Consider the following 70,500-nt stretch of genomic DNA (forward strand, 5'->3'; position numbering starts at 1 on the left):
TAATTATTTCAAAAAATAATAAAATTTTTAACAAAAAAAATATTCTATTTAATTCTTAAATTTTATTTTTATAAAATTAATTAGTTTTTGTATTAATATTTTTTAATTTATTTTTACACAAAAATTAATTAATTTCATAAAAATAAAATTTAAAAATTAAATTAAATATTTTTTTATTAAAAATCTCATAATCTTTTTAAAATAATTATTAAGACCAAATTGAATATTCACTCTAAAATTTATCATGTCCTTAACTCTAAGGACTACTAGCATTTATTATATGCTGCTGCCTTCTTTCTTCTTCCCTTGGTCAGCAGTTACCACTGCACCTCTGCTATAATAATAAATTAATAACCTCTTTTATTTAATACTATTGCTTGTAAACATAAGTTTCCACACTTCCTACAACCTTTTTTTTATTTGGTTAATTGATTTCACTAATCAATCAATTATTGGTATATTAGAGAATAATTTACAACAATCCTTTATCCAACCTATTTAGCACTCTCTCTATTTTATATTAAATATTTTTTTTTATTTTATACATGTATTAAAAGAATTTTATTACAAATATAAACAGTAAAAAAAGAAAAATAAAATATCTCTAATATTATTTTTTATTAATTCTTTAGTCTTTTAAATTTCTGTTTATAACAGAAGAAAGGACATTACAGAACAAAGGACATAATAGATAAAAATTAATTAATCACTTGAAATTAAAAAATGATACTTAATTTACAATAAAAATAAAAATAAAAACACACTTAATATAAAATAGAAAAAAGTATTTATTGACTCGTTGTCCATAGATTAGTACTAAAATGATCAAGTAATAGATAAATTTGTCTTTTCTTCAATAATTTAATGAAAACTTGATACTAAAAGAAATAGTCTCTTTCTCTTTGTTACGGATCCGGCCCACCATCCCGGATCCAAGACCGAACCCAACACCGGTTCCCCGGGTCCGACCCGTTCCTCACTTCTAGAAGGCCCGAAAACGGCACTCTCAGACTCCTAACCGACTTTCGAATTCAAACGTCTCCCTTATCTTAGCCAAATAAGATAAGATAAGATATTCTTCATCACCTATAAATAGAGGACTCAGGTCCCTCCAGGTATTCATTCATTCCACGTACCTTATACCTCTCAGATCCATTCTGACTTGAGCATCGGAGTGTCTTTGCAGGTACCTCCCCCCATCGCTCCAGTCAAGTGGTCCGGCATCCGCCTCGACCCGCAGGTTCCCGATCTATCTCTCAACCCGTACCAGAGACATCTTGTACATTGGCGCCGTCTGTGGGGAACCTGCGCCGACTAAATCGGAATGGGGGACATACCGGAAGAAGCTTCCTCAAGTCGGGAGGACTCTCGACCAAGAAATCCGACCCCAGAACATCAAGAGGTCACAAACCAAGTTAGGATAATGAGCGCTATCCACCACACAAACGACCGTATATTTACGGAACCGCGACACCCCGAGAACACGGGAGACAAAGCAGCTCAAATCATCCAAGATCTCTGCCTCCGGGTCCAAGAGCTCGAAGGCAAATTGACCACCAGAAACAGACTCCATAACGAACACGGAAACCATGCGACTTCCCGGTCAAAGTCTCGTCGCGGAAGGTCGACGACTCGGCGACATGATACGAGGAACGGTCGCAGCACCTCGCGCGACCACAGAGGAGAGAAATCGCCAGAACGGCGATACAGCAAGAGGCACAACCGTAGCGCTTCCCGAGACCTAAGCCACCAGTGCGACTCAGATGAAGAGCGGCGACACCGAGACACAAAACGAACGAGAAACGACCATATAATAATGGGCACTACACCCTTTACAGAAAGAATCCTAAGAGCAAAACTCCCCAAAGGCTTCGACAAACCTACCGATATGAAGTACGATGGAACTAAGGATCCCCAAGAACACCTAACGGCCTTTGAAGCCAGAATGAACCTAGAAGGAGCGGCCGACGCGGTCCGATGCAGAGCCTTCCCGGTAACCCTCGCCGGGCCAGCGATCAAATAGTTCAACGCCCTCTCTAACGGATCCATAGCCAGTTTCCACGATATTACACGAAAATTCATGGCCCAGTTCACTACTAGGATCACTAAAGCCAAACACCCCATCAGCTTGCTGGGGGTCATACAAAAACAAGACGAATCCACAAGAAAATACCTCGACCGCTTCAACGACGAATGCCTAACGGTCGACGGACTCACGGATTCCGTCGCAAGCCTTTGCCTGACCAATGGGCTAATGAACGAAGATTTTCGCAAACACCTCACCACCAGACCGGTATGGACCATGCATGAGATCCAGAACGTCGCCAAAGACTACATCAACGACGAAGAAGTCAGCCAGGTCGTCGCGGCCAACAAGCGGCAGCACGGCAACACCCAACGCGGCAATTCGACTTTTCACCATAACCCAACACCCAAAGAAAATCAACGGGACCACCCGAGGCCGACCAGCCGGCCACCGAGAATAGGCAAATTCTCTAATTACACGCCCCTAACTGCACCAATTACCGAGATATACCACCAAATAGCAGATCGAGGCATCATTCCGAAAGCCCGACAACTCAAGGAAAGGACAGGAGGCAACAAAACCCTCTACTGCGAATACCACCGAGGTTACGGTCACAAAACACAAGATTGTTTCGACCTTAAAGACGCTCTTGAACAAGCCATACGAGACGGCAAACTCCCAGAATTTGCCAAAATCATCAGAGAACCGAGACGCGCGGAGAAAGACAGGTCACCGGAGAGAGAAGGACGTAACCCGAGAACCCAAAAGCAACCCCCTAGAGAAAGTCCAGAGGAAGACCCGACCATCATAGTAAACGTCATCACGGGCAAAGATGCACCATGCAAGTCAAAATCCACGATAAAAAAAGACCTTAAAGTAATGGCCGTCAGAAACCAAGCCCCAACTCCCGTGACCAACAAAGCAATAACCTTCCTACCCGAGGACTGCCAGCACGGCACCGCAGCCGAAGACGCACCCTTCGTAATCTCGGCAAGGATTGGAACCGGACTAGTCCGAAGAATACTAGTAGACACCGGCGCAGATTCCAACATCCTCTTTCGAGGGGCCTTCGACAAGCTTGGGCTCCGCGACGAAAATCTCCAGATGCACCGCAACGGTGTCACGGGACTCGGGGACAACTTCCTCAAACCGGAAGGCTCCATCACACTCCCTCTCACCATAGGAACCGGCAACAAGAGGAGGACAATCCTAGCCGAATTCGTGGTCCTAAAAGACTCCACTGCCTACAACGTCATCCTCGGAAGAAAGACAATCAATGACTTCTCGGCCATCATCTTTACCAAGTACCTCCTTATGAAGTTCGTAGCGGAGGACGACTCCATCGGAACCATCCATGGAGATCGGGAAGTCGCGGCAGAATGCGACAACACCAGCCTGGCTTTACGGAAAAAATCCCGCGACGCTGCCGGGATATTCCTAGCCGACCTAGACGCTCGACAAGACGGCCAACCTAGACCCGAACCGGAAGGCGACATGGAGAAACTGCAAATAGGACAAACCAAGGACGAGTACACCTTCATCAACAGGAACCTCCCCTATAACCTAAAAGAAGACCTCTCCCAATTTTTAAAACAAAACAGAGACCTGTTCGCTTTCACACCAGCCGACATGCCGGGGATAGATCCCGACTTCATGTCCCATCGGCTAGCCGTGAACCCCAAAGCCAAACCCGTAACACAAAGAAGAAGAAAAATGTCAGCAGACCGAGCGGCCGAAGTCAAGAGACAAGTACAAGCCCTGCTCGAAGCAAACTTCATCCGAGAACTTCCCTACACGACCTGGTTGGCAAACGTTGTACTTGTAAAGAAATCCAACGGGAAATGGCGAATGTGCGTCGACTATACGGACCTCAACAAAGCCTGCCCAAAAGACGCCTTTCCCCTGCCGAACATCGACGGACTAGTGGACTCCGCATCCGGACATCGATACCTCAGCTTTATGGACGCATACTCCGGCTACAATCAGATACCCATGCACCGACCCGATGAGGAAAAAACGGCGTTCATCACCCTCGACGGCACGTACTGCTACACAGTCATGCCCTTCGGTTTGAAAAACGCCGGAGCAACGTACCAACGGCTCGTCAACAAAATATTCTAGAACCTATCCGGAACAAAACTAGAAGTCTACATAGACGACATGCTCGCCAAAACTGACTCCGACGAACAACTCATCAGCGACCTCAAGGTCGTAATGGACACCCTAAGAAGACACCAAATGCGACTCAACCCAACAAAGTGCGCCTTCGGAATGGAGGCAGGGAAGTTCCTCGGCTTCATGATTACACAAACGCGGAGTCGAAGCCAACCCGGAGAAATGTCGCGCCATTCTCGAGACGACGAGCCCAAAAAACCTACGCGACGTTCAAAAGCTCACCGGTCGACTGACAGCCCTATCTCGCTTTCTCGGAGCATCAGCCCAAAAAGCAATCCCCTTCTTCAAACTAATGAAGAAAGGAGCCCCCTTCATGTGGAAAGAAGAGTGCGAAGCGGCATTCCAACACTTCAAGAAAACCCTGGCGGAACCACCAATTCTCGCCAAACCCCAAACAGGGGAAACCCTATACTTATACCTCTCCATAACGGAAGAAACACTCGCGGCGGCACTCATCCGAGAAAACAAGAAAAAGGAGCAAAAACCTATATACTTCACAAGCAAAGTCCTACAAGACGCAGAGACCCGCTACTCGCGCCTAGAAAAACTAGCCTTTGCCCTCCTCACGGCGTCCCGACGCCTGCGACAATATTTCCAAGCCCACCCCGTAACGGTTCGAATCGACCAAGCAGTCAAACAGGTACTACAGAAGCCCGACCTAGCGGGTAGAATGCTAGCATGGTCCGTCGAACTATCCCAATTCGACATCAAGTTCGAACCCCGATACACAATCAAAGCACAGGCCATGGCCGACTTCATCGCCAAGATGACCCCAGGAAACACCCCTCCCGAGTCATGGAAACTACACGTCGACGGCTCCTCGAACGTCACTTCCGGAGGCGCCGGAGTCATTCTGGAAAGCCAAAACGGCGTCGTGATCGAACAATCGGTCCGATACGATTTCCCGGTCTCAAACAACCAAGCAGAATACGAGGCCCTCCTGGCAGGCCTAACCCTAGCCAGCAAAATCGGGGCAAAAGTTCTGAAAATCAACACGGATTCGCAAGTAGTCAGTTCCCAAATCAACGGAGACTACCAAACGCGAGATCCCCTACTACAACAATACCTCGCCAAGGTCAACAAACTAAAAGAAGAATTCGACCAGGTAACCATACAGCACGTACCCAGGGAAAGAAACGCCAGAGCCGACCTCCTCTCTAAACTTGCTAGCACCAAACCAGGACACGGCAACAAATCGCTAATTCAGGAGGTCGTCAAAACGCCATCTGTATCCCTAACAGCCGACACCCACCTGACACACTCCCACCACAAGTCATGGACCTACCCCATCCTACAGTACCTCCTCAACAGAACACTGCCAGAAGACCCTAAAGAGGGAAAACGAATAAAAAGGGAGGCCGCCGGTTATACGGTCGTCGCAGGACAACTATACAAACGTGGATTCTCGCAACCCCTGCTCAAATGCATCGAGCCCGGGAGCACGTAATACATACTACGCGAAATCCATGAAGGCTGTTGCGGCCACCACGTCGGAGGTAAAATCCTTGCCCAAAAAGTCATCCGCGCCGGCTACTTCTGGCCCACGATCATCCGGGACTCCATGCAACTAGTGAAAAACTGCGATAAATGTCAAAGGCACGCCAACATCCACCAAGCCGCCCCACATCAGCTCAGCATCATATCGGCAGAACGGCCATTCGGCACCTGGGGGATTGACCTTGTCGGACCTTTCCCCACGGCACCAGGCCAACTCCGATATCTCATCGTCGCCATAGACTACTTCACCAAATGGATCGAGGCCGAGCCGCTAGCCTCTATCACGGCGACCCAATGTCGAAAATTCCTTTGGCGACAAATCATCACCCGATTCGGGATCCCCGAGATCGTCATCTCGGACAACGGAACCCAGTTCGCCGACACAAAATTCAAGGAATTCCTAAACGGACTACGCATATCCCACCGCTTTAGCTCGGTAGAACACCCCCAAACAAACGGGCAGGTGGAATCAGCAAACAAAATAATAGTCAAAGGCCTCAAGAAACGACTCGACGAAGCCAAAGGGCTATGGGCGGACGAACTCGGATCGGTCTTATGGTCGTACCGCACGACCCCCCAGACAGCTACCGGGGAAACCCCCTTTCGACTAACCTACGGCACGGAAGCTATCATCCCAGTTGAAATCGGCGACCCAAGCCCGCGAAGAACAATCGGAGGCAACGACGAAGAAGCAGAACGAGACCTCACTGATGAAATAAGAAGCGTAGCCCATCTCAGAGAGCTAGCCCTAAAACAAAGAATCAGCCTAAAATACAACCACGGAGTCATTCGGCGAGAGTTCACAACAGACGACCTCGTCCTACGACGAAACAACATCGGTCCCCCAACCCCGGAAGAAGGGAAACTCGCCCCCAACTGGGAGGGACCATACAGAGTCAAAACTGCAATCGGGAAAGGAGCGTACAAGCTCGAACGGCTTAACGGTAACGAAGTCCCAAGAACGTGGAACGCCGCCAACTTACGGCGATACTACTCCTAAAACCAACTCAGGTCTCCATTCCCCCCCTCCCCCGATTTCTTTTACGCTTTCGCTTTACTTATTCAGTGGTTGCAAATTTACATTTACATTTCAAAACTACGCCTATGTATCAAACTCGGGTACTCTTTCCCGCCAACAACGGAGGGTTTTAACGAGGCCCACCCATCAATAAAATCACATTACAAAGCTATCCCTAAATTCTTTATTTTTTTTTCACACAATACGGAACAAAAACACGGCCACAACTGGAGGACCGATCACCCTCCGGGCCCAACCCACGGATATCCATATAAACCCGACCACACGACGGTCCACTCATCCCAAATATGGGAAGAAGATTAATTAAACGGAATAGCTTTAAAATGGAACATACGAAAAGAGCCCGAACGGCTCGAAAAGTTGTTAAAACAAAATCCAAAAGCTACGAAGTCACGGTTACACGGCCCACGGCCAAACCAAAAGTATCCAAAAAACAAAGTTAGTCTAAAAGAGCGGGAGAACAAAAATTACAAAGATATAGCTACTCGAGGTCGACTATCCGGCCATCACGAACGGTCTTGAATGCTCCCATCACGGACACATCCACTCCCGGAGCAAGCACCAGGGCCTGCGCCTTCATCGTCTCCTCGGTAGCAGCAATTGCATCCTTAGCATCGGCCAACAGCTCCGTTTTCTCCCTCTTCAATGCAGCAACCTCGGCATTCAGAGCCTCCGTCTCGCCAAGAAGTACGGCAGCCCGGGAACCCGCATCGGAAGCCTTGCGCCGCTCCTCGCCCAGCTGAGAAAGGAGTGAAGTCTCAACCTCGGAAAGCCGGAGAATCTCCGCCCCGGCTTCCTCAGAAGACTTCACCGCCTTCCTCCTCGCAATCTCGGCAGCCTCGAGCTCCTCCTTCAACTTAGCCACCTCAGCCTGAGATTGGCGAAGTTTCTTGTCCAATAAACCGACCTGAGCCATCACGGGCTCAGCCTTCCGAACAACAACAGCAGAGCGAAGGAGAGCACGATACACTGACTTGGCCTGGAACGAGACGTCACAGCCATCAAAATAAGGCTCCGTACCAGGCATCAAATGCTGATCAATAAAACCCGGGGCATCAAAACGACGGTCCATCACACTTGGCACCAAACCCTCCTCAAAAGTCTCACTGCTCGGGTCCTCGGGCCTCTTTCTCTTCCGAGAAGCCTCAGCAGCCAACACTACCACAACCTTAGGAGAGTTCACAGGGCCAGGGGAAACTTGAACCTCGGCCCGTGCAGCCGAGGAAATCACCTCCTGGGAAACCTGTAGAGATTCCACGGCAGGATTGGAGACAGGGGTAGAAGGAGACGAGGATCCCTCCTCCCGGCCCATCGCCGCCTTCAACCTAGCCAGAGAAGTCAACCCACCAGCCATCTCAACTGAAAGAAATAAAAAATAACAAAGTAAGTTACAAAAAGAGAAAAATAGAACACATAAAATCGGGAAAAATACAAGGCACACACCAATATACGCCCGACAAGCCTCGGGATCCCCCATAACGTCCCGAGGATTCAACGGACGCTCACCAAACAAATGCCACAAAACATTGGCAACGTCCTTATCCTCCTGGGACAAACCATCGTAGGTGAATTTAGTCAGAACAGACGGGCCAGCTTGGAAATTTCAGTATGTCGGAAACCGACGTACGCCCTCCGGCGACAGCCAGAATGGATGGTGCCCCTGGACAGGACGCACCTTGAAATACTCCCATTTAAAACCATGAAAAGAATCCTCAAATAAGCCAAAAATACGGTGATGAGGCTGAGCACGGAAAGACATATACCCCTTCTTATGCTTCCCCTCCTTAGTCGGGAGAGTGCATAAGAAAAGAAAAAGAAAAACAGGAACGGAAGCCGGAAGGTCGAGATACCGGCACACCAACTCAAACGACCGCACAGCAGCCCAGCTGTTCGGGTGAAGTTGAGACAGCGCCACGGAACACCGACTCAACAGATCCTGAACAAATGGCGAGAAGGGGAGTCGCACGCCAAGCCGAGTGAACATCGACTCATAAACCCACATCCAATCCGGAACGGTGGGGGAATGCAGATTCAAGTAACAAACGCGCTCGTCGGCATCCGGGAGGACGAGCTCATACCGCCCCTCCTCATCACCACCACCACAGATGGCCCCCTGATCACGGAGCCGTTGAAGGTCGCCCTCCGTCATCCGCGACGGAACGCCCCATACATCACTAGTCACCCAACCATAACGATTCGGAACGCCCCTGGAAGGGGCTACTGGAGCTCTCACACCCTCATTTCTCCGCCGTTGCATACCTAAAACAGGGAGGAGCACCACCATCAGCCTGCTAACCCTAGACAGAAGCAAGACAGAAACCTACACACCACTACCAAACCAACGCGGCGGTACACCGCCATCACCGAATGAACACGGCGGTGCTCAACCCCTCCAAAAACTCAACAACTACCCCCCCAAAGAAACTAGTTCAAACGCAAAACTAAAAACAGGCAGAACAATGCATGGCAAAAGACAGAGCAGCATTCACAAAATAACAGGAAAGAATAAGCGAAACGCGCTAACCTGGAAATGCAGAAAGAACACTTGAGAAAGCTCGAAAAGCAGAAGCAGCAAGCAAAAACCAAAAAACGAAAGACCACAAAGAAAGGAGGAGACTTTCTGTTCAGATAGAAATTCTTCAGAAGAGAATGGAAAAAGGAAAAAGAAAGGGAAACGAGCGAGGGAACTGAAATAAAAAATCCAAAACGGTTTCAAAGAGAGGGGTAAAAAGACGCAATTGCCCCTAGGCGCAGTTAAAGCTAGTAGGGGCAGAAGAGGGAAAACGTCCCTTCACATTTAATGACCCTCCCTCGAGAAAAGAAGCTAATAAAGCCTCGAAGAACGCAACAGACACGGCAGAATCGGAGGAGTCACGTCAAACCAAAAAACGGTCAGACGAGCCTTCAAGCGAAACCGGAGCCGAGGCACCGATCTCCCTCCAAGAAACGAACTCCCGAGACAAACTGAAGCCCACGGACAAAACATCGCACCTTTCAGCGACAGACCGACCAAGTTCGCTCCCCCGCTGCGGGGGCAACTGTTACGGATCCGGCCCACCATCCCGGATCCAAGACCGAACCCAACACCGGTTCCCCGGGTCCGACCCGTTCCTCACTTCTAGAAGGCCTGAAAACGGCACTCTCAGACTCCTAACCGACTTTCGAATTCAAACGTCTCCCTTATCTTAGCCAAATAAGATAAGATAAGATATTCTCCATCACCTATAAATAGAGGACTCAGGTCCCTCCAGGTATTCATTCATTCCACGTACCTTATACCTCTCAGATCCATTCTGACTTGAGCATCGGAGTGTCTCTGCAGGTACCTCCCCCCATCGCTCCAGTCAAGTGGTCCGGCATCCGCCTCGACCCACAGGTTCCCGATCCATCTCTCAACCCGTACCAGAGACATCTTGTACACTCTTGAACTGAATTAGTGAAAAAGTTCATTGTCAAACAATTAGAAACATATGAATGATGTTTAAAAACTTATTTTTATCAGCAATTTTCCTTATAAATGAACTTGGTTATAAGTTTAGTCTTTGAAATTATAATTAAAATTGTGGGTTAAATTTATCAATGTCTTTGAAGAGATAACTATCATATATCTCCCTTTCATACAGCCTAGTTGAGGAACTTTATTAAAGCTTGTAACTATTCCACTCTCTACTTTAATCAATTTCAGAACTTGTCTTGCTCTTTCAATTTCTATTTCCACATGTTTTATACTTTTAAACTCCTTAAAAAACTAAATCCACTTGGTTATCAAATTTTACGCTTAGAATTAAATGAGATAAGAGTAAACTATGCCTTGGTAAAAATTTGCCGTGTAAAGTTGATATTTAAAAATAGTTAAATTTTAATTTAATTAAATATATTAAATTATTTAACATATTATTAATTTTACTTAAAGATAACTGTACGTAAGGTTCTATCTAATTATATAACATGATAATAATATTTTTTTATTTTATTTTTGTATTTTGACGTGACAATATATTTATATTCTTCATTTTCTTTGTATGATTTGCAGATAACTAAAACATGGTGAGAATTGAGAAACAATACCAACCACCATTTGTACGAAATGACTTGGATCATAAATCCAATTTCATGAGCTCAGAATCAATGAGTGAAGCAAGCATAAACCAAACTTGAATTATTGTGAACAAACAAACGCGTTCTCATCTATTTTTTGGGGTCCATACTCTCAAACACCAAGCTCCTTTTGCAAGTGCCAGAACGTGGTTTAAGCATAACACCCCACGTTGCTTGTTTCGCTTCTTTAGTACCACGACAAGTTCCAAGGTTGTGTTCTTGAGAGCTTGAGATTAAGCTCTTATCAAAGTTCGTTTCTTTAAGGAAAACTCAATCTGGGTCGTTCATTTTTTTTAATCTGTTCTCTTCTGTACATTGATAAACAAGAACTATGAGCAAGAGCTTGAAACTAAGATGGTTCATGGATTTTAATGGAGTTTTGAGGTTTGCCGTGGTGGTGTGTTTGTTACTTCAAAACTTTGGCTTGTGCTACACTTTGAATGAAGAAGGTAGTGAAATATTTTGAGCTTGTGACGAAACCTTTGTAATATTCAATTCTCCTATGACCAATATGGTTAGGTACCTTTGACAAAATGCTAAGAAGTGAAACTTTTTCCTTTTTTTTTAATATGTGCAGGTAAAGCTCTTTTGAAGTTGAGGGAGAGAATAGTGAGTGACCCTTTTGGTGCTTTGTCAAATTGGTATGATGATGAAGCAGTTTTTGACCCTTGTAATTGGTTTGGTGTTGAGTGTTCAGATGGAAGAGTAGTGGCCTTGTAAGTGCTGATTCTGTATTCTGTGTTATTTTGTGTTCTTCATAATTTATTTCCTGAAACAGAAATAAGGAATTAAGAGAATGTAATATTTTCTTTTAGTGAGTGTGTATGTTTTTCATTTTTCATTTGGTTCATGAAATGAAACATCCAAGTTCTGTTTTCTACTTTATTCTTAGCAAGCTTTTATTAGCCTTTGCTTTAATGTCTGTGTTGAATTCATCATGTTCTTCATAGGAATCTGAAAGATCTTTGCCTTGGAGGAACTCTTGCACCTGAGTTAGTCAACCTTGTTCACATAAAGTCCATGTAAGAAAACTGTTTGTTACTCACTCTCTTGCATCATCTATGCAGTTCCTTGCTAATTGTTGAGTATGATGCAGTATTTTTAGGAACAACTCGCTCTCCGGCATCATCCCCAAAGAAATTGAAGAGTTGAAAGAGTTGGAGGTTTTGGATTTGGGATACAACAACTTGAGTGGACATATACCTATTGGTCTTGGGAGTAATATCTCATTGTCAATCCTGTAGGGATCATAATAATGCTCTTAGAACAAGTACTCTATCTTAAATATTGAACTTGTACCACTATGTTGTTAATTTCTTCTTATTGCAGTTTGTTGGACAACAATGAGTTTCTTGTGAGTTTCACCCCCGAAATCGATGAACTGAAGATGCTTTCAGAAAGTCAAGTAGATAAAAAGCAGCTAGTTGATGCAGCTAAAAGGCCTGCTTGTACAACAAGATCCTTCTCATGGTATGTTATTTGATCAATTGAAAAGTGATCATTCTATCTTAGTAAATGTCCTAACACTTTATGATTTGGTTTGTTTCAAGGCATGTAAATGTTGATCAAAACACTGGTATCAGGAGTCTACTGCAAAGTCCTAAATCGAAACACTTTCATGCCGGGGAAGATAGCTATAATCGTGTATATAATCAACCACTTAGTAGCCCTGCTTCATCACCAGATTCCCCTAGACAAAATGCTTCTAATCCTCCTCCTTCCAAGTCTAAAGTAGCATCTAGAAGTTCCAATTTGAAAAATCATCGAGTTCCAGTTGAGATTGGAGTCATAGGTGGTGCTGCATTGCTTCTTATTACATGCATTGGAATATTTCTCTGCAAGATCAACAAGGTGACTAATGTTAGACCTTGGGCTACAGGACTAAGTGGACAGCTTCAGAAGGCATTCGTAACCGGTAAATAACTAACTATTGTTAGAGATATAACCATTCATGTTACCTCCTCCTATCCACTTAAGTTTTTGGGATGAGTGGTTTCATGACACGGTATTAGAGCTATCTCAAAAGTGAAAAAATAGCATAAACCAAATAAAAGAAGAAAATAAGGCCTATGCAAAAATCAAGCAAACCCAGAAGAGGCTCTTGCTTGAGGGAGAATGTCAGAGATATAATCATTCATGTTGTCTCTTTCTATCAGTTTAAGCTTTTGGGATGAGTTGTTTCATGACAACTATAACGGTTTCTTAATCTCTTAATTCATGACATGCTTAGTGTTTTTTTATTTTTTTATTTTCAGGTGTGCCAAAGCTAAAGAGAACAGAGATTGAAGCAGCATGTGAAGATTTTAGTAATGTAATTGGTACTTCACCCATTGGCACAATGTATAAAGGGACTTTGTCTAGTGGTGTTGAAATTGCCGTAGCTTCTGTTTCGGTAACATCATCAAAGGATTGGTCAAGGAATTTAGAAGCACAGTTTAGAAACAAGGTACCACTACCAAACTCCATCTTTGATTTACAATTTAAGCATACATCTTAATTGTTTTATTAACTGTTTAAGCTATTTCGGTTACAGATAGACATGTTATCCAAAGTGAACCACAGGAATTTTGTCAATCTGATTGGCTATTGTGATGAAGAGGAGCCTTTCACCAGAATGATGGTTTTCGAATACGCCCCAAATGGAACACTATTTGAGCATTTACACAGTGAGTACCTATCATTGTGAAGTTATTCTAGTTAAGAAAAAAGATCGAACTCTAGAACTTTAAGTCATACAAGTTCTAATACAATATGTTTGATATTATATGCTTTTCCTTATTTATGTTCTTTGAAACTCCAGTAAGAGAAGCTGAGCGCTTGGACTGGGAAACAAGACTTCGAATCGCGACCGGGACAGCTTACTGCCTACAACATTTGCACCAGTTGGAACCTTCTATGACTCTTACCAACCTGAATTCTTCAGTTATCCATCTAACCGAGGACAATGCTGCGAAAATCTCAGACTTTAGTTTCTCATATGAAACAGCTTCAGCTGAGACAAAGTCTTGGGGCAAAAGACACATTGACATGGCACCAGCAACACTTGAGAGCAATGTTCATAGCTTTGGTACCATGCTATTAGAAATGGTAACAGGAAAGCCTTGTTATTCTGTGGATAGTATTAATGGCTTGATTGAGAATTGGGCAACACACTATCTTGAAGGTGACAAAGCACTCAAAGAAGTGGTGGATCCAACACTAGCATCTTACCAAGAGGATCAGCTAGAACAAGTTGCTGCATTGATCAAATGTTGTTGCAACTCTGAATCAGAGAAGAGACCAACAATGAAACAAGTGAGTGTGAGGTTGAGACAGATAACAAAACTAGCACCTGAAGCTGCAGTTCCAAGGCTTTCTCCACTTTGGTGGGCTGAACTTGAGATTTCTAATGCAGATGCAATATGAAATCAGTTAACTCACAAGAGTAATCATAGCTATCACTTGTAAATTGATACTTCAAGGTATCTATTAGGAATGTTGCAAATCACATGTATATAATGGAGATCAAAAAGTGGTAAATTTTGTTAAGTGTAGTTTGTGGAACTGAACAAAGAAATTAGCTATTACCTACGAAATATGGACACTTAGCTGAGTTGCTGTATCTGTGTCAGACACATTTTGGACACGATATTTATCTGACACTCGTCCGACACGCGTGTTTGTTATATCCAGCCGTGTCTTAATAAAAAAATTTTTTGGACATGTTTAAAAATATCTAAATATTATTATGTGTCAGTGTATCCACTTTTATTTTTAATATGTATTTTTAGATGAGTTTAAAAATAATATATATTATTATTTATTAAAATAAAAAATATTTTAAATATTTTATATAATTAAAAATTATTAAAAATAATAAAAAAATAATTTTATATTTTAATATTAATAAAATATTAAAATATCATTATAATTTATCTAAAAAATACTTTATATTTTATATATATTATGTTTTTGTATCGTATAAAATTTGTATATTCGCATATTCTATATCGTGTTGTGTTGGTGTATTATAGGCCGTTACGTATATCAGTTTATTTTCAGCTCTTTTCAAGTCCATTCAAGATATTTTTCTTCATAAGAACATAATCAATTTATCCGTAGTTCTTCTCACGTTCATTGATCTAAAGTAAGTGATGTGTGTAATACATTCTGAATTTCTATTTCTTAAAAACAATGCTAAAAGGACTCAATGTTATTGCATTCAATCGACCTGATGTATACATAGAAATTTGACCGTTCTTGGTAGACATCATATGCTTTAAATTTACCCATTGGACCTGTAGGAACAAAATTTAGGACTAAGCAGACATTGTTAGGTATCTTTTAAAAAAAAAAAAAAAGATATACTTGATGTCAAGAATTTTTTCTACGAATATGGGGTAAATTACTGCTCATGATTTATGTTAAAATTACTAGAAACCCATCTATCACAGTTGTCGACTAGTTTTGTTAAAAAAAAATGTCATATTTTTTAAAGATAATTGAAGCTATATACCACATTTACCACTGCCCGTTTTAGAAAGAAAAATGATGAATTATTCGACTGATATTATTATAGAATTATTTTGATATGTTATAAAAATTTATAGTATTTTTTATTTCTTATAGTATCCCCCAATTAGTTAGATATTTGTTGCAAATAGGGTGTACATGATCGGTCCGATATGAACACTTTAAAGACTAATTTATTGTGATTTTGTTGGGTCTAAGGCTGAATAAAAATTTAAAAATAAACCCAGTCATTATTTAAGGTTAAAAATGGGTCAAGATGAGTCTGGCTTCACCCGGTTTTGTGTACAAAGAAACTAAAAAAAATATTTTTTAATTAATTTTAATATTATATTATATCAATTATAAGTTTATTATTTTGTTTTTAATCACACTTATTGAATAAGAAAATAGATCAAAAAAGCTTAAAATTAGAATTTATAGACAAATTCAAGTTCAAATATAGATATCAACTTCTCAGTAATAAGTATGCTTTTTTCTTCTTTATAAATAATGTATCATATTTTTTTAACATAAAGCTTATCAAGACTCAAATTTCACCGGTCTATACCTAATTTTAATATAACCCGAAATTAGTGTGATTTCATCAGATCTAGGACCAAGTAAAGATCTCAAAAATAGATCCGGTCATTATTTAAGGTCGAATCTAGGTCAAGGCCCGCGACTTCACTTGACCCATGTACTGATGTACACCCTTGGTTGCAGATCTAAAAAATAACAAGACCTTCAACAAAAAAAAAAATCTGTTGGATCTTAATCTTTACTTATGTAAAACTGGTTAATTCTTCCGTCAATGTTTTTTCTTTGAATTAATGAAACATGTCTAAGTGATATTTATTATATCTATTATATATTACTAATTTTATTATTTTACAACTAAAATATGTCATATATCACTCTTCTATTACAATTGAAATCAAATTTTTCTCTCCAAAATTAAAGAGTTCTCTTTTTCCTTCTCTTCCTTTCTTTATCTCTCTCATTCTTTCACCAACTATATCTCTCTTATATATCATTATCAATGATTAATTATGAAATTGACAATCAAAATATGCAACCTAATATTTTCTAATTGTAATTAAAATTAAATTAAAATTAAAATTAAAATATAATTATATTATATTAATAATTTAACAACCAAAATATGTCACATGACACTCTCATTAAAATTGAGATGAAATATTTTCTTCCAAAATTAATAAACTCTCTTGCTTCCTAAATCTTCTTATTTACTTCTCTCTTTTTTTTTTTCTCTATACCTTTCCCACTCTATATATAACTTATAATTTATATTTTATATTACTAACTTGACAAACTAAAATATATCATGAAATATTCTTTCATTATAATTAAAATAATTTTTTTCTTTCTTTATCTTTCTCTCTCTTTTTTCTCTCGTTCTCTATTTCTCTCTACTTTTTTGTTATGCAAAAAATAAAATTATTAAAATAATATAATTCAAATAAATTTATAAAATTATAAGAAATATATTAAATTTATAATATTATTTACATAAAAAAATATTATTAATTTATCATTATATACATATTTTTTTAGTTTTAAATTTTTACCGCTTATCTTTCTAATTTACATTTTCACTTCTCTTCTTTCAAATATTTATTACATATAATTTAGAAAAAAATACTAATGTTGTGATTAATAATTCGAATCAAGATTCAATTGTTTAGAAAAATTTTTATTCAGAGTTAATTTTATAACTATCAATATAAATTTTTTTTATACTAATATCTAATTATAATTTTATATATAGAGAGAAGTACATAATCAAATGTAAAAGTATACACACAAATTTTAGATAATGAATATTAAAATTAATTGTTGGTAAAAAAATTAAACTTTTTCATATAAAAATAATAACTAAAAAATTTATTAATTAATTTTTTTACTTATGAAAACTTTGGTATTCTTAGTCAACGGAGACTTTTTTTTTCTCTACAATCTTTTTGTAAAAATAATTTAATTCTATAAATCTTTTCTGCCATAATCTATAATGTAATAATAAAGGCAATATGGTTTCAAAAGATTTATATTTTCGTAATATTATTACGGAAAAAATACTAGTATTAAACTACTTATTTGTGATTAAGTGCTAATTAGAAGAAATTTTTTTTACTTATAAAAATTAAATTGATAATATATTTTTTAATTTTTTATTGTTGTTTAGAAAAATTGTTAAGATATTATAATATTTGGATTATTTTAAGTTTTAGGTATACTCAATTTAAATTAACCATCATAATTCACATAAATTCATTATTATTAGGAGAAGTGTGTATTCTATTTTATAATGATTTTTATTTTTATGCATTGACAATGTAAAGCGTTTTACACAGTCGTATAATCACATCCGTTCTTTTGGATAACTATTTACGCGGTGAATATAAAAAATAGTTATTTTTATTGATGTGACATCGTATAATTAGATACACATAAAATTATTTTACACTGACAGTGTATCAAAATTAAATTCTTTTATAATAAATAATAAAAAAGTTAACATAATATTTTATTTAAAATAGACAGAATATTTATGTCAACTAACTATATAGATATAATATCAAAGATTCAAATATCAACATTTTAGAATCATTAGTAATAAATAGATAAGATTGATAACAACAATTAGCAATGCCATTCTTATTAATATATATATCTTCTATAAATAAATAAAAAATTAAAAATTATTGATATTTTACACAATAAATTTAGTCAATGTATATAAAAAAACCAAAAAAATAGAAAAAATATTTTAAACTGTTTTTGACAATTACTATAAAGACCACGAAGTTCCAATAAAAAAATCTGTCTAACGAGTACATAATTAATAGATCAAGTGATTAACGTACCGTATAGGCACGTTCCATTCGCTCAAAAAAGAGTTTATCGAGAAAGTGACTAATCGATTTCACGGAAGTTAAAAGAATAAAGGCCGAGAATGGTGTGTTTTTTTAGTTGGGGGCGTCCTATTTATTCGAAAAAGTTGTTAGGGGAAGGATGTGGGTATTCACCCCTCAAATTTCAAGATGCCAACTCGCATTAGAAGATGGGATTCACGTAGAGAGATCATAAGAGCCAAAATTGTTGGTAGCATGGTGGAAAGCACGTTGAGGAATGAGGAGTTTGATCAACTCCGTCTCCTTAATCCTTATAACAACTCTATATATACCCATCTATCCAATGCTTCTTCAATTGCCAATCCCTTTATTCGAATCATCAATGGCTTACATGATTAGAAGCTTCCTTGTACTTTCTACCCTGTTTCTAATTCTTGCAATCACTCCCAACATAGAAGCCAACGATGTAGTGGTTGAAGCTATGGTATATTGCCAAAGTTGTGATCACCTTGGAACCTGGTCACTAAGTGAAGCCAAGCCAGTAGGTTCGGCAAAAGTAAGCGTGACATGCAAGAACTACAAGGGTCAAGTTTTCTATTACAAGGTCTTTGACACAGACAAGAACGGTTACATGTATGCACAACTTGAAGGGTTCAAGATGAAAAACTATATACTTGATCATCCACTTCACTCTTGTTATGTTAAGCTTGTGTGGTCTCCTCTTGAGACCTGTGGCCTACTCTCCAATGTGAACTATGGCCTCAGTGGCGCCCCGCTTCGCTACGAGAACAAGCTCTTGCGCGGCAGCGCCGGAAGTAACTATGAGGCTGTTGTCTATGCTGCTGGTCCTTTGGCTTTTCGTCCCTCTCATTGCTCGCAGGGAAATGTTACAAGCCAACACTAAAAAAAAAAATTAAACTAATGCAGTTGTCTTTCACGTGAAATTGATAGTAAAAAATTATTAGATGACAATTCAGTTAGACACGTTAAATTATCTAACGATTTTTAACTATCAACTTTACATAAAGATAACTTTACGTGAGTCTTCACTTTAAATTAATGTTTGGTCAACTATAAGGCAAAAATAAGAAAAAATTGTTAAAATTTCTCGTTTGAATGCTACTAGTCGTCCCGGTTGATGCTTCTCAAGCATTTAGATTCAGTTGATCTTGAGCTTTCTCTTCATTTCTTGCTTTAATAAGCTTGTGTTGATTTTTCTATGTCCATTTAATAACCGTTTCCTGAATTTCTGTTACATGTTTTTTCATACAAGGCAATATTGTAATATTTATTTATTTTTGTTCTTAGAATTATTCACAAATTATTAGTTGATTTTCATTATTGTAAGATGATTGCATATTATTGTCCAAAATTATAATTATTGCTGATATTAGTGTTTTAACGAATAGTTTTATATTTTTATAAGTTCATTTGTATTATGTTTATGTAATTAAAGTAGTATTTTTTATTATTTAGTAATATTTTTTTTAAAAATGTATTAAAAAATATTATTAAAATATAAAAAAAATGTGACTTTAATATTAACAATATTTGTATAATTATTATAACTACTAAAATTCTTTTTTTTATATAATACAATAACAAATACAAAAAATTTCTTATAATTTAGCTGTTAAAGATTTTATAAGAAGTATTAAAGTAATGATAAGTAGTTGAAAGTTAGTAGTTAGTAGATAAATATTTATGAGGTTAGTTGGTAATATCCCTATAAATAGTGTTATTCTTGTATTAGGTAAAAACGACTTCAATACATGTTTATCATTTACTTTAATTTTCTCTCTATTTTTTGTTAAAAAGTATGATAACTTATTTAAAAATAGTAAACACAATAAACAAATACTCTTGAAAAAATTTTTTTTTCACTCCCAACAGTAACTAATTGGCTCATTTTTTGGATATTGGGTTAGTTTTGGTGTAATGTTTCATTATTGGATGTTGTGGTATTTTGTAAAGTTTTGGAGGCTAACAATCTGTAGGAGACGAATTGCTTTAGTCGGACTTTTTTTTTAAATATACAAAAACACACATTACACCACATCCGACAGCTGTTATGGAGTCGGATAGCGGCACTTGCCAATCCGCTCCAAGATAGGGAGCGACAAAACCTTTAGCGGCAGTTTATAGTAACGGTTGGAATAATCACTACTAGTTGATATTTTGCCGCACATTGGTTTGGCAGCAGTTCTAAATGCTACCAAAAACGTAACCAAGCCTACTTGTATATTGCGGCGGTTAATAACCGGCGCAAAATCTCAACTACCAAAATACATTGTTTCTATTATGGCGGCGGATTCGTAACCGCCAGCCAAATGATGCATTACAGTTTTTTTAAACTAATTTTTTTAATATATGATCAATTGTTTAATTCCTTTTACGTTGTTCCACTACGTGTGTTGCTTTAATTTAATAAAATAAAGAATCATTCAAACTAAAAACCAAAATACTGAAAATATATACACAAAAATCAATATATATAATAGTAATTTGTCCTAAGTGCATCAATGACATAAACTAGAAATAAATAATGCAAAAGTAATTAAACAGTGAACAATTAAAAAGTGATCAGATTCAAGTGTATCTATTTCTGTTGACTCAAACTCATGATTTATCATGTAGATCATTAGTGCCAGAAGATGATCTTGCACGGGATAAGGTCGGTGTACTTCCCAAAGAATCTAGATCTGCAGCTACGTCAGGTGGCAAATTATCTTCTTGTTGACGGAATAGATATCTTAACAAACTCTCCATTGTCTGTCTTTTTGCCTTCTCCTTTGCTACCTTGGTTTTTAGTTCTGCAACTTTTGCCTTAAGTTCTGCAATCTTCTTCTGATACTCCTTCTGTTATGTCACGCCGTTTTTTAAGGAAAGAAAAAAGCGTACATTAGAGTTACCCAGAGAATTAGAATTCAAGGAAAATATTAATTATAGTTTCTAAGATATGGGGAAAAAATTACATGCACTTCCCAAAGAATCTAGATCTGCAACTATGTCAGGTGGCAAATTATCTCCTTGTTGCTGGATTAAGTATCTTAGCAACCTCTCCATTATCTGTCTCTTTGCCTTCATCTCTGCTAACAAACTCTCCAATATCTGTCCCTCTGCCTTCATCTCTGCTACCTCTGCTTTTAGTTCTGCTAACTGTGCCTTAAGTTCTGCAATCTCCTTCTGTTGTGTCAAGCCATTTTCTAAGGAAGGAAAAAAGCGTACAACATTAGAGTTACCCAGAGAATTAGATTCAAGGAAAAGATTAATTATAGTTTCTAAGATACGGGCAAAAAATGATACCAATGACATCAACTTCCCAAAAATCGATGTCTTTGTGGCTGTTAGCATTGCCCTGATGTTCAGCTTCTTGTCCGGCAAACAAGTCGTCGACATGGTCATCGAACGACTCAACCTCATCCGTCTCTGGGTCATAATCTTCATCTTCCGAATAGACATCGACAACTTCATCACGATCCCAATGCTCTGTGCGTGTTGCTGGAGCTCGAGTGTCACCCATGTCACTTGACGGAGCCAGCCGTCTTTCATTGCGCGGTGGTCGAAATGGTACAGCATTAACACGAGATTGTCGAGCACTATTGTAAGAATGCGGAAGTGGGGGCGCTCTAGCACGTGGCTGTGCACTTGAAGTATTAGCTCCCGTATCCGTCATTCCATCCTTGAGTTAAAATCAAATTAGTTAGGAAATCAACCAACCATATTCAGTATTCCCACAAATGATGAAGACTAAAAATCTATACTAAGGCAAATCAACATTTCAAGCTCAAACCAACATTACTTAACTCACCAAACTAGCTTGAGTTTGATAATCAGGGGCAGCATCAGTTCTAGCTGCACTACTAATGGTGTACCAAGGTTTCCCAGGCATTTGATTAATCCTTTACACAACATAAGGTCATTAGACAATTAGCAGAAGAACAATGTAAAACTCAATAGTACACAAAAACTCAAACCTTCAGCAACAGAATTCAATAACAAAAATAATTATTCAAAAAATACAAAGGATAAGATTTTTTTTTTTTTTAAATCCGCAACGTATGCTTGGGTATTTGATTGAAGATCTTTTTTAAAATATATTTATTTATTCTAAGATATTTTCTTACAATCAAATACAAAAAATTGAACATCTAAAAGATAGAAGACAGACAAAAACAGAGAATTGTTTGGTTCTTTAAGTCGGCATCACAAACTAATGATGCGGTGTGTTTGAAGCATCTTTTTATTTGTTTCGTAACATTGATAATGGATTAAACAAAAAAATTGGGCGAAACAAGATGGGAAAAGAATAACAATAAAGTGAATAAACAAATTTGTCTTAATCCTTCAAAGGTTTCGATGGGATAAACCCTATCCCTTTTCGCCTCCGTGCGAACTGAAAAATCTTCAATTGATCACTTTCAGCTTTTTGATGGAGGCTTTAAATATATAAACCCCATTCAATTTTTCAAATTTAAAATAAACTCAAATTAATTTATCAGCCTATACTATAAAAATGTAATCAAATTAAAAAAATATTAATGTTAATTGAGTTATAAAAAAATAGAGAAGATACATTAAGTTTTTTTGAATAAATGAAAAGGGGAAAAAAAAAGAAAAACAGTTTGAAGACAAAGGAATATTAATGGCCATTGTACAATAAACATATTTGACTTTTGACATCAATATATGACACATGACAATAAATATGCTCACCAAGATATAACCATGCAGGCGAGACATGGATCAAATAAAAAGCATAATATAATTAAATACTAGTTGCCTTTTAGAATTAAATAAATAAAAGAATGCTTAATTATGTATATTACATGTTAAGATCACCTTTAATAATTTTGTAGTTATCATATACACTACAACACTGAAACCACTATATACAGGAGTGAGATCACATGGTATTGCAATTTAGTTATTCCCAAATCACAATTATATATTGCATATTATTGCTACGCTTAATCCAATTCCCAATGGGTTGTGACATTAATGATAACCCCCAAAAGAAACATTATTAACTTGTAACTTTAATTAAAGTGAAATTAAAATTTTATTTTTCTCACATGGTCTCATTGCATAAGCCCCTTAGTGGCATCATTAGTATAAACACAAAAAGAAGAATCAGTGTCAGAAGCCTAAGTGCTGAAGCATGTTCTCTACTAATACCTTATCCTTTGTTGATGATCTGAATTCAAAACTAACAAAGAAAAAGAACAAAATTATTAAACTATTTATAGTATTATTTATTTGTTTTGTTAGTGAGCTTTTGCTTTCAAAGGGTGATTGGCCAATAGTACAAGAGAACCATTAATTTTGTTAAAGTTGAGAGAAACAACTCTAAACACAAGGTCCCCATTAGTGGCTGTGCCCTCTTCCCTCCTGAGAGCATAGGGTTTGATGAAATATATACACATAGGTGGGTCTACTGTGTTCCTCCAAAGAAGTGGCACAAGGTGGACAACACAATTCTTGCATGACACTTATCATAAGATTTACTATATTAATTATTTTATTTTATTAAAAAAAATCTACCTAGAACATGTGGAGTGGAACAAAAACTAAGCATATGGGGTTAGTTACCTTGGGAACTAGTAGCTAGAAGGATTGAAAATTAGTAATTTTATTTGAGACTCTTAAATTTGATCAATTTAATAAATATGTTGTTCTCTATGCTATATGCAATTTTGAAAAATTATAAGAAAATGAAGCTACATTTTTACTAATACTTACAATAACTTTGGTTTAGTGATGAGTGTTAAGTTTAGTGACTATTAATTAATCAAACACAGGCCATGCATTGGTATCATTAAAATTTGGAATTGATGGAGCAGATTAGCATCAAAGACAATATGGGTCTCAATTCCAACACAAAGCTAAGGTGGATAAACAAATATGAAGAAAGACTCGTGGCTAGGGAAGGACAGGGACCAATGAATGATTCAGCAGAACACTTTTTTGGAGGACCATGTCCATATATATAAATATCAGTAATCTGTAGACAAAACAGTTCACTCATAATTAAGAGTATTTGATAGAACGTGTAGATAGATCCATTAGGAATTAAATGAAACAATTTGGTGGGTTATCATCTTATCATACACCTTTTATGTATATGTTCAGATTTTGTATTATATATTATACCCAGTAAAACAAAAATATAGCTTCTGATAAAGTAAATTCAAAGTTATTTCCTTTTTTTCCCTCTATTGGCAAAAAAAATTGGGAGTTAATCACAATGATGAATAAGCACACCAAACATAAGTGAATAAATTCATGCTAATAAGCAACAATATTTTTAGTGTCAAGCTAATAAGAAAAATATCTGGAACGAAGAACATTATGTTTGAGGGAAATAAGAAGGAAAAGAAACACAATTTCCTCAAAAGGTAATTATTTGGGATGTTGAACAGTGAGGGAGATGATGAATTCACATAGTACACAAACTTTCTAATTACAAAAGGATGAGGAATTCATTAGAAGATAGGAAAAACAGAACCCAAACAAAAAAAAATAATTTTCACCAACAAGTAGTACCCCAGATCCAATATTCCAAATTCCAGACAGTGAGGAGATGCAGAAGCAGAAACATAAAGCAATAAGCAATTTTGGGGAATCATGTTATTAGATAGAAAGAAAAAAGTGTTAAACATTAAAAGGAAAGAAAAAAAAACTTGGTCAATATAAACTTTTTGTTTTGTCAGATAAATAATCATAACTTAAGTAGAAGCAACAACAGTGAAAGAGGAAGCTAAGGAAAGAAATGCAGTAATAAGGTGAAGGAAAGCTAATCAAGACTTACTTTTGGTGATGGAGGAGTGAGCTTGGAGTGATGACCACGGAGACTGCGTTGCCGATGATGACGGAAGCTGCGACGCCAACGAATCCAGGAAGACCAAGCAACGAAGAGGGGGAGGGGATCCACGAAACAATGGCCGACGAGACCTTCGACGGGCAGCGACGGCAAATGCTGGCGGTCAGGCGGCGATAGTGGCAACGCTCTGGAAATGAAGAGGGTTGGAGCTCTTGTGGTAGGTTTAGCAGGGTTTGTTGGCTTAGGGTTTTGGAGGCGCTGATTAAGTGAAGCTGTGAAGGAGTAGGGTGAAACTAACCTGTAAAATCTGTAATTTGCTAATAAAGTGATTTGAACAGCCCGTTTCTCATTAATTATTTAATCCTTTTCAAAAATTAATTCTAAATCATTAATTATCTTCCGTTTTTTTTTTTACTTAAAAAAAAATAAATAAAAACTAAAAAATAAAAAATAAAAAATAAGAAATTGCTTAAGAAAGGCAGTCTCATTAAATACTACTCTCAAACTCCTTTTAAGGCAATGGAAGTTTCACTTGGAGAGAAATAACCCTCATTACAGTCTTTGTCATGATGTTTGCTACTGTATTTACATCTTTCAAGGTCAACCGAAGATTAACATGTCATTTCTAAGACATGATATCTCAAAATCCAGTGATAAGTGATAGTATAGTTAGACCAATGAGTTATAACTCAAATAACATAGTCTCTCCATATTCAATTAAGAGGTTGCGAGTTCGAGTCTACTATCTTTGGTAAAAAAAAAAAAAACTTAGTGAGTTATATTATTTTATCCTTAAAAGTTTATATAATTACTTGCATCTTCTCGTATAATCACAAATGTTATCATATTATTAATTCTTTTTCTTCTCTTTATATTATAGTTTTTCTTTGGTGACTGATCTTTATATTATAGTTTAACAATATTTTTTTTTTCTCGAGCTACATTCATTCAAATATCACATTATCAGTCTCAATGCTAATTTATTTCTGTATGATTATCTATTCATTTTTATTTTTAATTTGTGGAAATTAAATATCTCGTTAAGAGAATTATTTCTACTTATTTTTTTTTTTTACCAAAGATAGAAGACTCGAACCCGCAATTTCTTAATTGAATATGGGAAGACTATGCCATTTGAGCTATTACTCATTGGCAGAATTATTTCTACTTAATTCTTTATTTAGATGATCATTTAAATTTTTTTGGACTATAAATATTGTATTTAAAATATAGACTTAATATTAATGTATTTATTTATGTATTAAAAATATTAATATCAAATATATTTTATTTTGATTTTTTTCAATTATTTTTAGTTCTATTAAGCTTGTGTGGTCTCCTCTTGAGACCTGTGGTCTACTCTCCAATGTGAGCTATGGCCTCAGTGGCGCCCCGCTTCGCTAAACAAGAACAAGCTCTTGCGCGGCGGTGCGGGAAGTAAGTATGAGGCTGTTGTCTATGCCGCTGGTCCTTTGGTTTTTTGTCCTTCTCATTTAGGGGTGTTAAAAATCTTCTCACTTAGGAATTTCTGCGGAAACCATTTCGAATTGGGCTCCAACGGTGGAAAATTTTTTTCGTGAGGATAAGGATGGGGAGCGAAATTCTCCCGAGACAGGCGCGCGAGAACCCGATCGGGAATCCCCACTCTATCTCCGATAATTTTTCGAATTTTTCAACTTATTTAATAACCCTTACTTTATTTCTAATATAGGTTTTTTTTTTTGTAATTTCACTCATTGAAAAATCATAATCCTATTATTTAAGATTTTATTTTATAAATTATGATTTGCTATGTTATAGTTCTGGATATATAACTTTGGATAAGATATGTTTGTGTGTTTGTAATAATATTTTATAGTTTGTTTTTTGGTTTTTTTGATATTTTTTATTATAATTTTCATATAAATGTTAAATATAAGGAGATAGAGAATGGAGTCCCGCGAAAAACGCAGAGAATACGAAAAACAGAAATGGGACAATTATTCCTCATGACGAAAAATAGGACGGAAACAGGGATTAATTCTGGAAACGGAAACGAAGAGCAGAGAGACATGCCCCGCCCCGCCCAGCCCATTGACATCCCTACTCTCACTACTCGTAGGGGAATGTTACAAGCTAACACTAAATTAGTGTATGTGAGTGTTTACTTTAAATTAGTGTTTGGTGAAATATAAGGCAAAAATAAGACAAAATTGTTGCTACCTAAAATTTCTCTTGCTTGAATGCTACTATCGTCCCGGTTGATGCTTCTCACGCATTTAGATTCAGTTGATCTTGAGCTTTCTCTTCATTTCTTGCTTTAATAAGCTTGTGTTGATTTTTTTATGTCCATTTAATAACCGTTTCCTGAATTTCTGTTACATGTTTTTCCATACAAGGCAATATTGTAATATTTATTTAATATTTATATTTTTTATAAGTTCATTTGTATTATGTTTATGTAATTATGTTAATAAATAATAACTATGGTGTTTTAAAAACGGTTGTAAAAATTAAAGTAACATTTTTTATTATTTAGTAATATTTTTTTATAAAATGTATTAAAAAATTACTAAAATATAAAAAAAATGTGACTTTAATATTAACAAGATTTACATAATTATTATAACTACTAAAATTCATTTTTTTATATAATACAGTAACAAATATAAAAAATTCTTATAAGAAATATTAAAATGATAAATAGTTGAGAGTTAGTGGTTAGTAGGGGTAGTAAATGGGTCGAAATCCGTCGGGTCAGCCTGCGTAATCTGCCAAAAAAAGTAGATTAAACTTAAAATTTGAGATTGCCAAACTTAAAAGCCCGCCTAATTCGCACCACCTAATCTGTGGGTTTTGGCGGGTTTCGGCGGGGTAGGACGAGCTTCCTGCCGGACCAGGCATTTTTTTGTTAGGACCATTTTTTTTATAAATTTTTATGATGTTATTGATCTACAAGAGGATGAAGATGATAATTGAAGATGTTCTAAATTATATTTTGGATTATATTTTATGTTTGATTGATTATTAACTTGAAAATGTTTAATTATATGTGTTGGACAATGTTTGTTTTGTTTTAGATAATATTTATTTTATTATTTTGTTTCAAAAAATTTGGTTTATAATTATGTTTATTACGTATTTATAATTATAATGACTTTAATTTTTGTGAATTTAAAAATTATAATTTTTTTTGTCTTTAAAAATTATAAATTTATTGAAATGATTGTAAAATTATATATATTATTTGATATTTAATAGTTTATAAAAGTAAAGATTTGACGGGTTTGACCCGCCAATCCGTCGTTACGTGAAACGGAAAAGAAATTTAGAACTATCTCATTAGTCGGTACGGACTTTTGGCAGGATAGGACGAACTTCTCCATTTACTAACCATAGTGATTAGTAGATAAATATTTATAAAATTAATTAATAATATCACTAAAAATAATATAATTCTTTGATCATATAAAAATAGTAATTTCAATATATATTTATTATTTCCTTTAATTCTATCTCTAATTTTTTTTGTTAAGAAGTATGATAACTTATTTAAAAATAGTACACACAATAAACAAATACTCTTGAAAAAAAATGAAAAAGAAAAAGAAAAAGAAAAATTAGTAACAACCAATTAGTAATACTTTGAAACTTCTTTTTTATTTGGGCAAGTTATGATTAAAAAAAAAGAAAAAGTGAAGGAAATGGAGGAAGAAGGTGAATTGAATTAGCATCTACATCGCCGTCTTCTTGGGCAGCGTTTTACTCACAAAAACTGGAACACCCAACACACACTCAAATTCATTTTTCTTCTTCTTTCTTCCAACATTCAAAACAGAATCTCCAACACACTTAACTAAGCTCCCTCCATAAATGACAAACACAGAACCACACCCTCTCAATGACAATGCCGAACAAGAACTTGAAGAAGACGACGAACCAGAAGATGAAAAAGAACAAGAAGAAAACGAAGAAGAAGAAGACGTATTGCCGAATCTTCGAACCCCTCAGTCCGCAGCCTCGAAGCTCCACGAGCAGCGTTTCAAGGTCGAAACGCTGGCGCGGAGACTCTCGTCGGAGATGGTCCCAATCAGAGTCCACGATGTTCTTGTAAAAGGCAACACGAAGACCAAGGATTGGGTCATCGAAGCGGAGCTCAAGGGAATCGAGACTGCCACCACCATGCAGGACCTCATGCGTGCTTGCGAAGCCGCCATTGCCAGGCTCCAGGCTCTTGAAATCTTCGATTCTTGCAAGGTCAGGCTCGAGCCTGGTCCCAAAGAGCTTCCCAATACTGCAAACGTTGTCGTTGATGTAGTTGAGTCCAACAACACCGTTTCCGGCGAATGCGGCGTTTATACCAAACCCTCGGTATCTATTTGTTCTCATTTCTTGTTTTGGATTCAAGTTTCTAGGGTTATTTTACTTGCCCATGGATTTTTGGATGTTAGTGGCGTGTTTGCATTTGAGAAAATTGATGGCATGAATTTTGGATTTTAGAGAATTTACTGCAGAGATGATCATGTATGTAGGATTGGTCATATTGGTTGATGTTTAAGGCTTATTAATGTCAACTTTTGACATAAACAATATGTGTCAAGAATGTTTCATACTTTTTTGGTAGTGTCTAGAAAGTAAGCAGTAGAAATTTGTAAAACATTTATAAATACTTGAAAATGGTGTAAAGAAAAGGGCAGCCTGGTGCAAAGCATCCTAGTGCCACTTCAAAAATTTGGCATGCCTTTGTGTGCTGTTGAATAACCATGAAGATTTGATTTTCAAAATCACAAAATTCTATGATTACTATGTTTAGAACATTTTGTTAGAAGTTGTTTTGAAGTCATTTAAACACTCATTAGACTGACTTGAATTGTAATTTAGTGAACAAAATGATATAAATAATGTGTTGTTGGATATGCTGATTCTAATGAGGAAAAGATTCTAATGCATTCTTCTTTTCTTTCTCTTTGGGAATCATGCAATGATTTTTGTAGACTAGTTCTTGGACTCTTGAGTGTGCTCTGAAGTACAAGAACTTGTTGGGTTATGGTGATATATGGGATACTTCTTTGGCATACGGTGGCAGCCAAGCAACAGAGTTGAGCTTAGGGGTCTATGCGCCTCGAATTAAGAAACTGTTGAGCCCTATTGTGGCACGGATATCATTGATTTCCCAAGATTGGCAGGAGTTTTCTTCGTATAAAGAACAGTTACTGGGTGCTTCTCTTGGATTGATCTCCACAAAGCACCATGACTTGGTTTACACTCTTGGGTGGCGCACATTGACAGATCCATCACAAACATCATCCAGGTCTATAAGGAGGCAGCTTGGGCACGGTTTACTTTCATCTTTGAAGTATACCTTTAAAATGGACAGGAGAAATTCACCTATTAGGCCTACAAGAGGCTATGCTTTTCTCTCTACCACCCATCTTGGTGGTCTTGCACCAGATAACCGGAGTTTGCGGTTTCTCCGTCAGGTGTGATTAAATCCTTTTATTGTCTGTTGACTTATATGCTGCACTGCAAAAGTTTTAATTTGTCTGTTATTAATTAGACATGATAATCTTTCTATTGAGTGATAGTGATAGAAGAACTAGAAATTATTGGAATAATCTTGGTAGTATTCCTAATTGACATAGTTCGAGCATGTGGAACTATCTCCTTGGATTGAGAAACTATCAGAACCACTTCCCATATAAGATAATCTGCATTAGCATTTGTCTCTTGCTATCTCTGATGACATCATTCAGTTCAGATGATGTTGGTTGTCAAAACTAAAACTAGAGATGCTAATATATTTAACAATGTATTTGGTTAATTCAAATGGTGACTCTATCTTGAGATGATTGATTGCTTATGGTGCTATGCTTTTTCAATGGGTTCAGTATCTTGTTGATAGTGAGCTAGATTTTAGGATTTCATTTTGCTTAAATTGTCCACATAATAACTTCACTGCTGAGTGGTGGATGTGATATTAGGCCATAAGACATTCTTCCACCAGGATAAACCTTGATGACCAAAATAGTTTAACCTTGTTTTAATGGTAAAATAGTCAGAAATTGTCCACCAAGGCATACCTTCTGGATCTTCATATCTGTTACTTTATTTTATTTTTGTTGCCCCTTTTAAAATTCTTTTTTCTTAAGTAGCTCTGTAATATTTCCAGTTCTAATGCAGGAATTTGATGTTCGTTTTGCTGTCCCCTTTGGGTTTTATAATACAGCATTGAACCTTGGGATTTCTGCCGGTGCTGTTTTTCCATGGGGACAAGGATTCATGAACAAGACATCTCCACTGCCAGAAAGGTTTTATTTGGGTGGTGACTTCTCCCCAGTTTGTACCTTAGGAGGACCAACAACATTATGGGGCTTTAAAACTAGGGGGTTAGGTCCTACTGAACCACGGAGGCAAAGTAGGGATAGAGCTGATGGTAACAACAGTGATTCCCCTGGATGGGATTTTATAGGAGGAGATCTTGCTGTTACTGCATTTGCAGACCTATCTTTTGATCTTCCAATCAAGTGGTTGAGAGAACATGGAATCCATGGACATGTTTTTGCTGGTTCGGGTAATGCTGCCAAATTAACTCAGAATGAATATAAGCAATTCTCTGCTCGAAAGTTTGTAGAATCCTTTCGAACATCGGTCGGGTGTGGAATTGTTATTCCCACACGACTCTTCCGCCTAGAGGTCAGCTTCATTTTCAACCTCTATATCTAATTAAGAAGTAGGCCATGCTACTAAAAAATGTGGGGAAATATTGAAGTGAAATGCCAATGATAGACTGCAAAATGTATGGTGGGAAGGGAAATATATTTTTTAAAGAAATCTAGATACTTTAATTTCCCTTTCTCCCTCACTTTTCGCTCTGAGCTGAGCACTTAATACTTGCTTATAATATCATCTTCCTGAAAATCCGATCCGTCATCTGAACTTGCCGGGTGAAGTCACTTGACATTATTTCATATTTGAATTTATCATTGTAATTTAATGTATCAGAACTGGGAGATTAGCATTGTTCTTAATAATCGTTGATATTCTGCTATTTTAGTTGCTTTGTACCAAAACTTCTTAATCTCACCTGCACGATTCTTGTTTTTCAGGGTAACTACTTTTACATACTCAGGAAGCATGAACATGATCGAGGCAAGACTGGTTTTAGGTTCAGCTTCTCAGCTCCTTCATAATGCCTGAGATTCCTGTTCCTTCAATGTAATCTTCACTTCACACATGAACAGTTTGAATTTTCATTTTTTTCCCCTTTATCCATACAATGTCAGGAGAGGGCACTGTTCTATGATGGTTTCGGAACGTTTTTGGATTGGTTTTGCAGTTATAGTATCCCTTTTAGGGTTCATAATATAAGCCAAGCTCATTGCACGGCAAATGTGTACCAAGATTGGCATGTTTTGCTCTAGGACTTGATTGTCATTCAGAATTCACAAACTTTAGAAGTGCATCTTTTTTCTCCCTTTAAAATCATGTTACATACAAGTTATTCAGTTGTTAAGACAACGCTGTCATTATAGCATCATTTAATTCAAAACAGGTTGGGAAACAAAAGGGTTATCTGCCATCAATCAGCCAATTTTAGTTTGTTGTTTCAATCTTTCTATAGTGGCAAGTTAGGCACGAGGATAATTGCTGATCCAAAATTCCATTTTCCTCACAGAAAATTATACAAACATCACCATCATTAAAATTATATTAAAAAATTGATTCATGAGATACAAAAACTATTGAAAATCCTTTGATTTTTTGTATTAAAAATTATACAATTGTGGATTGAATCATATGTCACATATATTTTTCTATGGGAATATGGTCTGTTTCAATTTAAAATTGTGTTTACTAAGACTCCCATCTTGTTCCCAAATATTGTGAAACTTATGAAATTTGGTATAATAGTCATATTTATGCTTGTTGTTCAACTCTGATATGCTGGTTTGACTGTAATAAAAAATAAAATGAATTAATAATAATAAAGCTAGGGTATTAATTATAAAAATGTTCCTTTTTTAGTTACTTTTGAATTTCATATATATCAAGTTATGAAATTTGTGAAAATTTTAAACTCAAATATAACTTGTAATTATCAAAAATACTATATACACACTAAAAATTAATTATCATATATTTATATATAAATATATATGACATTTATTTATTTATTTATTTATTTATTTTTACACGCACCATAATTGATTAATTATATATAGGAAACATTTAAAATAAGTACACGTATTATATTCTTTACAATATAAAACATTCACAATTACACACTTTTCATGTTTTTCCCTTACACCTTTTATTGAAATATTGGTTATGACTAATGGCAACTTTGCAGATAAGTACAAGTAAATTGGGTGTAATTGTAAAACCCCATACATCAAAATCTCTGGCAAGCTATATGGATGCAATGGTGAAAAGTTAATTTAATTTTTCATATAAAAAAAAAAGTTGTATTATATATACCTGTTTTTCTGTATATTGAATCGACTTTTTTTTTTTTTTAAATTTTTAGATGGGTGTAAAAAACTAAAATCAATTATATCATATATACACTATCTAGTAAGAGGTGTCAAGTGATAAAAACAAATTAAAAAAAAAATTGTCTTTGAAATTTATCAAAAATATTAACAATAATTTTAAGTTTTAATTTTATCACAAAAATTTTTTATTTACATCAAAAATATTTTTGCTAGCTAATTTTTTAAGAAGTTTAAGATCAATTTAGCAATAATTTTACAAGAACAACCTTTAACACAAGTAAATCGAATATAAAATTCTATCATTGGCGATCAGAAATACATTTGATGTAAAATGAAAATTTTTAGAACAAAATTAAAATAAAATAATATTTAATAAATTTTTAAAATTTTTTCCAATTTTCAGTGCTAAAAAAAGCGTGGATAACAAGTGTTTACTAAAGAAATGTGATTGAATCCAACAAAGAAATTAAAAATGTTTTGACAACTTTGTAACTAAGTGATCTAAGAATTATTTGCTAGTGAAAAATCATGGTAACAAACTTATAAGAATGACAAGAAGAATATACAAAATACATGTATGAATCAAAGAGAATGATGAGGCTGAGAGCAGCATCTATTGAGCAACCTTAACAATGCATCAGCCTTCCTTCTAGCTCTCAATGAGCCATGAGCAGCCAAGCTTTGAAGCGACGGCACGCTCCTTGGATTCGCCAGCAACCGCCGCGCAACCACCTCGGTCTCTTCCTTGCACAATCCTAGAAGAAGTGTTATAGAATTTTCCTTCCCTTTGACTGATCCAAATCTTAGAAGATCAATGAGAAGTGGCACCAACTCTCTACTATTCCTTATTTCTTTTAGTCCTTGTGAGCATCCAAGTAACAAAGCAAGAACTGATAATGCATCATCAGTAATGCTAGCTTTATCATCCATTAGCAATTCAATAAGCACATCAACTGCACCAGAACTCACAATTATTGATTTGTTTGGATTGTACACTGCAAGGTTGAATAGTGCAGTTGCTGCATCTCTTTTCCCAACTGGTGTGCCTTCTTTCAAGAGTAGGACTAATGCAGGAACCGCCCTCGGCCGCGCTCCGATTTGAACCTTGCATTCATCTAACATACTCAAGCTGAATATTGTTGCTGCAGCATTCTCTCTGGCTTCCATTGTTCTCCCTTGTTCTAGAACTTGGACTATTTTGTCCACTGCGCCGGCCGACATGAGCAGAACCTTGTTGTTATCATAGATTGATAGGTTGAACATGGCAGTCACTGCATGTTCCTGGATTCTTGGATCATGTGATCCAAGTAGTGTTACCAGAAAAGGAATAGCACCTACCTCAGCTATGATTCGCCGGTTGTCCATGCCGGTTTTCGCGAGTAAACGAAGCTCATAGGCAGCTTGTCTTTGTGTGTCAGCTGAGCCTGTTGCCAATTTTCCAACCAGAAACTCTGCTGTCATTTTCACAGCATCTGCAGCCGCTTTGTTGGCAGAGATGTGATCAATAGCGCCGTCATTTGAGTTCTTCTTATTGCTCTTTTCCTCGGAAACAGAAGAATTAGGCTCATTCAATGGAACATTGTTGTCATAGCACCATTGCTGAACAAGACTTTTCAGTGCATAATTTGGTATCAGAGCAGTGTGGATTAGCCTCTGTCCACTTTTGGGGCAAGTATGGTGGCCAGAGTTTATCCACTGCGCAATCGAATTTCGATCATATGTGTGGCCGGATGAAACAATCACAGGATCTCTCATTAAGTCAAGCGAAATTGGGCAGCGAAATTCGTCAGGAATTGACATGGATTGAGAAGATGAAGAGCTATCATTGACTTTGTTGTACAAATATGAACAAGATTCTTTCTTACTTTCTTCATTTTCTCCATCTCTGAAAATCATTGATTTGGAATAAGAAACAAGAGATATGAGGTTGTTTATGTTTGACACAACCACTAGTCCTCCTGTTCCTGCTTGATTCTGAGCTTCAATCTCCAACTTTGAAATTTCTATATCATAATCTGATATAGTTCTCAAACCAATGCTGCTTAACAGTTCTTCCATTTTACCAAAATCCATATAGCCCTTGTTCTTCTTGTTTTGCATCATGTTGTTGGCCATTACTTCTAGAAGCATTTCTCTTCTTTGGAGCTCTCTAGGATCAATGGTTAACTCGGCTCGCTTCGCTTGTTTGTGAAGAAGATCCACTTGCTCCCTTATATCTGCAGTTATGTTGAGCAATCTAAGAGGCAAGATATCAAGGGCTCTTCCCATCTCTTTAACAAGAACATAGAATTGGTTTGAGATGAATTCTAACTGAATCAGGCCCCAAAGGGTGCTTGCATCTTTGATTTCTTGGATCAAAACCTTACCCCTTGTGATCACTGATAAAAGCTCAGTGAAGCAAAGAGTTGAAGAAGGAGGGAGTGGTGTTTCTGCCTCTTGAATCTCTTCAAACAATGAAGAGAGAAGCTTGATCCTCCTTATCATGGATGAGACATTCCTCATTTGCACAAATGGAAGCTTCTCTATTGAGACAACTTCATTGGATATGTGAACCAAAGAATCTAACAATGTCTCAGTTGGTAACAATCCTGGTGAAGAGATAGTCATAGTGGATAGAGTAAGAGCATCACAATCCATAGTTGTTCCTCACATTATAAAGCATAAATGTTTATGATCATTCTTAGTGTTATGGTTGACAAAGTAATAAGCTTGTTAATTGGATTTTAAATAAAATATAATAATGTCAAGCGTTGCTGAATGAAATTCATGGGACCTTGACTCTTTCTGTTTGTCCAATTATTGCTAAGGACAAGAAGGAAAAGACATTGGAGGAGACTTGAGGATTCATATGTTGCTGCCATTTGGAGGATTTTCCTGCCTTGCAACATTTTCTTATTCAAGCCTTAGATATTTTAGTTTATTTGATGAGCCATGTCAAACATATAATTTTCAATTGTTTTCTTTACTTAGGGATATTTTTGTCCTATCTCACAAATGAATATCTGCAACTTGACTATTCAATTTCAATATAGATGTGTACATTCTTTTGGAAAATAATTTTATAACATCAAATTTATATTTATAGTTAATTCTCTTCAATATATTTTGGTGTAGTCGTTGCTCTAACAGATAAACTCTTCTTGTTCCCCATAGGTTTTGTTTGGTAATAATAAAATATTAAGAAACACAAATCTATTTAGAAACTAGAATACAAGACGTACAAAAACAAACTCTGATAATTTAGTTTTTTTTATCCATAAAAAATCAGAACTTTAAGTCTTATATTAGCATAGAATAAATTTCTACTTTATAATATTAAAAAACATCACACTTTCCATGGTTGTATTAAAAATAAAATAAAATATATTGTGATTGCTGAAAGCCTAAACGGCTGATTCTAAATCATTCTACCTTACCCCTATAATTTCTAATATAATTTATAGAATGATATTATATGTATTATTTTTATACATATTTTTTGTATGTTTTTTATTTTAATATTAAAAATGATTGATAATGAGAACAAAAATAAAAATTGTCTTTTATATCATTAAAAAATTTGTAAAGAAAAGTATGAAAAAAGAATGATGCAAACATTATTTTTCTAATTTATATTATGACACTTTTGTCTTTTGTGCAGAGTCCATTGTGACTTGTGAGTTGTGACATCCACAAAGAATAATGCCTCAACCGAATGTGCCTAGCATTTACACCCATATTAGATACTATAAGCAACACAAAGGGTTGCTAACAAAAATAAATATCTGGCTGTCATAACAGATTAGCATTCCATTTTTTAAGGGATAACAAATAATATTGGTATGCAATTCCTTGTAAGCTAGTAACCACAATAGTAGATTCGTTCCACATTTCGGCAAACATGAAGTGGCTATATACTATATAGTAAACACTATAATGAATTCTTCAAGTTTAAAATTGATTAAAAAAGGTCAGCTTTAGATTTTGCTCATCATTGTAGCAAAAGGACACCTTAAGCTGCTTCCTCTGACTTTGAATAGGCCAAATTGCCTCCAGTTCTATTATAAAGTTTTTTATAATCATAACTTGTCACAATAAAGTGAAACTAATGTGTGCTTAGTAATGTAAGTGCGTGTGCACGTGTAACAAAGATATGTAATTTCAAAATAATTAAAAAATAACATGATATATAAATTTCATCAAGCAAATGTACAAATCCTACGACAATAAATTAGAAAATTGTACAAGATGTCTCTGGTACGGGTGGAGAGATGGATCGGGAACCTGTGGGTTGAGGCGGATGCCGGATTATCTGATTGGAGCAATGGGGGGTGGTACCTGCAAAGACACTCCGACGCTCAAGTCAGAATGGATCTAAGAGGTAGAAGGTGTGAGGAATGAATGAATACCTGTAGGGACTTTGGTCCTCTATTTATAGGTAATGGAAGTTATCTTATCTTTTCTTGTTTGGCCAAGATAGGGAAGACGTTTGATTTCGAAAGTCGGTTAGGAGTTCTAGAAGGCCGGTTTTGGGCCTTCTAGAAGAGAGAGGCGGGTTGGACCCGTGGAGCCGGGTTTGGGTCTAACCTTGAGTCCGGGATCCGAGGGCTGGATCCGTAACAGTTGCCCCCGCAGCGGGAGAGCGAGCAAGGTCGGTCTGTCGCTGGGAGATGTGGCTTTGGCCGCGGGCTAGGTCTTTAGTTTTTTCTCGGGCGGTCGTTGGATTCTTCGAAGGGAGGTCGTTATCTCAGCTTTTGGCCTTGATGATCGCGCTGAAGGTTCGTCTGGCCGTTTTGGTCTGACGCGACTCTTCTGTATCCACTGCGTCCGTTGCGTTCTTCGAGGCGTGCTTTATTAGTTTCTTTTTTCGAGGGGCATTTAATGTGAGGGGACGTTTTCCTTTTTTGCCCTTACGCGCCTTTCATTGCATAGGGCTATTTGTGTCTTTTGCTGTCCCTTTTAAAAACCGTTTTGGTTTTACTCTTTGCTTGCTTCGTTCGTTTTGTTTCACTTTCGCTCTCTCTTTCGAAACTGTTCTTTTCCTGTGTGGTGTTTTTGGTGTTGCTTGGAGGTGGAGCTTCTGTTTCTTAGCTTTTTCTCAGGCTTTTTCTGCGTTGTCAGGTTGGTTTTTCTCTATTTTTTCTTGTTTTTCACTTTTGTGATGTTCGTTGTTCTGTATTTTCCATGCATTGTTCTTGCCATTTTCCTTTTTGCGCTGTGTTTTTGTGTTTTGGGTGGTGGTATTTGTGCCTTGAAGGGGCTGAGCACCGCCGTGTTGGTAGTCGTGGTAGGTTTTTTTCTTGCTTCTGCGTAGGGTTAGTAGGCTGATGGTGGTGCTCCTCCCTGTTTTAGGTATGCACTGGCGGAGAAGTGAGGGTGTAGGTGCCCCGATAGCCCCTTCTAGGGGCGTCCCTGCTCGCTACACTTGGGTGACTAGCGATGTGTGGGGCGTTCCGTCACGGATGACGGAGGATGATCTTCAAAGGCTCCGTGATCAGGGGGTGATTTGTGGTGGTGGTGATGAGGAGAGACAGTATGAGCTCGTCCTCCCGGATGCCGACGAGCGCGTTTGTTACTTGAACCTCCATTCGCCCACTGTGCCGGACTGGATGTGGGTTTACGAGTCGATGTTCACTCGGCTCGGCGTGCGGCTTCCCTTTTCGCCATTTGTTTAGGAGCTGCTGAGTCGGTGTTCCGTGGCGCCGTCTCAGCTTCACCCGAATAGTTGGGCAGCCGTTCGATCTTTTGAGCTTGTGTGTCAATATCTCGATCTCCCGGTTTCTGTTCATGTCTTCATTTTTCTTTTCTTATGTACTCTTCCGTCTAAGGAGGGGAAGCATAAGAAAGGGTATATGTCGTTCCGGGCTCAGCCTCATCGCCGTATTTTTTGTTTGTTTGAAGACTCTTTTCATGGTTTTAAGAGAGAGTACTTTAAGGTGCGCCCCGTCCGGGGGCATCATCCATTTTGGTTGTCGTTAGAGGGCGTGTGCCGGTTTCCGACCTATTGGAATTTCCGTGCCGGGCCTTCGGTTTTGACTAAGGTTACTTATGATGGTCTGTCTTCCGAGGATAAGGACATTGCCAGTGTCTTGTGGCATTTGTTTGGCGACCGCCCATTAAATCCTCGAGATGTCATGGGGGATCCTGAGGCTTGTCGGACGTATATTGGTGTGTGGCTGTCTCTTTTTTGGTTTTCATGTTTGTTTTCCCGTTTTTGTAACTTGATTTTTCTTTGGTTTCTTTTAGTTGAGATGGCTGGTGGTTTGACTTCCTTGGCATGGCTGAAGGCGGCGATGGGTCGGGAGGAGGGATCGTCGTCTCCTGCTACCCCTGTCTCTAATCCCGCCGTGGACTCTCAGGCTATTTCTCAGGAGGTGGTTTCGTCGGGGGTGAGGGCCGATGCTCGGGCTTCGCCTGGTCCCGTGAATTCGCCTGAAGTTGTCGTGGTCACAGCTGCCGAGGCTTCTCGGAAGAGAAAGAGGCCTGAGGAACCTAGCAGCGAGACTTTCGAGGAGGAGGGTGTTGTGCCCAGTGTGATGGATCGACGTTTTGATACTTCGGGGTTCATAGATCAGCACCTGATGCCGGGCACAGAGCCGTTTTTTGATGATTGTGATGTTTCGTTCCAGGCTAAGTCGGTGTATCGTGCCCTCCTCCGATCTGCTGTTGTTGTTCGGAAGGCTGAGCCCGTGATGGCTCAGGTTGGTTTGTTGGACAAGAAGCTCCGTCATTCGCAAGCTGAGGTGGCTAAGTTGAAAAAGCAGCTCGAGGCTGCCGAGGTAGCGAGGGAGAAGGCAGTGAAGTCTTCCGAGGAAGCCGGGGCGGAGATCCTCCGTCTGTCCGAGGTTGAGACTTCGCTTCTTTCCCAACTGGGCGAGGAGCGGCAACGGGCTTCCGACGCGGGTTCTCAGGCTGCCGTGTTTCTTGGCGAGTTGGAAGTTTTGAAGGCCGAAGTTGCTGCCTTGAAGAAAGAAAAGACGGAGCTGTTGGCTGATGCTAAGGGTGCGATCGCTGCCACCGAGGAGACGATGAGGGCTCAAGCCTTGGTGTTGGCTCCGGGTGTGGACGTGTCTGTGATGGGGGGCTTTCAAGACCGTCCGTGATGGCCGAATTGTCGACCTTGAGTAGTTTTATATCTTGTGTTTTGAATTTGCTTTGAACTAAGTTTTTGCTTTGGGTATTTGGTCGTGGGCCGTGTAACCGTGAACTCATTAGCTTTAAACTTCGTTTAATGATTTTTGGGCCGTTCGGGCCTCTTTTTGTATTCTGTTTTAAGCTGTTATGTTTTTTATTTTGTTCCCTGTTTGGAGTGAGCGGACCGTCGTGAGGTCGGTTTTTCATGGATATCCGTATTTCGGGCCTGGGGGTCATCGGTTCCCCAGTGGTGGCCGTATTTTTGTTCCGTATTTGGGATACTTTTAAAAAGGAAAAAGAAGATGGAAATAGCTTAATGGAATTTTATTGATGGTTGGGCCTCGTTAAAACCCTCCGTCTATGGCGGGAAAGAGTACTCGAGATTGTTACTTAGGCAAATTCTGAAATTTAAAATTGTAAAAGGGGAAGATAAGTAAAGGAAAGACATAATAAAAAAAAGGGTAACCTAGGGAGGTCGGTCTAAGTGTAGTATCGTCGTAAGTTGGCGGCGTTCCACGTCCTTGGGACTTCGTCGCCGTTAAGCCGTTCGAGCTTATATGCTCCCTTTCCGATTGCCGCCTTGATTCTGTATGGTCCTTCCCAGTTGGAGGTGAGTTTCCCCTCTCCTGGGGTTGGGAGACCGATGTCGTTTCGTCGTAGGACGAGGTCGGCAGCTGCGAATTCTCGCCGGATGACTCCGTTGTTGTATCTTAGGCTGATTCTCTATTTTAGGGCTAGTTCCCTAAGATGGGCTATGCTTCTTACTTCGTCAGTGAGGTCTTGTTCTACTTCTTCGTTGTTACCCCCGATCATTCTCCGTGGACTGGGGTCTCATATCTCCACTGGGATAACGACCTCCGTGCCGTATGTTAATCGGAAGGGGGTTTCCCCGGTGGCCGTTTGGGGGGTCGTGCGGTACGACCATAGGACCGATCCGAGTTCGTCCACCCATAGTCCTTTGGCTTCGTCGAGCCGTTTCTTGAGTCCTTTAACTATTATTTTGTTTGCGGATTCCACCTGTCCGTTTGTTTGGGGGTGTTCTACTGAGCTAAAACGGTGGGATATGCATAGTCCTTTTAGGAATTCTCTGAATTTTTTGTCAGCGAACTGGGTTCCGTTGTCCGCGATGACGATCTCAGGGATCCCGAATCGGGTGATGATCTGTCGCCAGAGGAATTTTCGACATTGGGTTGCCGTGATAGAGGCCAGGGGCTCGGCCTCGATCCACTTGGTGTAGTAGTCTATGGCGACGATGAGGTATCGGAGTTGGCCGGGTGCCGTGGGAAAAGGTCCGACAAGGTTGATCTCCCAAGTGCCGAATGGCCGCTCTGCCGATATGATGCTGAGCTGGTGTGGGGCTGCTTGGTGGATATTGGCGTGCCTTTGGCATTTGTCGCAGTTTTTTACTAGCTGCGCGGAGTCCCGGATGACCGTGGGCCAGAAGTAGCCGGCCCGGATGACTTTTTGGGCAAGGGTTTTACTTCCGACGTGGTGGCCGCAACAACCTTCATGGATTTCGCGGAGTATGTACTCTGTGTCCCCAGTTTCGACGCATTTGAGCAAGGGTTGCGAGAATCCGCGTTTGTATAATTGTCCCGCAACGACTGTATAGTTGGCCGCTTCCCTTTTTGTCCGTTTTTCCTCTTTGGGGTCTTCGGGCAGTGTTCCTTTGAGGAGATATTGTAGGATGGGGTAGGTCCACGATCCTCGGTGTAAGAGTGTTAGATAGGCGTTAGCCGTCATGGATATGGATGGTGATTTGACGACTTCCTGAATTAGCGATTTGTTGCCGTGTCCTGGTTTAGTGCTGGCTAGTTTAGAGAGGAGGTCGGCCCTGGCATTACGTTCCCTGGGGACGTGCCGTATGGTTACGTGGTTGAATTCTTCCTTTAGTTTGTTAACTTTGGCAAGGTATTGTTGTAGCAGGAGATCTCATGTTTGGTAGTCTCCGTTAATTTAGGAACTGACTACTTGTGAATCCGTATTTATTTCCAGGACCTTTGCTCCGATTTCTTTGGCTAGGGCTAAGCCTGCCAGGAGGGCCTCATATTCTGCTTGGTTGTTTGAGACTGGGAATTCGTATCGTACTGACAGTTCGATCACGAATCCGTTTTGACTTTCGAGAATGACTCTGGCACCTCCGGAAGTGACGTTCGAGGAGCTGTCAACGTGTAGTTTCCATGATTCGGGGGTGGAGTTTCCCGGCGTCATCTCGGCGATGAAGTCGGCCATGGCCTGTGCTTTGATTGCATATCGGGGTTCGAACTTGATATCGAACTGGGATAGTTCGATGGACCATGCTAGCATTCTTCCTGCTAAATCGGGTTTTTGTAGTACCTGTTTAACTGCTTGGTCGGTTTGAATTGTCACAGGGTGGGCCTAAAAATATTGCCACAGACGTCGGGAGGCCGTGAGGAGGGCGAAGGCTAGCTTTTTCAGGCGCGAGTAGCGAGTTTCCGTGTCTTGTAGGACCTTGCTTATGAAATATATGGGTTTTTGTTCTTTCTTCTCGTTTTCGCGGATGAGTGTCGCTGCGAGTGCTTCTTCTGTTATGGAGAGGTATAAGTAGAGAGTCTCCTCTGTTTGGGGTTTGGCGAGGACTGGTGGTTCCGCTAGGACTTTCTTGAAATGTTGGAATGCTTCTTCGCATTCTGCTTCCCATTTAAAGGGGGTTGCTGTTTTCATCAGTCTGAAGAAGGGGATTGCCTTTTGGGCCGAAGCTCCGAGAAAGCGAGATAGTGCTGTCAATCGGCCGGTGAGCTTTTGGATGTCGTTTATGTTTTTTGGGCTTGTCATCTCAAGGACGGCGCGACATTTCTCTGGGTTGGCTTCAACTCCACGTTGTGTGATCATAAAGCCGAGGAACTTCCCTGCCTCCATTCCGAAGGCGCATTTTGTCGGGTTGAGTCGCATTTGGTGCTTTCGTAGGGTGTTCATTATGACCTTGAGGTCGCCGATGAGTTTTTCGCCGGAGTCGGTCTTGGCGAGCATGTCGTCTATGTAGACTTCTAGTTTTGTTCCGGACAGGTTTTGGAATATCTTGTTAACGAGCCGTTGGTAGGTGGCTCCGGCGTTCTTCAAGCCGAAGGGCATGACTGTGTAGCAGTACGTTCCATCAGGGGTGATGAATGCCATTTTTTCTTCGTCGGGTCGGTGCATGGGTATTTGATTATAGCCGGAGTATGCGTCCATGAAGCTGAGATATCGATGTCCGGATGCGGCATCCACCAACCCGTCGATGTTTGGCAGGGGGAAGGCATCTTTTGGACAAGCTTTGTTGAGGTCTATGTAGTCGACGCACATTTGCCACTTCCCGTTGGACTTTTTTACTAGTACGACGTTTGCTAACCACGTCGTGTAGGGTAGTTCTCGGATGAAGTTTGCTTCGAGTAGGGCTTGTACTTGTCTCCTGACCTCGGTTGCTTGGTCTGACGACATTTTCTGTCTCCTTTGTGCCACGGGTTTGGCCTTGGGATCTACGGCTAGCCGGTGAGACATTAGGTCGGGGTCTATCCCAGGCATGTCGGCTGGCGTAAAGGCGAACAAGTCTCTGTTTTGTTTCAAAAATTGGGAAAGGTCTTCTTTAAGGTCATATGGGAGGTTCCTGTTGATGAAGGTGTATTCGTCCTTGGTTTGTCCTACTTGTAGTTCTTCCATGTCGCCTTCCGATTCTGGCCTAGGTTGGCCGTCTTGTCGGGCGTCTAGGTCGGCTAGGAATATCCCAGCCGCGTCGCGGGATTTTTTCCGCAAAGCCAGGCTGGTGTTGTCGCATTCTGCCGCGACTTTTCGGTCTCCGTGGATGGTCCCAATGGAGCCGTCTTCCGTTATGAATTTCATAAGAAGATATTTGGTGAAGATGATGGTCGAGAAATCATTGATTGTTTTTCTCCCGAGGATGACGTTGTAAGCGGTGGAGTCTTTTAGGACCACGAATTCAGATAGAATTGTCATCCTTTGGTTACCTGTCCCTATGGTGAGGGGGAGGGTGATGAAACCTTCTGGTTTGAGAAAATTTTCCCCGAGTCCCGTGACGCCGTTGCGGTGTGTTTGGAGATTTTCGTTGCTGAGCCCGAGCTTGTCGAAGGCTCCTCGAAAAAGGATGTTAGAGTCTGCGCCGGTGTCCACCAGTATTCTCCGGACTAGTCCCGTTCTGATTCTTGCCGAGATGACGAAAGGGGCGTCTTCAGCCGAGGTGCCGTGCTGGCAGTCCTCGGGTAGGAAGGTTATCATTTTGCCGGTGGTATTGGTTGGAGCTTGGTCTCTGATGGCCAGGACTTTGAGGTCCTTTTTTAATGTTGTTTTCGATTTGCCTGACACGTCCTTGCCTGTGATAACGTTCACTATTATGGTTGGGTCGTCTTCTGGGCTTTCCCTGGGGGTTTGTTTTTGTGTCCTCGGGTTGCGCCCTTCTCTTTCTGGCGACCTGTCTCTTTCCGCGCGTTTTGGTTCTCTGATGATTTTGGCGAACTCTGGGAGTTTGCCGTCCCTTATGGCTTGTTCGAGGGCGTCCTTAAGGTCAAAACAGTCTTGTGTCCTGTGCTCGTATCCTCGGTGGTAGTCTCAATAAAAGGTTTTGCTGCCGCCCGTTCTTTCTTTAAGTTGCCGAGCTTTTGGGATGATATCTCTGTCCGCTATTTGGTGGTATATCTCGGTAATTGGAGCTGTTAGGGGTGTGTAACTAGAGAATTTGCCGATTCTGGGTGGTCGGTTTGTGTTTGTTGGCTTAGGGTGGTCCCTCTGATTTTCTCTAGGTGGTGGGTTATGCCGGGGTGCCGAACTGCCGTGCTGGGTGTTGCCGTGTTGCCGTTTATTGGCAGCGACGACCTGGCTGACTTCCTCGTCATTGATGTAATCTCTGGAGACGTTCTGGATCTCGTGCATGGTCCATACTGGTTTGGTGGTAAGGTGTTTGCGAAAATCTTCGTTCATGAGCCCGTTGGTTAGACAAAGGCTTGCGACGGAATCCGTGAGTCCGTCGACCGTTAGGCATTCATCGTTGAAGCGGTCGAGGTATTTTCTTGTAGATTCGTCTTGTTTCCGTGTGACCCCTAGTAGACTGATGGGGTGTTTGGCTTTAGTGATTCTAGTTGTGAATTGGGCCATGAACTTTCGCAAGATGTCGTGGAAGCTGGTTATGGACCCGTTTGAGAGGGCGTTGAACCACTTGATTGCTGGCCCTGCTAGGGTTACCAGGAAAGCTCTGCATCGGACCGCGTCGGCTGCTCCTTCTAGGTTCATTCTGGCCTCGAAGGCCGTTAGATGTTCCTGGGGATCTTTTGTTCTGTCGTACTTCATATCCGTGGGTTTATCGAAACCTTTGGGGAGTTTTGCTTTTAAGATCCTTTATGTGAAGGGGGTAGCTCCCATTATCGTGTGGTCGTTCCTCGTGCGCTTGGTGTCTCTGTGTCGTCGGTCGTCTTCCGTGTGAGCGGGGTCGCGGGAGATACTGCGGTCGTATCTTTTGTTGTGTCGCCGTTCTGGTGATCTGTCGCGTCTTTGACCGCGCGAGGTGCTTCTATCATGCCTTTTGGCGTGTCGCCGTTCTGGCGATCTGCCGTGGCGGGATCTGGATTTAGAAGTCGCGTGACTTTCGTTTCCGGTGATGTGTTTTTCTTTTGCGGCGTTCCGGCCTTCGAGTTCTTGTACTCGGTGGCAGAGCTCCTGGATTATTTGGGTCGATTTTTCCAGGTTCTCGGGATGCCGGGTTTTTGTGATTATAATAGCGTCTTCTTTGTTATGGATAGCGCTTGCAATCCTTCTGTGGAGTATGGCTTCTTGGTTTTCAGGGGTAGGGTTCCGCGCTCTGGAGTTGTCTTGATGGCTGACGGAATGTTCTTCAAATTCGTCCGCCATTCCGACTCAACCGGCGTAATGTCCCCACAGACGACGCCAATGTACAAGATGTCTCTGGTACGGATAGAGAGATGGATCGGGAACCTGCGGGTTGAGGCGGATGCCGGATTATCTGACTGGAGCAATGGGGGTGGTACCTGCAAAGACACTCCGACGCTCAAGTCAGAATGGATCTAAGAGGTAGAAGGTGTGAGGAATGAATGAATACCTGTAGGGACTTGGGTCCTCTATTTATAGGTGATAGAAGTTATCTTATCTTATCTTGTTTGGCCAAGATAGGGAAGACGTTTGATTTCGAAAGTCGGTTAGAAGTTCTAGAAGGCCGGTTTTGGGCCTTCTAGAATAGAGAGGCGGGTTGGACCCGTGGAGCCGGGTTCAGATCTAACCTTGGATCCGGGATTCGAGGGCTGGATCCGTAACAAAAATAAACAAGGAAAAGTCAATATTAAATTAGATAATTATGTCTAAATGCAATATTACAAATTTTATTTACCTTTAAATTCTTTTTTTTTTATATTATAGAAAAGCTTATGCATACAGAAAAGGGGAAAGGAAATAAGAGATTATAATAATATTGATGCATATTGCATTCATACTTTTTCTACAAGGCCAAGATTAGGGGTGTTATCGGTTTGGTTTGGTTCGATTTTGGATCAAAAACTAACTAAATCGATATATTCGGTTTTTACAGACACACAACTGTTCAGTTTGCTGTTTTTACCACAATCGAACCGAACCAACAGTAGTTTAATTTGATCGGTTTTTTTGGTTTTTAATTCCTAATGAGCAGAATATGAATCACAATAATTAGAGGTTTAAAATAGTCAATAAACTGAAATAATAAGAATATATCACATCCAAATTCAATACATTTTTTATTGGTAAAGGTTAAAATGATTAAAATATTAAAATGTATGCATATCTTTAGTTCGATTTGGTTCGGTTCGATTTCTATCGAGCCAACCGAGAACCAAACCAAACCGATCGATTTTGTAAAGAAAAAAACCAAAAAAACAATTTTTTTCGGTTTTCAAGCCAGTTGTTATAATTTTCGATAATTTTCGGTCCGGTTCGATAACTTACACCCCTAGCCAAGATAGTCTATTTGTAACAAAATAAATATAATCATTTTATATTTGGCACATATATAGTTTACTGGGTCCTCAGAACTCCAATGTAGTAAAACATTGTCTAAAATTAATCTCCTTTTTTCATGTTAAAGCGTTTTACATGTCCAAGAGAGCATGATGCTTTTCGTAAGTGTTGAGTGTTACCAAGTCCAATAACAAACCAAAATTTCTTTGCCTTGTGACTGAACTGCAAGTGGCAACATCACAAAACTATAACCTATTGATTTACGATCTGAGACATACATAGAACCTCCCACATCAGTGTTACAACATTCTTTAAAGATATCTGCTTGATCTTTAATATGAACCACTCGCCAATGAAAACCTTACTCAACTTCTTTGATAATTCTTCGTCTCCGTAGTGGTTGCGTCGTAATGCTCCCTGGTGCACTGTGAGCTTTCCTCCTCTCTTCTTTTCTTTTCCTGGCATCTACCATGGCACGCATCAAAGCAGCAGCTTTGTATATTGGCTTGGGCAAGTGCCTATGCCTGTTAAGAAAAAGAAAAGAAAATAAGAACAAAGTAGAAAGTATTGCTTGTCAGCAGTTGCGGTTCACAAAATTGTTTGATCAAATCTTACCTAGCAATACGCTTAACTTCAGGCAGGTGCATATAACGTTTCTTAATGGCTGCATGATACTCATGCTTCTTCCGTTCCCTTGGGAGAACCTATATCATGAACACAACATTATAATCCTCAGGAGGGAAGGGTCTTACAATAGGAATAAGTGGCCAAGATGCTCCACAACTAGAGATGACAGCTTTTGACATAAAAATAGAGAACGACTCATCAATGAAAATCAACTACGCCATAAGTAGATCAACTAAACTAGACCTTGTGATTTTGGATGCGAAATTATCACAACAATGGATCCTTGAGCAGGAATGTGGTGTGTATCTCAAATAAATTTTCCTTTTTTAATGGGGGGAAAAAGAAATAAAAAGAGATCCATACTCAAGTGTAAACGAAGAATCATATAGGCAGTGACACAAAATATATTTTCCATAACGCAGTGGTTTATGGCTGGATGCATCTATGAATTTGATAGTAGATGTACAGAAGTAGTCTTACAACTCCAAGTTGTTCTGATGCCTTAGCCTTCCAAAGCCTGAGATTAGTATCATCACTTCCAGATATCACGTAACTTCCATCACCACTGAACTTGACACAGAATACCCTGATAAACAGAGAAAAATATCAACCTTTAGTGACCTCTATACAAAAATAAATAAATAAAAATAAAAAATAACTACCCTCAATTCAAGATTTATAAACTACACAAACCTTTGCATTCTCTTAGTATGATAAATCTCCCTGCTGTGACCACTGTTATAATAGAAAAGCCTCACCTGGAAAAGACCAATAGTTGAAGCATAAAAATATAGTTAGGTAACAACATAAGTCAAAGGACAAAGGATTAAAATGAAGTCCAAGTGAACTAACTGTTCTGTCATACGATCCAGTCACAAATTCTCGACCAGTCGGTGAATAGTCAATGTCCATCCTGTAGAACAAAATATGAATATTATGGTTGATAAATTCTAGAATTATGAAAGCGAAAAAGATAGTAAATATTTAGGGAACATTGATCTCACACTGCAGAAACATGATCCGAATGAACACATTTGGCTTCATCTAACTTTCTAGCATCATAGCTATAGCAATTTCCATCTTCATTTGCCTGCATGGTAATGCAATTTGTCCATAAGAATACAAATAATAATTGAAAAGACAGAATTTCAAAAACAGAGATAAATATTTTAGACAATAATGGCTTAAAAAAACACTGGTTAACTTCATCTCATGAACTTACAGCTGTGAAATTTATTGGTTCCATTGGGTTCCATGCTATCGAATTTGTTTTGGTCTGTCACATAGGGAAAAAAGGTCACTATAGTCATGAACAAGTAATTTGGATAAAAATGCAAACAGAAAGAACAAATATGATGATGATAGCAAGAATGCAATAGAGAATTACCAATGATATAGTCTACTGTGAAGTAAGTAAATAAGAGAATAAGTTACTAAAGTAAAGTAAAATTGATTGCTCGACTTAGGAAAATGAAAATCTACACCTGTGTTGAAATTAAAACTAATTATACAGAATAATTACCATCATTATCATTTTTGTCACTGGAGTAGCCATACGTAGATCGTATAACATTATACCTCGGTCACTACAATAATAAAACAGGTTAGACAAATAAATAACTCATGATAAATTCAAACTCAAACATTACATATGCAGACGGGCAGGAACTCATGCATCGTGTTGGGGAAACAAGTAAAATGACCCAACTACTTATGTTCTAGCATGGGATGAATCATACAAGTCCTTTGAAATCTTGCACAACATCCAAGGCGAATGAAGTAGATAGTATAACTTTACTTTAAAATTGTGACTATTTTATATCATCCATACAAGTCCACTGTTCTAAAATCACTTTAAAACCTCATTTCAAACAATAAATTCTTCCCACTGCAATTCTGTCAAAATTGAAACAGAACATACCCAAGTTCTCAGTAACAGGGTTTAGATAATAGAGATGGAATATCGCAATAAGAATATTGTATTCAAACAAGCAGATTATCAAGTTAATAAATACTAGAGAGAGAGAAAAAAAATCAACATGAATGGCAAAAAATAAGCAAAGCAGAAAACAGAAGCAAAAAGAAAAAAGAAGGGTAAAACAGATAAGGACATTTACAAGGAAAGGGGGGGATTTTGAATTTTAATTATTGATATAAACAATTACTGAATGGTTATCTATGACGATTCCCACATACCTAGCAGATGCTACTAGGAGATTTGGTTCTCCGGGATTAAACCGAACCGAAATTACTGAATCTGTTCCCCACTGAAAACTGTTTATAGGCTCAGATCTGCAATATGAAAGACAAACCAATAAAAAAAAATTCTAAAGGGAAAAAAGATTAAGAAAATGGGTAAGTTCTTTGTCCGAAATAAATAAACTGATACCTGTTGTGATTCCATATATCTACTTGGGCACCAGCTGTGGCAAAAAGTTCACCATCCCACTGGTGATCAACAGCCCTAAACATTCAAGAGCAAGCTACACTTAAAAATAATATTAAAACAAGTTTCAATGTTTTCCTGGTGAATCACACCAATACTTACAAAAATGCATTCTTCCCAACATGAACACTTGCTGGCTGCAGAAGAGTGTTTGCAAAATTGTGTGAGGAAGAATAACCGGTGAGAAAGGAGTAGGAAAAATTAATCTGCAGCATAACATCTTACCTCTACAGAATTCTTAGTTGAGTGACCCAACTCCATAAGATTATCAACAGAAGTATTCCAAAGTCTAACACTGTACTCCAAAACAAAAAATGCAGTTTCCATCAGAAGAGCTAACCATTGAAGTTAAATGTTATAGTCATGATAGCTTAATAGGATTGGATAAAAGATTAAAACGGTTGATCTTACGTGCAATCAGTACCACATGACACAAGCATGCGCCCATCTGTTGATACAGTCAAGCCTCGGACAGCACCTTGATGACCAGGAAACTGACAAACTGTGCGCCTTTTTCATTGATAAATAGAATCAACACAAAAATATTTAGATACAATGGGTACAGTCATAGGCTAATTGATTAGAAAATGCAGACAGAAACAGAAAAATAAATATAAGAAACCCTATTACCTGGAAGCTATATCCCAGAGACGAATATCTGCACATACAGCAAAGATAAATGTTACTTGTTCCCAAAATATAAGCAACCCTCCTCTCATTTATCATAGTTTGCATACGAATTTAAGACGTAAAATCAATTAAGCGTATTCTAAAAGGAAAAGTTATGATGCATTACTTAACAACTATATCAAAGGAAAATCGATCTTAAAACCAGCAAAACTGACAGAGACAGACATAATTGTAAAGAACAGATGCATTACTATATTGGGAAAAAATTGTATTATATAAAGCACTAATGTGTAGAAGATTCTTCACAATCAGAATTCACTCTTGCTGTTTCTTTCAATAGCCCAAGAGCTAGAAGCATAAATTTTCAGCCAATTTTTCCCATACAATGGAACATTCATATACTCATGAGAAAGAAATAAGGAAGAATTGAAGTACCTCCATCCATTGCACCAGAAAATATCCATTTCAATTGGGTAGGATTCTTGGCCATACAGGAAACCCCATCTATATGCCCATCCATTGCACCTATAAACGGTCTTGCAAAAATCTACTCAACCAACAAATAAGAAGGAAAAGAAAAAAAAAAATAAGAGACAAAGTAAAGCCATATGCCATAACTCTTTATGTTAGTTACACACATCAAAGCCATCTCAAACAACTCAAATTAAAAATAGAAAAAAAAAAATTCGCGTTCAACTATCATATATTCTCGAATTAATTGAAAGAAAGAAAAAGAGAGGCGAACCTTGTCCAACTTGACAGCATTGAGAGCACGGACATACTCAACAGCTTTCTCTTGAGTACGAAGGTTGGGATCGTAGTTGCGGAATACCCTCTTCAATAATAACAAGAATGTTAGGTTAAATAGTGAATGAGAAAGGAAAACAAATAACAGTTTATTGAAGAAGTGAATACCTGAAGATCTTGGCTTCGTTCCCGGGTGAATTCATCAACAGAACGAGATATAACTTTGACCTTCATTCTTCTGCAATCTGTCTAATCTAATAAAGCAGCAGGTAAAACAATAACATTAACAGCACTCTATCTATGTTCCCCAGCGAGCTGAAGAAGCAGAGACAGAAACCACGGCGACGGCGACGGCGAATGCGACTGAGAGAACAGACGGCGGCCGCTCACGACGAAGGGTGGAGTCTGCTAATTTTTTAGCCTGCTGCCGCTGTCGAGGGTTTAAGCGGTTTTTTATTTATTAAATTATTTTGGTCTGGATTTTTTTATTTTTGTTAACAGTTATTTCTTTTTATCTTTTTCTTTTTTTTTTTTGTCAGGGAGTGGTTTGGTTTTTTTTTTGGACGGTGCCCAGCCCACAAGGCCCAGAGTACAACAAACGGATGGACCACCCTACCCGCACCTGACCCGGAAAACCAACGCACCCAGTCCCCTTAGTGCGCCGTTCCGACTCCAAGGCCAACGCAAGCTTCGTTTATCAATTGATTCAATTCTCTCAGAAAAGGAGGAGGTTGAGAAGGTGCTCCTTTTTTTTTTCTTGGTCAGAGAAGGCTTCAATCATGTGAAAATTTGTTGGCCTAGCCCAATAAAGGGAGGGGGGGGGGTGAATCGACTAAAGGGTGATACTTGCCAGTTGGACCCAAAACAATTTGATAGCCTTTAATTTCTTTTAGTGGTCTCTGCACTATCTTTCAATCCAAAAAATCAAGGATTAATTTATTACGAATCTTAACTTTAATTTTTATTAGTTTGCAATTTTGCATATGAGTGAAAAAGTTTGGTTCATTATGAAATATAAACTAATTTGATATACACACTTTAATTTTAGAGATTAAATTGAGCTTTTTAATACAATTCAGAAGCCAATTTAAATCGCTTACAATGATAACATACACATAGATAAATAATATTGCGATACATAATACCAATTTGACACGTAAATAAATCATGTTATGATATACACATCAATATATCACGTTAGTACGCTATTAATTGAAATAAAAATTTAAGTTCGAATTAAAGGTAATTGAAAATTTAAAAATCCAAATTTAAGATTTGAGTTCTAAAGTGAAAATTTTGTGTGGTCAATCTTTTCACAATTATATGACAATCACTTTCCAAACAAAGAAAAAAAATCAAACAGTTTGTACAAACAAGTTATAAATTTGGTAAAGTAGCCAATCATCACTTGCTAGCCTTTGTTTTAACCCTTACACATGAGAGTAGCTTTACTCAAACATCTTAATTAGGAGCAAGAACAAAAAAAGGAATATGAGTGTTTCTTCAATTTATGAATGATACTTGTCCATACTTCTGTTTATAGAATATGAGTTCAGTTTACCTTTTTTAATAGATAATCTATATTTAAAGTTGGGTCTAGCAAAATCGGTTCAATAATATTAAGTCCAATTCATAAAATCTAATTTTGTGGATCGGATTGACTCCGACATGAGTTTTTAAAACCCGTAATCGACCTAACTTGAGAAGCAAGGCAAGTGCTCCTCTCATTACTTTGGTGATAACTATCTTTAACATGGGAAATAACTTCTCATACGGTAAAAAAATAATCACCTATAATTCACAGAAGTCATCTCCAAAAAATGACTAAATCTTACATTGTTACTTTATAAATACCCCAACACATATATATTTGAGCGAATATATTTTTCATACAAAATCTAATAAAATTCTTGTTAACTTAAGTATTGGAATTATTTATATTTTTGTAGGTATTTTACCATTGTCCAGACTTAGATGTTGAAACCCTTATCTACTCCAATACGTAAGTCAAAATTATTACTTAAAAATATTTGGATCTCACATCTATATCCAAAATTATTACCTTAGAACAATACTAAATATAAATTATCCTTTGATATTATTACATGTGAACTGTATATATTAAAAAAATTAACATGATAACTATAAAAATTTCATTGTTAATTGTTAAAATAGTCAAGATACAATATTATTATTCTTTTAAATAAAAGAAAAATATTATTAAAAAGGAGAAAAGGATATTATAACATGAGAGGATGACTGGATAAATATGGTTCTCACATCACAAACGAAGAAAAAAAAAGGGTCAAACGGAATTTCACTTTTCAGTCTTTCACCACATATACGAAAAGGAAAAATATTCTTAAAAAAGTGATGATATTATGAATTTCATATATTCCAGACTATTCCATATATAAACTTGAGTTGTAAAGAATGCATAGAACAAAAAAATGGACCAAATGATCTAATAAGGTTGGAACTATCCCTACTCTATTTAGCTCCTATGTTTTACTATCCCTTACGGATTTGAACCACCAGATTCTACTTTTCCCAACCATTTCATTTGCTCCAAAGTTCAAAGTGAATTTGATTCCAAAAAACCAAAGCAAATAATAGAGGGAGAAAGTACCGGGGGGTGCCTCACTACTCACACTAGCTTATGACCAAGTCAAGCAATAGGGCTAGGCCCATTTTAGTACATCGTATCAGAAAGTCTGAATCATGATTCACGTCCACATTGAGTCACATTATTATGATTTAAAAACTATTAAATATTAAATACGGATGAAGAAAACAAAATATAATATTTAAAAAAAAAAGTAGAAAAGGGTGGGGCTTATTTACTTATAGTCTATCACCAATCATTCTTGGGCCGGCCCATTTCACGGAGGCCATTTATCAGTATTCCGTGATCCACTCGTGACCGTTGATGTTGATCTAACGGCTGGTAGTGTGCCTCCGATTCTCACCCCACACACTGTTGTCCCTTGTTTGTTTTGAGGGAAAACGACGCGCATTAAACAAAGTGGGCTCTATATTATGAAGTTTGGGTTTTGGAGGGTGCATGCATTATCATCTTCCATCGCTTTCCATTTTTCTATCTCTTACCACCAAAGTCTTTTTGAAATGACATTTATCCTCCCCTCTTCTTCTTTTACATGTTATCTTATGCCCCACTCTCTTACCAAATCAAAAACACATCTAGAGTTTACATAACTTAAGTTACCTTCCTTTATATTCTCTCCATTCCTTTCTTTATCACTTCTTTTTAGGTGCAATTCATTTGTAATTAGGGTGGATCTCATTTTCTATTCAATAATAAAACAGAGTAAAAAAAATTTGATGTAAAAAGAATTCAGTAATACTATATATGATCAAGTCATTTTAGTAACTAAGTTTAGTCAAATTATTAATTAAACTTAATTACAAAAATAATTTATTTATCTATCATTTCTCAAATACATATGTTATAAGTCTTCTGGAAACGTGTGTTTACGTTGAAGATCTTTTTAAGAAAATTTTTAGAATCAGTTAATCATTCAATATCATAGAATAATAGATTTGTTCTTACCAGCTTAGGCCGAGGTATAGGTCGCGCTCCAGATAGGTCGTCCTCCTGATAAGGTCGGTGGATTCCTAAGGCGCGATCCAAAATCTCGGTGTACAGAAAGGGTGGAAGAATCGGGTACCTGCAAAAGGCACTCCGACGCTCAAATTAGTAAGAGAATATGTATGGAGTCTTTTTCTTAGAAAGATTGCTTACCTTCTTTTGTTCCTGCTTTTCCTTTTATACTCGTTTGTTGTTGAGCGTTTAGATTTAAGTCGTAACGTCTGGAGAGGGAATTTATTGCCTATCCGACGTTATTGTGTGAGAATGAATGCCGATTATGGCAAATATTCGGTTATAATGGTGAACACGTTACCGAGCTTATAACTCGTAACCGACTTTACTGGTCATATCACAGCCCCCAAGCTTGGCCTGACTTGGTGGGGACAGGTTGAGCTTTTAATTGACGAGTTATAGTTCGGCGTGTGGAGCCCCCAGATCAACGTGTCTCAATTGAGTTTCAACCCTTGGTATTCGAAGAGGTGAGGTGTGATCTTGTGATGAGTCATTGGTTGATGTGAAATGCAATTATTATGGTTTGGTTCAACTTCCTATGAGGCTTTTTAACCGTTTAACGTGTCTTTAGTTTAACGGTCAGGATGTAACTGTGGAACTGAAGAGTTGAATTAAATTAGTGTTTAGTGAAACTTGCTGCACGTTTACCGTGTTTGAGTAGGAGGTGGAAACTCTTATAGAAGAATGAGCACTAGAGGTTAGTAAAACTGCTTCTTCTTCCTATTATTTCTAATTTCTCTACTGGCTTCTTCTTTGAAAATGAGTGATAAAAAGAAAAAGTTGTTTTCTGGTGTTGAAGATGATGAGACCTATGGTTGGGTTGATCAAGATGTACATATACGGGCATCACTATTTTCTGATAGGGAGAGTGTAGATAGGGTAAATTTGGGAAGGATAGTAAGAACTGGGTTTCGGGTAGAGTTGTTGCCATGCAATCGATCTGATCGTGTTTTTCATAGAAAAAAGGATTTTGAAAATTTTTACATGTATAGCTGTGTGATGGAGGAACTGCGGGTCAAGCTTCCTTTCTCTAGTTTCGAGTGTGATGTGATGAAACAAATGAATTGCGCTCCTTCTCAAATACACCCGAATGGCTGGGCCTTTATCAGATGCTTCCAAGCTCTGATGGATTTCCTTGAGATTGAGGCAGAGTTGGAGTTGTTTTTTTCTTTGTTCCAAGCGAAGGGGGTATGGAAGGGCCTGTGGATAAATTTAAACAGTACGCCCGGGTTTGCTATTTTCAAACTTTATAAATCTTCTTTTAAAGATTTCAAAGAAATGTTTCTGAAAGTGAAATCAATAGATGAAGATTTTCCCTTTTACCTTGATGAGCATCTGGGGGAAAAGTTTCCCATGTATTGGTGTTGCCAACCGCAGCACATACTAGGTCCAGAACTCATCAATGGCCGTAATGAGTGTATTATCTCATTTCTGATTGAGATGGTGGATAGGGGTGGTTTGATATCTGTGTCTGACTTACTGGTGTGGGAGGAGAATAGATCGGCTGTTTTAGAATATTTTGGTAAGAAATTGGGGGGATTTTGGTTTTAAATTTTTCTGATAAACTTATAGACTGAGCAATTCTTTATGATACTGCAGCTGGTAACTTTCCGGGAGTGACTGCTTCGAGCTTAAGGTCTCGTTTTAAAGCAAAAAACTTTGATGGTTCGTCTTCAAATGCCGATAAAGCTGATGGTGGTACCGAGGTCAACCAGCCTCAGCCAAAGAAAAAGGGTATAGTGTTTAAGAAGAGGAAGTCGGAATCGGTTAATGTAGACGAGGTGTTGGTTAAAGACAATAGCCTTCAGCTTGAGGATTTATCAAATTTTACTAAAATGCAAGAGAAGCTCCATGTATTCGAAGAAGAAGGAGAGTCTGGTTCAGTGTGGAGTAAAAAATTCCCTTTTAGTGTTGTAGCTGACGAAATTGTTCAAACTGTGTCAGACATGAGCCGGGTAGAAGAGGTTGGAGATATAGGAATAGATCAGCTCCTGCAGGTTTACATCAAGTATCTTTTCTTTTTTGATATTTTGTGTCTTGCTTCTTTTTTCTTTTTAACAGACATTGTCTTTGAAATTTCAGGTGTTAGGCTTCCGACTTGCCAGTATTGGGCGTAGTCAAGAAAAAAGGCATAGGAGAGCAGCTTGTGAATTTTCCCAAATCACTGAATTGAAAGAGCAGTTAGTGTCAAAAGAGTCGAGTCTGACTGAGTTGAAGAAAAAACTTTCTGAGGTTGAAACTGATTTGAAGGTGGAAAGAGAATGTCGTGAAAATATTTCTGGATTGTTGAAAAAGAAAGAAAGTGACTTATTAAGTCTAACTGACCGAGTTGTTGAGTTGTCGGCAAAAATGAAAGAGCTTGAAAATAATAAACAAGGTGATATTTTGGATGCATTTGCTGAGGGATTTCAGAGGGCTGTTAACCAGGCAAGGTATCTTGCTCCGGATAGAGACTTTTCTGATATGGATCCCGGAAAGGTAGTTCGGGGGGGGGGGAAGCTTATAGATGACGAAGAAACTGTTGAGGAGGGAGATGAGAATCTGGCCGACTGATCCTTTTTTTTTTTTTTTTTTTTTAAAAGACTCTTATATGTGCTTTTTGTAGTCTGCGCGATTAGGTTTTGCTGTTTCCTAATCGTTTAGCTGGTAGCCTTATGTTGGCTTAATGACTGTTATGTCCGTGTAGGTTTGCTTGCGCATCCGTAGTATAATGATGCGACTTTTGGTGTTATTGGTATTATTATTTAATGATTATGGTATACCGTAGTTTTATGAAATAGTCTTGTTCATACTTCAAACAGAAATAAATGAGCATTGAAGCTGTATGAAAAGATTAAACTTTATCAGTAATAGTACCTGTACAACGTTATTCAGTAGGACCAGCCTCGTTAAAACCTCTATGAGTAAAAACCTCTTGGGAAAAAATCCTCAAAGTAGGAAAAAGAGTACTGGTTTGTTTGCTAACTGTAGTATTGTTTCAAAGAGTTGATGTTCCACGTGTTTGGAATTGTTGTGCCATCCAATTGCTCCAATTTGTAAGCCCCTCGCCCCAGCACTTCACATACTCGGTATGGACCATCCCACGCTGCGGCGAGTTTTCCGTGGAAAGAAGGTCGGCGGGCTTGCTCAGTTTTTCTTAACACCAAGTCACCAGTGTTGAACGTTCTCGGCTGTACTTTTCGTGAATGTCGTCGGCTAAGTTGTTGTTGTAGTGCTCGGTGCCGGATGGCTGATATTTCTCGAATTTCTTCAATAAGGTCGAGTTCTGCTTGCCGAGCTTCGTCATGATGTTCGGTCAGGGTTCTGAGAGAGTCTTGTGATATTTCCATAGGGATCATTGCCTCGGATCCATAGACCAAACGAAATGGTGTCTCTTTGGTTGTTGAGTGTGCTGTGGTGTTGTATGCCCATAGCACTTCTGGTACGAGCTCAGCCCACAATCCTTTCGCATCATCGAGCTTTTTTCGTAGTGCCTGGAGGACTACTTTGTTAGCAGCCTCTGCTAAGCCATTAGATTGTGGGTGTTCCACCGAGGAGAAATGCTGCTTTATTTTTAGGTTCTACAAAAATTCCTTGAAACTATGGTCAGTGAACTGCCGACCATTATCGGTTATGATGTGACCTGGTACGCCGAATCTGCAAATTATGCTTTTCCAAACAAAACTTATCATTTGAGATGATGTAATTTTTGCCAAAGGATGTGCTTCAATCCATTTGGAGAAATAGTCTATTGCGACTACCAAATATTTCATTTGTCTCGGGGCAGTGGGGAATGGCCCGAGGATATCGATTCCCCATCTATTGAATGGCCAGCTCACTTCTGATTGATGAAGTTGTTCGGCAGGCACATTAATCATCGGCGAGTGCTTCTGACATTTGTCACAGGTTCTGACCTTTTGCCTACTATCGTCCCATATCGTCGGCCAGTAAAAACCTGCCCGGAGTACCTTCTGTGCTAAGCTCCGAGCTCCACAATGTATTCCACAAATGCCCTCGTGGGCCTCTGACAAAACAAGATCGGCTTCTGTCCTGTCCAAACATTTTAACAGAGGTCGAGAATAGCCTCGCCTATACAGAATGTTATTCATTAATGTAAAGAAGGAGGCTTGTCGCCTGAATTTAATTTTATCTTTGATTTGTTCTGGAATAGAGCCACTACGGAGATATTGTATATAGGGTTGTTGCCAACTTCCTTCATTGATCATGTTTAGGATATTGAGTATATCGATGCTTGGCCTACTTAAAGTTGACTGCAAAAGTGTTGTAGTTTGTGTTTGTGTAGTGGCTAGTTTTGATAAAATATCTGCTCTATGGTTTTGTTCTCTTGGTATATGGATAACCTCAATATTTGAAAAATCATTTAATAGCTTCCGGACGATGTCTAGGTATTTTAATAGGATCTGATCTTTTGTCTGAAAACTATGATTTACTTGCTGGACGACTAATAAAGAATCGCAGTAAACTTTCAGAATATTAACATGTAAATCAATAGCTAACCTGAGCCCAGCAATGAGGGCTTCATACTCAGCTTGATTGTTGCTTGCCTTGAAGGAGAATCTGAGAGAATGCTCGATTACTATGCCGTCTGAGCTTTCAAGTAGTATTCCTGCACCTGACCCCTGAGGGTTTGAAGCACCGTCCACGAATAAGGTCCAGGGTTGACCTTTATCGTCGGAGTTTGGGCATGAAAGTTCGGCAACGAAATCTGCTAAACATTGTGATTTAACAGACCCTCTAGGTTGATAGTGAATGTCAAATTCTGACAGCTCTATGGACCACTTAATTAGTCGTCCTGCTAACTCAGGCTTCGAGAGTATTTGCCGAAGTGGGTGTGCTGTTCGAACGATGATTGTATGGCTCTGAAAATAAGGTCGGAGGCGCCTTGCCGAGAAGATTAGTGCTAGGACGAGCTTCTCGAGTATTGGGTAGCGTAGCTCGGCATTTTGCAGCGACTTGCTCACGAAATAGACCGGCTGTTGATCCTTGTTATTCTCTGTAATAATAACAGAACTAATGGTCACATCAGTTACAGATAAATATAAATATAGTGGTTCACCGAGCTTTGGTTTCTGCAGAACAGGTGGTTTAGACAGGAACTGTTTTAAGCCCATGAATGCCTCTTCACATTCTTCATTCCAAGAAAAGTGCCTTGCCGTTTTCTTTAAACACTGGAAAAAGTTAAAGGATTTAGCTGCTAGGCATGGTAGGAATCTTGATAATGCAGCTAAACGGCCTGTCAGTCGTTGAACTTCTTTAATTGTCTTAGGACTGTGCATGTCGAGAATAGCTTGGCATTTTTCTGGGTTAGCCTCTATTCCTCGGCTTGTCAAGATGAATCCGAGGAATTTTCCTCCTTGAACACCGAAAGCGCATTTTTCAGGATTTAACCTCATGTTGTATTTTCTGACTTGCGTAAATATCTCATCGAGGTCTTCTATGTGTGGGTGGCCGACCTTTGTTTTGACGACCATGTCGTCAACGTAGACCTCGACATTTCTGCCTATTTGCTGCTCAAAGACTTTGTTCATTAATCTTTGATATGTTGCACCTGCATTCTTTAAACCAAAAGGCATAACATTATAGCAATAATTACCGTATTCAGTTATAAAAGCTGTTTTTTCCTGGTCTGATGGATGCATAAAGATCTGGTTATAACCAGAGTATGCATCCATGAAACTCAGCGTACCATATCCACATGAGTTATCAACTAAAGTATCTATGCAGGGTAGGGGATAAGCATCTTTGGGGCATGCTTTATTTAAATCAGTAAAATCGACGCACATGCGCCATTTACCATTATTCTTTTTCACCATAACGATGTTGGCCAACCATGTTGTGAATCTCAGTTCTCGGATGAATTGGGCGTCTATGAGTTTGTTGACTTCGGACATTGAGGCTGCTCGCTTTTCAGTTCCGAGGTTCCGCTTTTTCTGGGAAACTGGTCGGGCTGTTGGGTTGACTGCTAACCTGTGTGTTATTACTGATGGACTAATTCCTGGCATATCCCCTGAGGTCCAAGCAAATAAGTCGGTATTCCGGCGTAAGAATGCAATCAGCTTCTCCTTTGCGCCTTTTTCCAGTGACGCTCCTATAAAGGTGAACTTCGTATGATCGCCGGTCAGGGTGACCTTTATTAGATCCTCATTTGGTACAGGGCGCTCTTGAAAGTCGGCTCTCGGGTCTAGCTCGGCTAGGGTTGGCTGCTCTGATGTTATGGAATTGACACGAACTTCGGTATTGGCTTTCACTGGCTTAAGGCTTATATTGTAGCATTGCCGAGCTTCGTGTAGATCGCTGTGGATGGTGGCGACGATGTTGTCCTGCACAGGAAACTTAACACAAAGGTGAAATGTTGAAACTATTGCAGTAAATTTATTCAAGAAGGGTCTCCCTAATATAACATTATAGGGACTAAAACAGTCAACCACCAGATACTGGACGTCTTGTGTTTTAGACAAGGGCTGCTCTCCGAGAGTGGTTTGTAACCACACAGATCCCATCACGGGAACTCGTTCTCCTGAGAAGCCGACCAATTCTCCCGAATATGGCTGTAAAATGTTAGTGCTCAGTTTCATTTTCTGAAATGTGGTAAAGAAAAGGATATCAGCACTGCTTCCTGGATCAAGTAGGACTTTTCTGACTATGAGATCACCCAGTTGGATAGAAATAACCACGGGATCATCATAGTTGGTGTAAGTGGAATTGAGGTCGGCGTGTCCGAAGGTCAGCTCCGGGACTTCTTGCATCGGTGGAGGATTATGAGAATTATTCTCAACTGCTAACATGGCTCTGTAGGTCCTTTTTCTAGCCGAGCTTGTGTGACCACCACCAGCATAGCCACCTGAAATGCAATTGATCACCCCTCTAGGGTGAGCAGGAGTTTTATCCTTTTCCTTTGAAGATGGGCTTGTTGTATGTTGTTCAGGGCTCGACGTTGCTCTCTTTTGCATATGTCCTGTAATGAATTTGTCAAGGTGGCCTTGCCGTGCCAAACGCTCTAGCAAATCTTTAGCAATGACACATTCGTCGGTTGTGTGGCCATGCTTTTGATGAAAAGTGCAGTATCTAGTTTTGTCGACGTTTTTTGCTTCTGGGTAAGCGCCTGCCTTTCGAGGGGGTTTGATTAGCTTAGAATTTAGTATCTCCTTGATTATATCATCCCGTTTGGTGTTAAACTGGGTATAAGATTCATATCGCGGGACCGGTTTGAAGCTCTTCTTGTTATCGCGTGGCTTTTCATCATCCTTGACTGCCGATTTTTCTGCCCTTCTTGCTTGGCGAAGTTCTTCGATATCGATCTGTCCTTTGGCCTTCTCGCGAAATTCAGCCAAGGTTTTTGGTTTTGCAACGGCAATGGTCTCCTGAAATTTACCTGGTCGCAGGCCACTCTTAATTGCATGAAGATGGACCTCGGGGTGGAGATTAGGAATTTTCATAGCCACCTTCGTGAAACGAGTTATATAATCCTTCAGGCTCTCTTGTGGTCCCTGCTTAATAGTTGTCAAATAGTCAGAATCATGGAGGTATATTGCAGATGCTGCAAAATGGTCTTCAAATTGACGAGCTAACTCCTGAAAGCGGGATATTGAATCTGCAGGCAAAGAGCAAAACCAGTCAAGTGCAGGACCGTCTAAAAAAGATGGAAAACATCGACAAAGAATTGGATCGGATGCACCGTTAACAATCATAATAGATCGGAACTTTTTAACATGCTGCTTTGGATCACCCAGTCCGTCATATGGGGTTAAAGTTGTTGGGAGGGTGAATTGTCTAGGGAGTTGAAAGTTCATTATATCCGCCGTGAATGGTCCTGCGGAGTTGTCAGGTTGTTCTTCCTCATTTTCAGGCTGAGCTTCTTCATTCCGTTGATTTTCTTCATTATTGCTTTGTGGTGTCTCAGAAACATGAGTTCGTTCGTTGTTTTCATCATCATTAGTATGGTGTCCTAAACGAGCTTGTTCTAACTGTGCGATTTGATTTTGCATTCTCTGGTTATCTTCCGCCATTCGCTGATTTGCCTGTTGAAGCTCGGTCACTATCCTCAGAAGCTCGGATGGAGTGGGCGGGGGGACGTCCGCCATGAGGGTGTGTGGAAAATCCGGGGCCTAGCACAAGTGATGTTTCAAATTGTTCGGCCCCACGGTGGGCGCCAATGTTCTTACCAGCTTAGGCCGAGGTATAGGTCGCGCTCCAGATAGGTCGTCCTCCTGATAAGGTCGGTGGATTCCTAAGGCGCGATCCAAAATCTCGGTGTACAGAAAGGGTGGAAGAATCGGGTACCTGCAAAAGGCACTCCGACGCTCAAATTAGTAAGAGAATATGTATGGAGTCTTTTTCTTAGAAAGATTGCTTACCTTCTTTTGTTCCTGCTTTTCCTTTTATACTCGTTTGTTGTTGAGCGTTTAGATTTAAGTCGTAACGTCTGGAGAGGGAATTTATTGCCTATCCGACGTTATTGTGTGAGAATGAATGCCGATTATGGCAAATATTCGGTTATAATGGTGAACACGTTACCGAGCTTATAACTCGTAACCGACTTTACTGGTCATATCAAGATTGATGAAGGACTAGTAGAAACAATACAATTTTTACCAAAACTAGATTAATTGAGTGATGATAAAAGTTATAGTGGAAACTCAGATGCAGTCAATTTCACATGAAGTTGATAATTGAGAACTGTTAGATGATTTGACTGATTTGATTAAATTTTTATCTAACGGCGCTCACCTATCAACTTCACATGAAGTCGACTGTACCTGAGTTTTCACCTAAAAGTTATACACTCTTCTACGAAAAATAGTCTCGATTGGGTTTTGTTTCTATATTTTATTTTATTTTTAGTATTTTTTGTTTTTAAATTTTATAAAAAATTGAAAATAATATTAACATAAGGGTCTAATTGACTTTTGCTTTTATTTCATATTTTTTGTGTTTTATTTTTAAAATTTTAAAAGTAAAAATAGAAAATCAAAACAGAAAAGAGCCATATCCTAATTTTGTTATTTTTATTATTTTAAATTTTTTCACAAACTTTAAAATGAAATATAAAAATTAAAATAAAAAATGAAAATATAAACTACTCGAACCATTAGTTCTTTAAAGAATTTAAACATACATTTTACTGTTACATAAGATTATAATTACCTATAATTATCTCAAAATAAAATGAAAAACAAAAACAAAACTCACTGCCTCATTTCGCAATTTCCATTACAGAAGTATAGAATGATGACATTTATGATTAAGTCGAACCTCTTCTTTTTTTGGTAAAAAGTTGTGCTTTCTTAATCAAGTGTATATATATATATATATATATATATATATATATATATATATATATTCTTAGAATCTATTGCAGCAGTTTGAACTACTGAATCTATGTATTGCTTAATTAATTAATTAATCTAATATTAAATTCAGCTACTATGGCCTAGCGTGTCCAGAATAACGAATATTAATCAATTCATCATCATGAACCCTTGGCCTTATTTTGCTTAAGCAGTGAAACCTTCAAGTGATGATGGAGTCATGGAGGAGACTTTTAAAGTATCGTTTTCTATCTTAATTAAGCATTGTTAAAGTGCATTTGAAAAACTTTTTTAATAAGACAACATCTTAAGAATACAATTTTTTTTAAAAAAGAAGGATTTTGAAATTTCAAACAATATCATTAAATATACACAAAAAGTTGTTTTTTCTTATACATAAAAGTTTATGTAAATTATCGAAGAAAAAGGTCTATGTAAGAAAGTGCTCTTGGCACTAATTAAAATTACTATTAACAGAGATTTTTTTTTTCAATAAATACATTAAAAATTGTATTATTTAGTGTTTCAACAAAAATCTTTATCTATTAAACCCCTTTAATTTATTAATGTTTTTAAGACTTTTGTTAAAATATTTTATATATTTATTCAATTATATTCATTTTTTTAAATGACTATTTATATAGTTAATATAAAAAATAATTATTTTTACTGATATATCGTAATTAGATATATATATAAATTATTTCATACACACAACGAATCAAAATTAAATTATATATATAAGTGTGTAATTATTTAATTTACCATATATTATGTCATATCCACGCCTTCTCAAAAATAAAATAAAAAGAACACACACCCCCAAAATTATTTATTCGTTTAGAAATAAAAAAGGGAAACTCATATTAGGTTACTAGTTACTACCAATGTGTAGTGGTTTAATTTGATGTAATAAAATTTGACATGCACTGATATTGTAGGCATATGTAATTTACAGTTTGAGTTGTTAGAAAGCAACTAGAATTTAAAGAGAAAAATAACAACCGAAGTAACGGAATATCTAATGATAGAAAAGGCAGAAAACAATATATCGGTAGCTTTATTTTTGGCTCCACTATGCTGTACTATAGATTCCAAAACTACATCTAATATAAATTCCAAAGTACTCAATTTTGATCCCATTGGTTTCCATCTGACCATGTATGCAATGTATCACCTCCAACGGGATAAGTTTACATTTATTGCGAATATTTTCTTTTCTTAATTTAGTCAATCAAAATATCCCCATATCTTTATTCATGAACTATCATGTCCAACTTGAAAACTACCAACACACACCACCCATTGTCCACATGAATCAATTATTTGGACCTACCTTTGCACTCCCAAATTTCAAATTTTCAATCAATAACGTAAGCGATGATAATACTATGTGCATGACTAGCCGTATAAGAGAATAATTAAAGAAACTAAATTGTCCAAAAACTAAATTAAATGTGATAGATCAACTCAAGAAAATAAAATCCATTCTACATATACATAGAATTATTAGAACAATTCTAATCGAGTGATTTTTAGGATTTTAAAGCTAATATATAAAAGAAGTAGACCATTTTTGAATTTCATTCTTCATTGGAAATCATTGATAAAATGATATTGATTTTAGTATAGAAAGACTATTTCATTTTGGTAAAAAACTGAAGTTATAAAATTTAAATTGAATTAAAATTAAATATTGATTAAAAATCTCATATTTAATTTTAAAATACTATTTATATTATATGATTGGCAAATATTGATGTACCATTTTATAAAATCTAAAATAAAATTAAATTAAAAGTTTAAAACCGAACATTGAAAATATGGTGGAAACTCAGGTGCAGTCGACTTGTCTTCACGTGAAGTTGATACTTAAGAACCGTTAAATGATTTGACTGATTTGACTAAATTTTCATCTAACAGCTCTCGAATATCAACTTCACGTGAAGTTGACTTCACATGAGTTTTTACCTAAAAATACTCATAAAGACGAACCAATCATTAATCGATCCACTTAAAATAATAAGTCACTAAAATTATTTGAGTTTTACATATTGACATGAAATATTACCACCTTAATTATCTCTCTACTTATAGAAAAATTTACATAAAAAGTAAAAACTCACATGTAGTTGTCTTTATGTAAAGTTTATAATTGAGAATTGTTAGATAACAATTTAGTCAAATTTATCAAATCATTTAACAACTCTCAACTATCAACTTCACGTGAAAATAATTCTTAAGGGTAATGTTAAGTAGACAAAAAAAAATAGCTAGAACTTGCCTTATTTAGTATTAATTAACTGTCGTAATAATTAATGAACGGTAAATAAGGCAAGTTATGACTGTTTTTGGCTGATTTTTTTTTTGTTACCAAATATTTTTGTTTAAAATAAGATGAAAATTGGATCGAATGGAGCTATTATTCAAGCAAAGTAATTGAAAATAAGTAATTTTGTGTATTGAATTCATGCAAAAAGAAAAAAGAAAAAAGAAGGTGTAAAAGGACAGCAGAGGCGTGGCCCATGCAAGTGTTCTGGAGAGTGAGTGCGACGTTCACCTGATCTAACTGTGGCATGAAATGTGGTTCCCCTTAAATAGCGATGCATACACACACACACACATGACACATCCACATACATTTCTTGTTATGAAAAAATCAGGAGGAGGCATCATGAAGGGTTACGAGCCACGTTCAAGTTCGTCTTGTGCGGCCTGCAAATTCTTGAAGAGAAGGTGCATACCTAACTGCATATTCGCCCCTTACTTTCGCTCCGACGAGTGCAAGAAATTCGCCAAAGTTCACAAGGTCTTCGGCGCCAGCAATGTCAGCAAGATCCTCGTCGAGGTCCCCGAGGACCAGCGGGAAGACACCGTCAACTCCCTCGCCTACGAGGCCGAGGCCCGCCTCCGCGACCCTGTTTACGGCTGCATTGGCGCCATTGCTCTCCTTCAGAGGAAAATGCTCGAGCTTCAGCACGATCTCGCCATTGCCAAGGATCGTCTTGCTCGCTATTCTGCTGTTGCTGCTACTGCTGATGCTACTTCTCTTATTACTTCTTCCTCTTCTTCCTCCGATAACATCTTTCATTTCAATAATTCTCAAGTTTCCTTGCCTCCTTTCCCTGAATTCCCTTCTTCCTCTGATTTCAATGACACTGCTGCTTTCTGCCACGCCTCTTCTTCTTCCTCTCAATCCTTTCCCAGACACGACACCACTGTAGTCGACGATTTCATTCAAATTCCATATATATTTTAGATTATATATTCTCATTGTCACCGTTTTCCATCTTCAATTATTGTCCCTTTCCTTGTTGTTTGTTTTTCTCAATTTTCTAATCAATCAAAACCAGCCACTTTTGTTGTATATGCTAATAATTCATATAAATAATTAACAACTCCGTCAATGAATTTGCCTGAGCTTGACATCTTTTTTCCACAATTTCAACCACGATGATTTAATTTCCGTTACATCTCCATTACTGCACATGCTTACATGTATTTATCTTAGTTGATAGTTAAAAATTATTAGATAATAATTTAATCACATACATATATTAAATTATTTAATAATTTTCAATTATTAATTTTACGTGTAATTCTTCGTCAGGAATAATATGCTGTTATTAATAAGAAATTGTTTGGACCAGAAAAAAAAACTGAAAGAAACTCAGTCTGACTAATAATAAATCAGTTTGTTTATGCGAATTGCAATGATATTGGATGATTCGATGAGAATTGTGATAAGAGGGTAATTATTATATTCTTGTAGTGAATTAAGATGAGATATATGGCTTTTGGGTGATGTGGACACGAGAACAATGAGCATTCATTGCCATTAACTAGATGAGTGAGAGAGACACCGTATTCAGTACAAAAAAAGAAAGCAACACTAGCAAGTTTGATTCTTTTGCCTATCTTTCTTTTTGAACGATTTTCCTCCCAATGCAATGCATAGTGGGTCTTACCACCGTACTGTTCTATTGAAACATGGAGCATCCCCATCATGATTCTCACTGAAAAAAGAAACCCCACCACCAATGGTCCTTATAAGCTTTTATCATAGTCATGGGAATCCAAAGACTAATGACTATAGACACCAATCTATACAATTTTCAACAGTAATTTCTTTAATAGTTTTAATTCAATATTTATACAAAATTCGATTTGATTACACGTATTAGGTTATTTGTGGTGTATGTGTATGGAACATATTAATGGCAACATCATGCTATGGCCCAAACAATCAAAATGAAAACCCCTTATATATACTACTATTCTAGGTACATGAACCATTATTAATAGTAACGTAACCCCAATATATACCTAAAATTCTTTGTTAATAACACCATATACCATTGTTGTTTAATTTTACCAATTTTGGAAATGCTCAGTACTTATCTAATACCGCTTTTATTACATCAACATGCTACCGACATGGAGTCTCATTACATGGGCTTTTGTCAGTGTTAGAATAATAATAATAAAAACTTGCGTCTAATTATTTTTATATAAATTAATAGTTAAAAATCAATAATTATAAATTATTCAATAATTTAATATATTTAATTAAATTATTATTTAATAATTTTTAATTATTAATTTTATATAAAAGACAATTGCAAATGAGTTATTTTTTAATATATAATATTTGTAATCATAAACTGAGGTAGCTAAAAAGCTTTTGAAATCTAGTGAGATGATCCTGGCAATAGTATGTTAATTTAATTTGAAGACCAACATCGGTATTTTTATCAAGCCTAGTAGTCTATTTATCATTGCATGGAACCGGTAAAGAAAGCATACAAGAATTAATCTTGCTTGATTATAAATTAAAAGACATTAGAATTTGTAATAGAGGGAAAAATAATAGAATTAACATTATACGTACACAATTTGTTATTAGTTATTGGAAGGGAAAAAAGTAAAAGGAAGAAAATAGAAGTACAACATTTTTCTGGCGATCCATGTGTTGCAGAAATAATGCTGGGCTGCACGTGTATGTATGGCAGAGCGATATCACCTTCTGAATCCATAAATTATGCGAGTTTTCATATGCACAGCTGCCTGATGCCTACGACTACTTGGCACTGCACGTGACTCGATCGAAATATTCATTTAAGTTTTAACACACTGCACTTGGATACACTCACGTAAAAATTGATTAGGGATTACCGTTTGATTCAACCGAACTAACTTGATCTCTCCAGTTTTTAACCGAGTAGCTAGTTTTCTTTCTTTTTTTTTTTTTAAGTGATAATAATTGCATGGATATGAGGTGGGTATGGATAGTGATAGTTACATTTTATATCCATTCCAAACATATAATTATATAAGGATTTGTTATTGGCGTCTAAGCCGTCGAGTGAATATAAGTGTAAATAAAATTGTTTTGCTTGGATTTTAATTTTTTGGTGAATTATACAGTAAAGATGTAAATTTATAGATTTTTTTTTTTTATGTAATGAAAGAGAGATTGAAAATACTAGGATCTACTTTTTGAACATTAATAAAATAATAAAAAATAATTATAAAAGAAATTTAATTCTCTCTATACAACCTC

The 70,500-nt window shown here is 37.9% G+C and overlaps 8 protein-coding genes and 2 pseudogenes across 9 annotated transcripts; 5 read left to right on the forward strand and 5 right to left on the reverse strand.

The window, feature by feature from the left end:
• The first annotated feature begins 4,493 nt into the window (after positions 1-4,493).
• Positions 4,494-5,648, forward strand: LOC148550302 (uncharacterized). Its single transcript, XM_088494418.1, has one exon. The coding sequence runs from the start codon at positions 4,494-4,496 to the stop codon at positions 5,646-5,648; it is 1,155 nt and encodes a 384-aa protein (XP_088350544.1).
• A 1,570-nt stretch (positions 5,649-7,218) lies between these two features.
• LOC148550303 (uncharacterized) lies at positions 7,219-8,091 on the reverse strand. The gene has a single exon (XM_088493191.1). The coding sequence runs from the start codon at positions 8,089-8,091 to the stop codon at positions 7,219-7,221; it is 873 nt and encodes a 290-aa protein (XP_088349317.1).
• Positions 8,092-10,674: 2,583 nt separating this feature from the next.
• LOC107609109 (putative inactive receptor-like protein kinase At3g56050) lies at positions 10,675-14,547 on the forward strand. Its single transcript, XM_016310946.3, has 9 exons — positions 10,675-11,284; positions 11,413-11,551; positions 11,786-11,857; positions 11,932-12,075; positions 12,165-12,305; positions 12,386-12,750; positions 13,091-13,281; positions 13,369-13,501; positions 13,636-14,547. Exons 1-9 carry the CDS (start codon positions 11,167-11,169, stop codon positions 14,238-14,240), a joined length of 1,908 nt encoding a protein of 635 aa, XP_016166432.1. The 5' UTR covers positions 10,675-11,166; the 3' UTR covers positions 14,241-14,547.
• Positions 14,548-18,576: 4,029 nt separating this feature from the next.
• MOP10 (Pollen Ole e 1 allergen and extensin family protein) lies at positions 18,577-19,103 on the forward strand. The gene has a single exon (XM_016311315.3). The coding sequence runs from the start codon at positions 18,582-18,584 to the stop codon at positions 19,101-19,103; it is 522 nt and encodes a 173-aa protein (XP_016166801.1). The 5' UTR covers positions 18,577-18,581.
• A 1,546-nt stretch (positions 19,104-20,649) lies between these two features.
• On the reverse strand, positions 20,650-25,331 carry LOC107609365 (uncharacterized). The gene is made up of 5 exons (XM_016311313.3): positions 25,011-25,331; positions 22,011-22,101; positions 21,506-21,881; positions 21,175-21,405; positions 20,650-21,058 (listed from the first exon to the last, which is right to left on the reverse strand). Coding segments are annotated over exons 2-5 (690 nt in total). The 5' UTR covers positions 22,092-22,101; positions 25,011-25,331; the 3' UTR covers positions 20,650-21,056.
• Positions 25,332-28,664: 3,333 nt separating this feature from the next.
• On the forward strand, positions 28,665-32,483 carry LOC107609465 (uncharacterized). Its single transcript, XM_016311456.3, has 4 exons — positions 28,665-29,372; positions 29,996-30,481; positions 31,182-31,694; positions 32,108-32,483. The coding sequence occupies exons 1-4, from the start codon at positions 28,875-28,877 to the stop codon at positions 32,189-32,191; spliced, it is 1,581 nt and encodes a 526-aa protein (XP_016166942.1). The 5' UTR covers positions 28,665-28,874; the 3' UTR covers positions 32,192-32,483.
• Positions 32,484-33,926: 1,443 nt separating this feature from the next.
• On the reverse strand, positions 33,927-36,202 carry LOC107609868 (U-box domain-containing protein 1-like). The gene has a single exon (XM_016311920.3). It carries the CDS (start codon positions 36,131-36,133, stop codon positions 34,079-34,081), a length of 2,055 nt encoding a protein of 684 aa, XP_016167406.1. The 5' UTR covers positions 36,134-36,202; the 3' UTR covers positions 33,927-34,078.
• A 6,786-nt stretch (positions 36,203-42,988) lies between these two features.
• LOC148550304 (uncharacterized) lies at positions 42,989-46,462 on the reverse strand (annotated as a pseudogene).
• A 1,177-nt stretch (positions 46,463-47,639) lies between these two features.
• LOC107609265 (WD repeat and SOF domain-containing protein 1) lies at positions 47,640-52,491 on the reverse strand. Its single transcript, XM_016311151.3, has 17 exons — positions 52,176-52,491; positions 52,006-52,095; positions 51,696-51,807; positions 51,261-51,288; positions 51,042-51,140; positions 50,856-50,925; positions 50,733-50,767; positions 50,574-50,648; positions 50,381-50,476; positions 49,707-49,770; positions 49,407-49,460; positions 49,189-49,274; positions 49,037-49,097; positions 48,878-48,942; positions 48,665-48,770; positions 48,173-48,261; positions 47,640-48,081 (listed from the first exon to the last, which is right to left on the reverse strand). The coding sequence occupies exons 1-17, from the start codon at positions 52,239-52,241 to the stop codon at positions 47,919-47,921; spliced, it is 1,359 nt and encodes a 452-aa protein (XP_016166637.1). The 5' UTR covers positions 52,242-52,491; the 3' UTR covers positions 47,640-47,918.
• Positions 52,492-67,416: 14,925 nt separating this feature from the next.
• On the forward strand, positions 67,417-68,370 carry LOC107608172 (LOB domain-containing protein 21 pseudogene; annotated as a pseudogene). Its single transcript, XR_015892203.1, has one exon. The product of XR_015892203.1 is annotated as an LOB domain-containing protein 21 pseudogene (transcript).
• Positions 68,371-70,500: the final 2,130 nt, after the last annotated feature.

Source organism: Arachis ipaensis, chromosome B7 (assembly GCF_059453495.1).
Source record: "Arachis ipaensis isolate K30076 ecotype BB chromosome B7, ASM5945349v1, whole genome shotgun sequence".
Classification (NCBI taxonomy): Eukaryota; Viridiplantae; Streptophyta; class Magnoliopsida; order Fabales; family Fabaceae; genus Arachis; species Arachis ipaensis.

What these genes read in the sequence shown, in the direction of transcription:
- LOC148550302 (XM_088494418.1), top strand. Translation starts at nt 4,494, where the DNA reads ATGAAGAAAGGAGCCCCCTTCATGTGGAAAGAAGAGTGCGAAGCGGCA.
- LOC148550303 (XM_088493191.1), bottom strand. Translation starts at nt 8,091, where the DNA reads ATGGCTGGTGGGTTGACTTCTCTGGCTAGGTTGAAGGCGGCGATGGGC.
- LOC107609109 (XM_016310946.3), top strand. Translation starts at nt 11,167, where the DNA reads ATGAGCAAGAGCTTGAAACTAAGATGGTTCATGGATTTTAATGGAGTT. An exon ending in AATATCTCATTGTCAATCCT is followed by an intron (nt 12,076 to 12,164) that starts GTAGGGATCATA and finishes TTCTTATTGCAG; the next exon opens with TTTGTTGGACAACAATGAGT. An exon ending in AAGCACAGTTTAGAAACAAG is followed by an intron (nt 13,282 to 13,368) that starts GTACCACTACCA and finishes TTTCGGTTACAG; the next exon opens with ATAGACATGTTATCCAAAGT.
- MOP10 (XM_016311315.3), top strand. Translation starts at nt 18,582, where the DNA reads ATGGCTTACATGATTAGAAGCTTCCTTGTACTTTCTACCCTGTTTCTA.
- LOC107609365 (XM_016311313.3), bottom strand. Translation starts at nt 22,091, where the DNA reads ATGCCTGGGAAACCTTGGTACACCATTAGTAGTGCAGCTAGAACTGAT. An exon ending in ATCAAACTCAAGCTAGTTTG is followed by an intron (nt 21,882 to 22,010) that starts GTGAGTTAAGTA and finishes TTTTAACTCAAG; the next exon opens with GATGGAATGACGGATACGGG. An exon ending in TTGGGAAGTTGATGTCATTG is followed by an intron (nt 21,406 to 21,505) that starts GTATCATTTTTT and finishes TTCCTTCCTTAG; the next exon opens with AAAATGGCTTGACACAACAG.
- LOC107609465 (XM_016311456.3), top strand. Translation starts at nt 28,875, where the DNA reads ATGACAAACACAGAACCACACCCTCTCAATGACAATGCCGAACAAGAA. An exon ending in GCGTTTATACCAAACCCTCG is followed by an intron (nt 29,373 to 29,995) that starts GTATCTATTTGT and finishes TGATTTTTGTAG; the next exon opens with ACTAGTTCTTGGACTCTTGA. An exon ending in GTTTGCGGTTTCTCCGTCAG is followed by an intron (nt 30,482 to 31,181) that starts GTGTGATTAAAT and finishes GTTCTAATGCAG; the next exon opens with GAATTTGATGTTCGTTTTGC.
- LOC107609868 (XM_016311920.3), bottom strand. Translation starts at nt 36,133, where the DNA reads ATGGATTGTGATGCTCTTACTCTATCCACTATGACTATCTCTTCACCA.
- LOC107609265 (XM_016311151.3), bottom strand. Translation starts at nt 52,241, where the DNA reads ATGAAGGTCAAAGTTATATCTCGTTCTGTTGATGAATTCACCCGGGAA. An exon ending in TCATGTGGTACTGATTGCAC is followed by an intron (nt 50,926 to 51,041) that starts GTAAGATCAACC and finishes TTTGGAGTACAG; the next exon opens with TGTTAGACTTTGGAATACTT. An exon ending in CAACTAAGAATTCTGTAGAG is followed by an intron (nt 50,768 to 50,855) that starts GTAAGATGTTAT and finishes ACTCTTCTGCAG; the next exon opens with CCAGCAAGTGTTCATGTTGG.